The sequence below is a fragment of the Coffea arabica genome, chromosome 10e (genome assembly GCF_036785885.1).
Source record: "Coffea arabica cultivar ET-39 chromosome 10e, Coffea Arabica ET-39 HiFi, whole genome shotgun sequence".
In the NCBI taxonomy this organism is placed as follows: Eukaryota; Viridiplantae; Streptophyta; class Magnoliopsida; order Gentianales; family Rubiaceae; genus Coffea; species Coffea arabica.
In genome coordinates this window covers 14755875-14827963 of record NC_092328.1, presented here as the reverse complement: position 1 = coordinate 14827963, position 72089 = coordinate 14755875, and the positions used below count along the sequence as shown (strand labels likewise).

Here is a 72089-nt window from a genome sequence, read left to right as displayed (position 1 = left end):
TGCTGAAGAGGGAGAGCGCAGGGCCTTTTTTTCTTGTCTCTGTGATACTGTTTTAAACAGGTAAAGTCTAATGCAATGAATATACAGTTGTTATTTCTTCAGTAGAATTATAAGAGTCAAACAAAAATTGCTAAACATATAGCTTTGAACTAAGGTACTTCCAGGGCTTGAACGATGGGAAAGCGCTGTTATTTGTCCTTATCAACCCGGATATCCGCACTCCTGGTGGCTTAGTTTTAAGAACAGGCTCAGAAAGCGAGATAAAGAACAGAAAAGACAGATATCCTCAGTTTATATTGTGTGAAGATACCAATCAGAGCTTGTATGGTCAATTACTTTGTGGCCTTGTGCAGCGAGATGCGATAGTAAGCGTTGGTACATTTTTCGCCTCGGGTTTGCTAAGGATAATCAAATTTTTGGAGGAACATTGGCAAGAAATGTCTTCCAACATAAGAACTGGACAAATGAGTGATTGGATCACTGACCCTAACTGCAAAAGGGCTGTCTCCTTGATTTTGAGCAAACAATTGCCGGATTTGGCTGATTCAATTGATCTTGTATGCCAAGAGAAGTCTTGGGAAGGGATAATTAAGAAGATCTGGCCAAGGACCAAGTATGTCATGGCCATTATTACAGGGTCCATGGCACAATATATCCCTGCGCTTGAGTTCTATACGGGTGGGTTACCTGTAGTTTCACCAGTTTATGGGTTCTTCAGAGGCATTTTTTGGGATTAACATGAAACCTTTGTGCAGTCCTTATGATGTCTCTTATACTTTTATACCAACCATGGCCTACTATGAGTTCTTACCAATTGACAATCATCAAGATCCAAACTGCACCAACAGGAAAGATGCTCATTTGAAAGATCACGTTGTGGATCTTGCTAATGTTAAGGTTGGCCAGCATTATGAACTTCTTGTCACGACCTTTACAGGTGAGATCACTGTACTTTTGAATTGACCCTAACTGACTGTGGTGTACCACAGATATGAACTATAATTCTCTTAGTCTGTCCCATGAAAAAGTATTCGATAAAACACAGAAGTGCATCTTGAAGGTGTCTACTGGTCTCTATTTTAAACCCTTTATCATGTTCTAAAATGGATAGTAGTTCCATTAATTTCTACTTAACAATTGCCTTGGACATCTAATGTGCACGACTTGTTCAGATGTTCAAATTTGTCGAATATAGGTTTATTACATTCTGTTTTTTGGTACATTTATTATCCTGATACACACATCCAATGATGATTAGACAGTTTAAATGCTTAAACGCTCTAATGTCTAGAATATTGATGGAAGAATACATTTTCAGGTTTGTACAGGTACAGAATGGGGGATATTGTCCTGGTGACAGGTTTTCACAATTCCACTCCCCAATTCAAATTTGGACAAAGGACAAATGTGGTATTGAGTATTCACACAGATAAAACAACTGAACAAGACCTCCAGAAAGCAGTTGCAACAGCAATTCAGATCCTTGAACCACTTGGCTTCTTTCTTTTGGATTACAGTAGCTATGCTGATACATCTTCTATTCCTGGTCACTATGTACTCTTTTGGGAGCTTCAACTCAGATCAAACGATGATATACCTGAACTTGATCAGGTTAAAATGGAAAAATGCTGTAGTCTAGTGGAACAATCTCTGGACCAGAAATATAAGATGCTGAGGAATCAGAGCATCAGTACCATTGGTCCTTTGGAAATTAGAGTTGTGAAACAAGGAACATTCAACGTCCTCATGGACTTTTATCTTTCTCAAGGAACTTCTTTAAACCAGTACAAGACACCTAAGAACATAAAGTCTGAGAAAGCCATTGAAATTCTGGACTCCAGAGTAGTGGGAAAATTTTACAGCAGAGAAGTGCCTAATCAAGACTCGTAGCCTGTGGTCTTCAAGAATCTTTTTGCATACTTCATCCTAGGCGTTCATATACCTTGTCTTGCAATGTCGAAATTTAAAAGTACTTCACCATTGTATGGATGCATTTGTGTTCTACTTTTTTTCAGTTTGTTTGTGAAGCTTGGTGGATGAGGACAGTATCTGAAACTATTGTACTCATCAAATTGAGGGCAATGCTATTCTAGTTGCAAAAGATGTTATTCTCCTCTCATGGAGTTTCCTAGTGAGAGTTTATTCTCTCTTTAAGGATTTTTAGTGATGTTTTCTCCTCTCATAGAGATTTCTAATTACAGCTTTTGTAGTTTTTTCTATTTTTTGTATTAGATCTAAGTTTTCTCATATTTGGTTGTCGAATCGAAAATCTTTTATATCTACCTCATTAGATCTCACTTTAACATCTGAATTTGAATTAGTTAATTAGTAGATTTGGGAGAAAAGAAGCAACACAGTTGGAAGCATGCATAAATGATATTGGGACAATAAGTGTTTTATCTTTTGATATTATTGGAGTTTCACAGTGTAATATTCTATTAATTTTTTAGATTTTTAATATCAAGTATTTGTTTATCAGATCTATTTGTATTTGTGTATGATTGATGTAATTTGTGCTATTAGTATGGATTTAATTTTATAATGATGTTTTATAACAAAAAAAAAAAGTTGGTCAAATGTAATTCAATAATTATGAATATTAGGAACCCAAATTTGGAAGAATGGCTAGATTGGAGCTTAAAACAATATAACATTGTAAAGATAGAAGACGCAGATTGGCAAGTGTTTGATTCAAGAACTTTTTTTATTATACCTGGTATGCTGGAACCTATGTTACTGCAACTAAGATAAAATCAATGCTCAAACAGTGATAGCCCAAGTCAATTTCGGTCAGGAATCTCTCACCAAGTATTGTGGAGCAGTACAGAAGGAGCTGAAGTCTATCAATTGGAGTAAGCCCAAATTGGATGGGTGAAACTAAATGTTGATGGAGGATCAAGCAACGGTTTAGGACAAGCAAGAGCAGGAGTACTAATTAGAGATGATGGGGGTTACTGGATGAATGGGTTCGGTGTCAGCTGGGAACTACAAATAACATGGTAGTAGAACCATGGGCCATCATTTAAGGGTTGGGTATGGCAAGGGATATTTGTTGCAGAAATATGATCATTGAATTAGACTAAAACGGCCAAGAGGTTCACAAAGATTAGCCCAAAGAAAATTATATAACCCGGATTATGTGGTGTGCATCATTTTCAACAATATACATGAGGTTCACAAAATTTTATTCTGTCTTTATATTGCATTGAAAAATTGATATTCTCTATCCAAACTACTGAAAACAAGGATGAATACAATGTTCCCTATTACTCCCTCCCTTTTTTTATAACTGACGTTTAAGAAATTTGTTCTAGTGTACTTTTATCTGTCGTTTTATTATTCCCATACAGTATTAATTATTTTTTCACAATTTTACCCTTTTATCTCTCTTTTCCAATACAGGGTTCTTAATTACTACTCCTAGTAATTATTGCTTCTCTCTTTGTAACAATCCTAGTAATTATTGCTTTTGGCCTAGTAAAACAGCACCATTTAGTACTCTAGTGAGAGAAAACATGGGTGAATTGGATAATTAATGAGAGTACAAAAGGAAAGTAGTGTATAGATTTAAGCAATGAAAAAATTTTCTTAATTGATGTGCAAAACCTTAAACGTCAGTTATAAAAAAAGGGAGGAAGTATTTATTAATTGCAATAAAATTGACCTTGTCATGAAAAACTACGTATCCAGCCTATGATGCCCGTGGGGACAAGCACTGACATGGATTGAATAACAATGGGTGGTCCACTTTGCGGGAAACATTTATGGTGGGAAGGGCATCAACCGTTCCTACTATTTGGTATATTTTAAAACTCTATCATTTTCAAGACATTGATCAAACATGATCAGTTCAATTTCTTTCATTTTCTCCAAAAACTCTCCTTTTTTCTGCTTGTATCTTTTTCGTTTTCAATACATCAGTTTGGACCAAAAAACTAAAATAAAATTGAAAATATGTAAAAGATTCATAAATTAACTCAAAAACACTTTATAGACTACCCAAAACATATTATCTTTGTAACTTGCAAAAACTTCAAATAAACATTCAAATACTAACTATTGGTATTTAAAAAATACACTATATTTTATTGAATCAGAATAAATCCTTATACTTTTTTATTTTTATTTGTTTTTAATATACTCAATTTTGGTAATAAAAAGTAAGATAACAAAAGGGTAAATTTGGAATTACATTTTTTAATATATTCAAAATGAATTTTTTTAATATTATATTTTATAATGAGCTGTAAATAAACAAATAGTTTAAAGTAAGGGAGGCAAGTGAGTTTTACACCCAAAAAAAAAAAAAAGAGAGGCAAGTGAGATTTTTCAATATTTGTGAGTGCCAAGTAAAATTGTTAGAAACCTCTGGGGAGGTTTATGAAATTATCCCAAACAAAAATTTAGAATGAATAAGTTGCTTTTTATAACGGTTCTAAAGACTGCTTGAAACTTTATAAATTAGGTGTCTTGAGTTTGCAAAAACAATTTCTTGCATATCTATAGCTAGTGGAAACGGAGTTTAAACTTGCTTTAAGTTAGTTTCTTGTTTTCCATTGTATCCTAAAGGGTAATTTGCCATTCAACCTAATTTTATTCTGATTTTATCCAACTAATAAATTAGCTTATGAAAAAATGGGTAAATGGATAATTTATGGAGGAAACCCATAAAGAGCTGGTGTTTTATTAGAGGAGCAGAGCATGACACGTATATTTGGAAATAAAGGTGCTAACGGACCGGTTATGTTGTAGTGCTAATGCGCGTGGAGATAAACCAAACGAACATGTCTGGGTGCAGCCAACCAACGAATACCGACCACTATCGGACCATACAGGTGCACAGCACCCACATGGATTTTAAACAAAGCCACATTAAGTGGCCACTTTTGATGGGAGGCAAGGGTTGAATCCTTGACCTCCCACCCCACACCAAAGGTGGTGGCCAACTCCACTAAAGGGTTTCTCGCCATTCGCTATGCCTTTTCCCCCCTCCAATTACTGTGTATGTTTTCCTCCATTCACTGTGCATGTGTTTCCCTCGCAGCAATTATTTCATTGTTTCCCCCATTGCTTTATTACATTCAAAAAATTCTGAAATTACTATTTTTTGCACCTAATGTACCAAAAAATTTATTAAAATTAATAACAACATACCAACAACATATACCCATGACATAAATATACTAAGGAATCATAAAAATTATTAGGATAGTTACTTTAGAAGTTGTCGCGCCCCACTTTTCGAATGAAAAAATGATATGTGAAATGTGTGTGTGAGTGATGTGTGTGTGAAGTGTGGTGTGAACGTGTGCAAAATGAAAAGTAAAAAGGCCATGGGACTTTGGAAAGCGACGATTTGGCCAAATGAAATTTTAAAAAGGGTTTTTTAAATATGAAAACGGAGTCGCCACTTGGTATAGATTTGGGGTGTACCAAGTCACCCAAAAAGTATTTTTTAAAGACAAAGTAGTAAAACCCTTTTTAAAACGACTCCTAGTCCACGTAAGCCAAAGAAAAAGGTTCGGGGGTCACGTTTGACAAAGGGGAAGGCAAGGATAGAATCCAAGGCACCCCTTTGACCTAGCCAAGGCTAGTTGCGCGACTTAACCTTACCTTTCCTAATTTTCTACCCAATATATGTTCGCGCGTTGGATATGACTACATGAATGCAATACGGAAAGAAAAATGCAATCCTAAATTCTACGATGTCTCTCGTGAGGCTTTTGGTCCCAAACCACATGAATTGTGGCGGCCAACAAAGGAAAACCCCATAGAGGTCGATTAATGCAAATGAGACTCAAATGTGCAAGTGTGGAAGTGTATGAAAGAAATTAAAAATCCAAGTGTTTGTGTGCAAGTGTATGAAAAGGTGCACGTGTGCAATTGTATGAAAATTCCAAGTGTTCGTGTGCAAGTGTATGAAATATAGTGATAAGTGCATATAGGTGTAATTAAATGCAATTTTGTGAAGTAGAAATCAAAATGAACAATAAGGAAAGGAAAATGTGAATTGAAAAGAATGAGTGAGTGATAAATGAGAATGAATGAACCTAAGGGAATGCATCAGGTCGGGTATGGGAATGACTCCTAACTTGTCGACTTCGATTTTCCCTTTGATTAGAAGGCAAAACTAGCGTGCTAAGGCTATCGAGTAGCCACACTCGCTCGTTTCCCTTATCAGAAGGGGACTCTTCAGGCAAATGTACCCTATAACTAGCATGAGATGCAAAAATCCTAAAATGAGGGGAAAATGGGCTCGAGGAGCATGCCAAATGATAAAACTAAGAAAAATGCATGACATGTAGTGGACATGCAAATATGCACTAACAAAAGGGGATGGCCTATTGGGTCTAGCGTTAGACTAGCCCTTTTTATGAATTCCTAATAAAATAATGAGCCACAACTAGCATTGGACTAGTGTGGTGACGTACATTCATCCATCACATTCATTCATGGCTATGGAAAGCGATTAGACATGCCAAACACTTATAAACACATAGCACATAACATTTAGCATGCTCGACTAGATGCAAGGCCCTAACAAAGCAAATTAACACGTAGTAACTAAGCATGCAAGACACATAAGACAATTAAAGCCCTAACTATTACATTTGCTAGCTAGGCACATGACTTCGATAGGTCTTCATTGAATGCTCCTCCAAGCCCTATCTATTACATTAGGGAGACCCTACTACAATCTAAAAGGGGGAAAAGGAATAAAATAATTAAATCCCTAACTATTACAAGCCAAGAGGTGTACACATACCCCAAAATGAATAACTTAAATAAAAAGCAAAAGTAAATAAAATAAATGAAAGGAATTAAAGAAAGGCAAGGAAAGCAACGTAGACATGCATATTCACATAACACGTAGGAGCACGTAGGAAAAATAAAATCAAGGAGATAGAGATTACCTCCCTTGAGTTGTGAAATGAAAAGAATATTAGCTTCAAAACAATAAAAGGGTCAAGGCACCAATTTATTTGGCAAATAATCACAAATGATAGAAATAAGCATGAATTTGAATCAATTGAATCATGTCAACAACCCACATTTAAGAAGTCAAAAGAAGAAGGGACTTAATTGCAAAGATTGTCAAAATTTTGGGGTCAAAATTAAAGGAAAATAAAGTTCAGGGACCTATTTGCAATTAAAGTAAGGACCCCATTGAATGAAATTGGAAGTTGTTGGGGCCATAGTGAAAGCACTCGAAAGTCAGGGGACTGGAATGAAATTTTGTTATCAGGCTTCTTGGCGAAACAGGCCATTGGGCCATTTGTATTTATTTCGAGGGCCAAGACCTTCCAAGCCCAATCGGAAATCCCAAAACAAAAGGAAATGGGCCATTGTCACCTTTCTTGGGCCAAGATCATTTGGCCCAATCGAAAGTCCAAGGAAAAAACAAGTGGGCTAGTATATTATTTTGCCTCAAAAATTAGCCAACCAAAAAGATGGGCCTTGACCCTCTAGCCCAAACCAAAAGCCCAAAAACAAATTAACCCTCTTACACAAACCCAGCCAAATATCATTAGCCAAACATAGGCCTAAGCCCAACAAGATAACAAATCAACTAAAATTATTCAAGCCCAATTATGATCTAAATCCCAAAATTAATTTATCCCAAAAAGTCACATAAAATAGGCAAAAGGATTAAACTCAAGAAGGGCAAGATGGATTTGATTTTTCCTAACTTTGAGGCCACGGTGAACAAGGGGGATTTGAGGGATTGAAATGCAACAAAACAGGGATCTAATTGAAGGAATTACAACAATTTCGGGGGGCAAATTATGAAGTTCTAGCAACTCTGGGGTTATATCACAGCAGAAGCAGATATGGAAGGGCTGAGAATGCAATTTTAGACAATTGATTATCTTCTCCAACGAGCTTGATATCAGTTTAGCATTTTAGCTCCTGTGGCCGGCAATACCAGAAAATCTGGTTTCAATTTCTAAACATTTTTAGCCGAAAATGAAACTCACAACACCCCCCCCCTCATAGCATCTATTCGGACTCAAACATAGGGCCGCATAGCAAAATTACAAAAAAAAACAGCACATCAGAGCCTCTCACGGCTCTGTTTTCCTACCATTAAAACCGAATGTTTCTTTGCAAGCCAAGCCATCCTCAATTAGGACTTTCAGTTAAGCATTTTATCAAACAGATTGGGGGCACTAAAATTTGTCTCGGTTCTTTGTTCATTCAGCGTTATAATCAGCCCAAAATTATCAACAACAAAAAGAATTCTAGCTCAGTCGACATACGTCGCATGTATATTCAAAGAACTATGAACAATCAGCATAAAATGAAACAAAAATATTCACAGCCAAACCGCGGTAGACATGATCAAAGAGCTTGGGGAAGAACTGAAATTTAAAGAAGAAGGGTCAACTTACGGTACTCTTGTTTGAGTGGCGGCGACAGTGGATGGCTTCTTACGGTGTCAATTCCTGGGCGGCAAATGGAAAATTCTGGAGTTGCAATTCCTTTCCTCCTCTGTTTTCCAATTTTGCCTGCCGTGGCTCGAACGTGTGACTTGGTGTGGCTATGCGATACTCCAGGAGCTAATCCAAAAGTGCTCCACTGCCCAAATTCCGAAGCTGTTCGAAGCCCTCTCCCAATCTCCAGTTTTCTTCTTGTTCAATTTTCTATGTTTGCAGCTCCCCTTCTTTTTGCTCTTGTCCGCCGTCTCTTTCCCCCTTTTGTTTTTCTGTCCGCTGTTGCTGGACCCCGAAGCTTCCCCTCGTTGCTCTGTTTTCTTTTTCTGGTTCCTTGCCGTCATGCCCTCAGATTTTCCAATTTTCCTAAGATGTCTTTCCCCTCTCTTCGCCCTCTACTCTCCCCCTTGTTTTCCTTTTCCGTTTCTTTTTCCATTCTTCAGTCCGTCCGCCGCCCCCTATTGCCTTGCCTTTTTCTCTCCAGGCTAAGCCCTCTGTTTTTTCTTTGCTTTTAGCCGTGGCTCCTTTCTCTAACCTCCCCCCAGATGAAACGTGCTGTGCATTGTTTTCTTTTCCTCCTCTGTTTTTCTCTTGCCCTTAGCCGACTTTTTCCTTTTTTCCGCCGCCTCCTTTCTTTTTTCTTCCAAAACCTCAAACCTCCCTTCTAAGCTAAACAAGTGTCCTCCTAAATGTTGTGTTGTCAATTAAACAAAAGGGACACTTGTCCCATGATTGTTTTGTACACTTGTTCAACATGCACACTTCCACCTATTTTTGCCATTTTCATTCTTTTCCTTTCATTTTCCATTTTTCGTCATTTTTCACTTTTTTCTTCTTTTTCCTTTTTCATTTTCAAGAAATTCTATGCTAAAAACTTAAAAATAATAATAACACAAAAAACTAAAAAACTAAAAACTAAAAAGTGAAAAAAAACGAGCACAGACTAAAAAATAATTAGTAAATGAAATTACACCAAAATTTGGTGTCTACAGTTTGCCCCTCTTTGTCTGAGTTTTGAAAAAACTTGAGACAAAGAAGTAGACACCAAATACTTACCTGTGTTATTCGGCTACGAACGATCCGGACGACGGACGCTTCTGAAACGAGGACTGACCTCTTTACCAGATTTTTTTTTTTTTTTTTTTTTGAAATGAAGACTTTAAGATGGGATTGATCCAGACGGGAAATTTAAAACGGGACTGGCCCGAACAGGAATTTAAAACGGGACTGGCCCGAACAAGAATTTAAAACGGGACTGACCCGAACAGAAATTTAAAAAAACGGGACTGACCCACGGGATAGACCCGGACAGAAATTTAAAACGAGATAGACCCAAACAGGAAACTTAAAACGGGATAGACCCGAGCCTGTAGTGATGAACATGATTTGATTTTTTGACTTTGATTTTTTTTTTTTTTGATTTTTTTTGATTTTTCTGATCTTTTGAGGAAATCTTTTCAAAATTTGCCCCAGTATGACGAATTGGTCAGTGAGACAACACCTGAGCCTGACGGGGTGTGGACGGTCAGCGGGATAAAACCCGGTCCTGCCGAGGTTATTGAATAAAACACACACGCTAGTGAGATAAACTCAATGCTAACGGTGGTAGGGTGAAAACGCACACGTTAGTGAGATAGACTCGATGCTAACGGTGGAATAGAAACGCACACGTTAGTGAGATAGACTCGATGCTAACGGTGGAATAGAAACGCACACGTTAGTGAGATAGACTCGATGCTAACGGTGGAATAGAAACGCACACGTTAGTGAGATAGACTCGATGCTAACGGTGGAATAGAAACGCACACGTTAGTGAGATAGACTCGATGCTAACGGTGGAATAGAAACGCACGCGTTAGTGAGATAGACTCGATGCTAACGGTGGTTGAATTAAAACCAATCCCAACATGACTTTTGTGAAGTTGGTGGCACGAAAACCAAGCCCAACGTGACATTTGTGAGGTTGGCGGCACAAAGTCCAGGCCAAACGTGAACTTGTGATGTTGGCGGCACTAAATCCAGGCCCAACGTGAACTTGTGATGTTGGCGGCACTAAATCCAGGCCCAACGTGATAAAGTGATGTTGGCGGCACCAAGTCCAGGCCCAACGTGAACTTGTGATGTTGGCGGCACTAAATCCAGGCCCAACGTGAACTTGTGATGTTGGCGGCACTAAATCCAGGCCCAACGTGATAAAGTGATGTTGGCGGCACCAAGTCCAGGCCCAACGTGATAAAGTGATGTTGGCGGCACCAAGTCCAGGCCCAACGTGAACTTGTGATGTTGGCGGCACTAAATCCAGGCCCAACGTGAACTTGTGATGTTGGCGGCACTAAATCCAGGCCCAACGTGATAAAGTGATGTTGGCGGCACCAAGTCCAGGCCCAACGTGATAAAGTGATGTTGGCGGCACCAAGTCCAAGCCCAACGTGAACTTGTGATGTTGGCGGCACTAAATCCAGGCCCAACGTGAACTTGTGATGTTAGCGGCACTAAATCCAGGCCCAACGTGATAAAGTGATGTTGGCGGCACCAAGTTCAGGCCCAACGTGATCTTTGGAATGTTGGCGGCACGAAATCCAGGCCCAACATGATGATGTTGGCGGCACGAATCTCAGGCCCAACGGGATGTTTGAGGTGTTGGCGGCACCAAGTCCAAGCCCAACGTGATTTTTAGAATGTTGGCGGCACGAAATCCAGGCCCAACGTGATTTTTTGTAATGTTGGCGGCATGAAATCCAGGCCCAACTTGATGTTTGGAACGTTGGCGGCACAAAATCCAGGCCCAACAGGATGTTTGGAATGTTGGCGGCACGAAATCCAGGCCCAACTTGATGTTTGGAACGTTGGCGGCACAAAATCCAGGCCCAACTTGATGTTTGGAACGTTGGCGGCACAAAATCCAGGCCCAACTTGATGTTTGGAACGTTGGCGGCACAAAATCCAAGCCCAACATGATTTTTGGAATGTTGGTGGCACCAAGTCCAAGCCCAACGTGATTTTTTGGAATGTTGGCGGCACGAAATCCAGGCCCAACTTGATGTTTGACTTTTGAATTTTTCTGATTGATTTTTTTTTTGAGAGAGAGAGAATTTTCCAAAAATAATTTGCCCCAAGTGTAGGGCCCTTTTCCTTTCTTTCTTCTCTTTCTTCGGCATCGGCCTCCCACATCACCAGATGCTTTTCTGTCATTTTGAACCATGAATTCCTGTACAAGGGGTTCATCGAAGTATGACATGCATTCAAATTTCTTATTTGGAAAGAACAGCGTGATTGGTTTGATATCCTCAAACGTATTAAAAAACTTTTGCCCCAATATGGGTTTATTTCATGAAATCTTACAAATAAAATTTTGCCCCAGTGTGGGTTCCCTTATTTGCAAAAATTCGTTCAGATGATTTCCCATTTATTTGAACAAAGAAAAGCCGCACTTTTGCCCATTTAGAAAAGAATGCACATATACAACAATGTGAAGAAACTTTAAGCGTCAAGTTTGAACTCATGCAGAAATTTCATGATGAATTCCTCGAAATAACACCAAATTCAAGAAGATTTCTTCCTCACTTTTTAGCATTGGTGTTAGGGTAACGGGTCACCACTTTTGGTTGGCTCATCTTTTCAGAATCAATCAAGTGACTTTATTTTTGAAATGGCTAAGGAAATGGGAGATAAGAATCTGTCTCATTTTTGTGCCCCAGTTGTATGTAATCCATTCAATGTCACATCTTAGTGAAAGCAATGAGTTTGTTACCCTTATTTTCAAGAAAACTTAGTCAACATACAAGCTTTCTAGGCTTGTAACGTATGAACAGAAGTGATAGCTAAACATGTGGAAACGGGTTATGCCCTTATGACCACAAATGATTTGATGAATTTCTTATGAGCATGATCCTCACTTTGGATTGTCATGAAAGAATAAGTCAACGATGGACTTTATTAGCTTGTAATTTGGCTTGAAAACGATAGTTTAAGACTTTCAAGGATATTGCACCATAGATCGCATTTTTCCAAAATTGCCCCTATTTTGAAATCAAAAGATCTCAGACTTTGTTTGCATTTTTCTCATCACTCACCAGAGACTTCAGCGTCGATTTTTCTGCATTTTCTTGCATTTACTTTCCTTTCTTTGCTTTTGCCTCTTTTCCCTTTCCCTCGAGCTGATGGGTTTTCACATGGTGAGTAGCGTCAACCTCATACTCAAGCAATTCAGAAATACAGCTAAAATTTTCCGGCATCAGAAATTTTCTTGACAGGGCCATTGCAAAGAACAGGAGTCAGGACTTTCGGCTTTGTAATGGGGTCAGGTGGGGTGCTTAGAAAAGTTAAGGCCTGAAAACGGATTTCAAAACTGGTTTGAAGAATCTGAGATCGCATTGTTGCGCCAACCCTATTTTAGGGTAAAATCAGAATTTGCCTCAGTTTTTGCTCAATTGAGGCTTTTTCTCTTTCATTTTCTTTCTTCTTTGATTTTTCGGCCTTTTGCCATTTTTGAACTTTCACAAAATTTTCCCCAGTTTACTTTTGAACTGAGGTTCTCTTTTCTTCTTTTGCCTTTTGATTTTGTGGGTTTTCACTTTTTCGCTTCTTGAAATTTTCTTTTTCAACCTAACTTGCCCCCAGTGTGGGGTCTGCGATTCTCAGGGGTTGCCAAACGAAATAATTTATTCTGATGGCTCAAAAGGGATAACTAGGGATAAAATGTTTGATCGGAAAAGAAGATGGCCTGACTTGTATTCCGTTCCTTACAATAACTCTGAAAGGAAATTTTCATTAATGGGAAATTTTTGGCATGTATCTGAATTAACTGATTGGGGAAGACCCTTGTTCATCCATATTTGTGAAACATAGGTGATCCACGCGGACAAATCTCTTCCTTTTCTCTTTTTTTCCAAAATTCGGAACCCAAGTGGAGTCAAATTTCCCCAATTTACGGTTCCCTCCTTATTCGAGCATTTTTGCTTTTCCCCTTTTCTTTTCCTTTTTAAAAATTTCCCAATCTCCTTCCCCAATGCGAGGTACGATCATAAGTGCATTCGAAAAGAACCACCAATTTTAGCTCAAATGAGGACGCAAGGGATAAATGGTGTTTAGATTGAAGAAATGATGGCCAAAGTATCATTCTTACACTTCATGACAACCAGAGTAACGAAATGCTCATTGACAATCCATTCCCTTTTGAAAGTTTTCCAATGTAGGGTAGAGATCATTAAGGCGTTTATTTGGAAGGAAATTATTCTTCTATAGGCTCAAATGGGAGAGCAAATGATAAAAATCTGTATAGGTAGTGAAACGAATGCTTGAAGTATCATTCCAAATTTTCAAACAAATAAGAATAATGCACATTTTTGCTTTCACTTAGATGTGATTGAATCGGATTAGTTACCGCGGACATTTTCAAGCAAAAGTTGCCCCAATTTACAATTTATCAATCAATGTGACTGATTTTATTTTGGGGTCAAATGAAGGAGAAAAGGAATCTCATAGGGGCTTTTGAGTGACCTCTTTTAATTCTGAACACTCTTATTATAAATTTTCAGGCCGGAGGTTGAAAAAATCCCAATTTAGTCTTATTTCTTAAAATTCATCATGAAATCTCCAATGAATAAGAATAAAGAATGAAATGTACATAAATATACACAAAACAATGATTGTCCAAAAAGTTTATTGCTGAAAAAGTTTGAAACAAATTTTCTCATTCAATTACGATACAAGTGAGAAGAGAGAAACTTGTAAAGAGCTCCACATATACACTTTTTGTCTCCTTTTCAAATATACAAAATTTCCCTTTGGAAAACAATTACAACATCTCTCAGAGGGTTTTCATCGTAGGATCCGCCCAAGAATCAAATAACACTTGTAATCTTCAAACTTTATTGGATTAAAATTATCATCAGATATAGAAGAACATTTTCGTCTTATTGAAATATTTTTATGAATGCAGGGGAGGGGGGAAACAAAAGAAAAATACCCCGAGTTAGTAATCAAGACTATAAAATCGGTATGCATGCCCTATGGGGGAACCCTTTTTATGCCAAGGGTAGGCCTAGCATGAAAATGCAATCCTCCAGAGCAGGCACTATACAATACCTGATGGATCCAATCAGCTTATGGAGTGAAAAATAATTTGAAAAATTTGGCCCATTGGAATGAAAAGAGACATTTGTCCTAAAATGAGGGAAAAGTCCGAATGGATTGCTACTTTGATCGATGCATGAAATAATGTGTAAAAGAGATTGCAATGTCTCAATTAATTTATTCGGTGACCCTTAGACTTAAACCCTAAAAAGGGAAAAAACGGGTCAAATGGATTGGATAAAATTGATGATTTATTTAAAAATGACCAAATTGCCCTAAAAATAGGTAAACTGGTCAAATGAATTAAATGAAATTTGATTTATTCAAAAATTGATCGAATCACCCTAAAAAGGGTAGATTGGTCAAATGAATGAAACTTGATTTATTCAAAATCGATTCGATTGCCCTAAAAATGGGTGAATTGGCCAGATGAATGAAAAAGAGATTGATGATTTATGCAAAAATCGACCAAGTCACCCTAAAAGGGTAAATTGGTCAAATGAATTGAATGATTTTTCAAAAATCGACCGGATGACCCTAAAAAGGGTAAATTGGTCAAAGGAATGGTTTATTTAAAATCGATTATGAATTGACAAAATGGATTGATCGGATCGGCCGACCATTGGTGGTTTCAGAAAATCAGTCTATGAGCCTTCTAAAATCACAATTTGGCCTCAATTTATTTATCATCTCAATAGGAGGAATCGTTTGTGAATTTCTTCAAATTAATGTCCTTCACGCAAGGGATTTTTACCAATTTTTGATAAAATGGCCAAAAAGTGATTATTAGATGCTCATATTCCAAAGATCACTCTATGAAAATGATCGGATCTTACCTTACCTTGTGCACTACCCCTTCGGATGGTACGAGAAAGGTAAACGTGCAAGTCTCATTTGGATTACATATCCGAGACATGGGGTGGTTTATTCCTAACACGGGATCCCCCAAATGGCATTCCCTTTCTAGGATTTATGCGTGATGCCAGTTTATTAAAGCGATGTAAATATGTGACAAATATGACCTAAAGGACATAAATAATGTATCGGGGGGAAAAAGTCTAAAAATGAAATATATTTATTGAAAATCAAGTGCAAAGACTGAAATTTAAACATGTGAGCTATCTAGAGGGTGAGTCACTAAAAGAGTGCCAAAAGGGCCTCTTATCGCTAAGGCATATGAATGCAAGCCAAGAAACAAAAAAATGGTTAGTGCAATTGATAGTACACATAACACATTGGGAGCAATTAAGAAAAGAAATACAATAAAGCAAGTAAAAGGGGTGGAACCCCTTCCCTCGTGCCTAATGTGCTTAAAATAGGGTGAGGCCGACTCTACCTTAGGTCATTCAAATATGGATGCATGAGGCTGGGGTTCACTAATGCCTAGACTCGATAAAGCTTCGGCTCCCAAGCCTTCAGACCTAAAGGCGAAGGGTCATCACTCCCAGGGCCTTCGGTCGGTGGCTCGAGTGATCCCTTAGGTAGCGCTATGGGCGCAGAGCACACCATCCGCCTACCCAAGGCAATCGATCCTAATCCTACAAGGCGGTGTGGGATGGCGCCCACGAAAATACAAATAAAATGGGATAAAGCAAATAAATATGCACGTATGAAGTGTTCCCCTAATTTGAGGGAAGGGGTTGAGAACCACGCGAGGCTCTAAAGGTGACACACCCCCTCCCAAATGCAATGCAAGCGCGAGATAAACAAATAAACAACATCCAATCAACCAATCACACGTACGTGAGTGAGGGAAATGTTTGATACGCGCGCGATGCGAAAAAGTCCTTAAAACAAAAAATGCAACCCTAATATCCAAATGCAATGCATAAAAAGGGTAGAAAAAGGAAACGAATGGCTAAGTCAAATGCTCGGACCCACTTAGGAAGTCCCCAGTGGAGTCGCCAACTGTCGCGCCCCACTTTTCGAATGAAAAAATGATATGTGAAATGTGTGTGTGAGTGATGTGTGTGTGAAGTGTGGTGTGAACGTGTGCAAAATGAAAAGTAAAAAGGCCATGGGACTTTGGAAAGCGACGATTTGGCCAAATGAAATTTTAAAAAGGGTTTTTTAAATATGAAAACGGAGTCGCCACTTGGTATAGATTTGGGGTGTACCAAGTCACCCAAAAAGTATTTTTTAAAGACAAAGTAGTAAAACCCTTTTTAAAACGACTCCTAGTCCACGTAAGCCAAAGAAAAAGGTTCGGGGGTCACGTTTGACAAAGGGGAAGGCAAGGATAGAATCCAAGGCACCCCTTTGACCTAGCCAAGGCTAGTTGCGCGACTTAACCTTACCTTTCCTAATTTTCTACCCAATATATGTTCGCGCGTTGGATATGACTACATGAATGCAATACGGAAAGAAAAATGCAATCCTAAATTCTACGATGTCTCTCGTGAGGCTTTTGGTCCCAAACCACATGAATTGTGGCGGCCAACAAAGGAAAACCCCATAGAGGTCGATTAATGCAAATGAGACTCAAATGTGCAAGTGTGGAAGTGTATGAAAGAAATTAAAAATCCAAGTGTTTGTGTGCAAGTGTATGAAAAGGTGCACGTGTGCAATTGTATGAAAATTCCAAGTGTTCGTGTGCAAGTGTATGAAATATAGTGATAAGTGCATATAGGTGTAATTAAATGCAATTTTGTGAAGTAGAAATCAAAATGAACAATAAGGAAAGGAAAATGTGAATTGAAAAGAATGAGTGAGTGATAAATGAGAATGAATGAACCTAAGGGAATGCATCAGGTCGGGTATGGGAATGACTCCTAACTTGTCGACTTCGATTTTCCCTTTGATTAGAAGGCAAAACTAGCGTGCTAAGGCTATCGAGTAGCCACACTCGCTCGTTTCCCTTATCAGAAGGGGACTCTTCAGGCAAATGTACCCTATAACTAGCATGAGATGCAAAAATCCTAAAATGAGGGGAAAATGGGCTCGAGGAGCATGCCAAATGATAAAACTAAGAAAAATGCATGACATGTAGTGGACATGCAAATATGCACTAACAAAAGGGGATGGCCTATTGGGTCTAGCGTTAGACTAGCCCTTTTTATGAATTCCTAATAAAATAATGAGCCACAACTAGCATTGGACTAGTGTGGTGACGTACATTCATCCATCACATTCATTCATGGCTATGGAAAGCGATTAGACATGCCAAACACTTATAAACACATAGCACATAACATTTAGCATGCTCGACTAGATGCAAGGCCCTAACAAAGCAAATTAACACGTAGTAACTAAGCATGCAAGACACATAAGACAATTAAAGCCCTAACTATTACATTTGCTAGCTAGGCACATGACTTCGATAGGTCTTCATTGAATGCTCCTCCAAGCCCTATCTATTACATTAGGGAGACCCTACTACAATCTAAAAGGGGGAAAAGGAATAAAATAATTAAATCCCTAACTATTACAAGCCAAGAGGTGTACACATACCCCAAAATGAATAACTTAAATAAAAAGCAAAAGTAAATAAAATAAATGAAAGGAATTAAAGAAAGGCAAGGAAAGCAACGTAGACATGCATATTCACATAACACGTAGGAGCACGTAGGAAAAATAAAATCAAGGAGATAGAGGTTACCTCCCTTGAGTTGTGAAATGAAAAGAATATTAGCTTCAAAACAATAAAAGGGTCAAGGCACCAATTTATTTGGCAAATAATCACAAATGATAGAAATAAGCATGAATTTGAATCAATTGAATCATGTCAACAACCCACATTTAAGAAGTCAAAAGAAGAAGGGACTTAATTGCAAAGATTGTCAAAATTTTGGGGTCAAAATTAAAGGAAAATAAAGTTCAGGGACCTATTTGCAATTAAAGTAAGGACCCCATTGAATGAAATTGGAAGTTGTTGGGGCCATAGTGAAAGCACTCGAAAGTCAGGGGACTGGAATGAAATTTTGTTATCAGGCTTCTTGGCGAAACAGGCCATTGGGCCATTTGTATTTATTTCGAGGGCCAAGACCTTCCAAGCCCAATCGGAAATCCCAAAACAAAAGGAAATGGGCCATTGTCACCTTTCTTGGGCCAAGATCATTTGGCCCAATCGAAAGTCCAAGGAAAAAACAAGTGGGCTAGTATATTATTTTGCCTCAAAAATTAGCCAACCAAAAAGATGGGCCTTGACCCTCTAGCCCAAACCAAAAGCCCAAAAACAAATTAACCCTCTTACACAAACCCAGCCAAATATCATTAGCCAAACATAGGCCTAAGCCCAACAAGATAACAAATCAACTAAAATTATTCAAGCCCAATTATGATCTAAATCCCAAAATTAATTTATCCCAAAAAGTCACATAAAATAGGCAAAAGGATTAAGCTCAAGAAGGGCAAGATGGATTTGATTTTTCCTAACTTTGAGGCCACGGTGAACAAGGGGGATTTGAGGGATTGAAATGCAACAAAACAGGGATCTAATTGAAGGAATTACAACAATTTCGGGGGGCAAATTATGAAGTTCTAGCAACTCTGGGGTTATATCACAGCAGAAGCAGATATGGAAGGGCTGAGAATGCAATTTTAGACAATTGATTATCTTCTCCAACGAGCTTGATATCAGTTTAGCATTTTAGCTCCTGTGGCCGGCAATACCAGAAAATCTGGTTTCAATTTCTAAACATTTTTAGCCGAAAATGAAACTCACAACACCCCCCCCCCCCTCATAGCATCGATTCGGACTCAAACATAGGGCCGCATAGCAAAATTACAAAAAAAAACAGCACATCAGAGCCTCTCACGGCTCTGTTTTCCTACCATTAAAACCGAATGTTTCTTTGCAAGCCAAGCCATCCTCAATTAGGACTTTCAGTTAAGCATTTTATCAAACAGATTGGGGGCACTAAAATTTGTCTCGGTTCTTTGTTCATTCAGCGTTATAATCAGCCCAAAATTATCAACAACAAAAAGAATTCTAGCTCAGTCGACATACGTCGCATGTATATTCAAAGAACTATGAACAATCAGCATAAAATGAAACAAAAATATTCACAGCCAAACCGCGGTAGACATGATCAAAGAGCTTGGGGAAGAACTGAAATTTAAAGAAGAAGGGTCAACTTACGGTACTCTTGTTTGAGTGGCGGCGACAGTGGATGGCTTCTTACGGTGTCAATTCCTGGGCGGCAAATGGAAAATTCTGGAGTTGCAATTCCTTTCCTCCTCTGTTTTCCAATTTTGCCTGCCGTGGCTCGAACGTGTGACTTGGTGTGGCTATGCGATACTCCAGGAGCTAATCCAAAAGTGCTCCACTGCCCAAATTCCGAAGCTGTTCGAAGCCCTCTCCCAATCTCCAGTTTTCTTCTTGTTCAATTTTCTATGTTTGCAGCTCCCCTTCTTTTTGCTCTTGTCCGCCGTCTCTTTCCCCCTTTTGTTTTTCTGTCCGCTGTTGCTGGACCCCGAAGCTTCCCCTCGTTGCTCTGTTTTCTTTTTCTGGTTCCTTGCCGTCATGCCCTCAGATTTTCCAATTTTCCTAAGATGTCTTTCCCCTCTCTTCGCCCTCTACTCTCCCCCTTGTTTTCCTTTTCCGTTTCTTTTTCCATTCTTCAGTCCGTCCGCCGCCCCCTATTGCCTTGCCTTTTTCTCTCCAGGCTAAGCCCTCTGTTTTTTCTTTGCTTTTAGCCGTGGCTCCTTTCTCTAACCTCCCCCCAGATGAAACGTGCTGTGCATTGTTTTCTTTTCCTCCTCTGTTTTTCTCTTGCCCTTAGCCGACTTTTTCCTTTTTTCCGCCGCCTCCTTTCTTTTTTCTTCCAAAACCTCAAACCTCCCTTCTAAGCTAAACAAGTGTCCTCCTAAATGTTGTGTTGTCAATTAAACAAAAGGGACACTTGTCCCATGATTGTTTTGTACACTTGTTCAACATGCACACTTCCACCTATTTTTGCCATTTTCATTCTTTTCCTTTCATTTTCCATTTTTCGTCATTTTTCACTTTTTTCTTCTTTTTCTTTTTTCATTTTCAAGAAATTCTATGCTAAAAACTTAAAAATAATAATAACACAAAAAACTAAAAAACTAAAAACTAAAAAGTGAAAAAAAAACGAGCACAGACTAAAAAATAATTAGTAAATGAAATTACACCAAAATTTGGTGTCTACAGAAGTTACTCACAAACAACGTGCAACTAAACTTTCAATTCAAAGTAACGATAGTACGAAAAAAAACAAGACTAATTAATGAAAAGATGATCTAGACAATTTTTCAATTTACAGCCACAATATGTGAATTCGTGATAAATACAAAAAAGTCGGTAGCATAATTTTTTTCCCCGAAATCATATCATTTACAATTTCCTTAATTTCATGTTCACACTATTAATGTGTTCATTTTTTAAATTGAATACAATTACAATTAAAAAAAAGATCTTTCCATAACTTTGTTTTATAGGAAATAAATACTTCAAAAAATATTTGTTTGCCGTCTAATACGGAGTCTAAAGCAATTGGGGAAGTTTTCGTTATTAGTAGATTTTGCCATTTAATTGTTCGTTATTATTTTTGTAAACTTAACCAATATCAAACATGATGATATTTTAATTTTTGTCAGTTATTCAAATTGATATTATATTGCAAAATCATTGCCAATGCTTGCTACTTCTTCCTATGGTATGTTTGAAAGACTTTAACTTTACGAACTAAATTTAACTAATACAACCATATTTTTGGATTGAATCCATACACAGAACTAATAATGACATTTCATTAATTTCCAAAAATTTATAATACTTAAGAAACAATAATGGAGACACAAAAGCTGAATAGCTAGCTTTGGATGCAGAAGTTGTCTTCAAATACACACACAACACATGTATGTCTGTGTTTATATGTTTGTATTTATATCACTCTTCTAAGGATGAAACAGTGGAAAAATACTGGTTCCGTTTGGATTAGATGTTTTTGGGGATGTTTTTCAAAAACAGCACTGTAGCATTTTGAATATGAAATACAAGTACTGTACATATCTACTATTCCTTTCCCTTGTAGACCAATCCTTTTGACTTTTGTGCTCTCTGATAAAAAATTTTCATTAATTTTTTGTGCAAATGCAAAAAAAAAAAAAAAAAATTTATGTATAAATCAAAAAAATTACTAATTTAATTATTGGCATTTTGCTCATATGTTGGAGGACTGCCATAAAGAGCTGCCAAAATACAAAATCTGTGAATGTGTTTTAACTGTTATCCATTGGTATCCTACATTTATGAAAGGTAAACCAGTAAATTATACATTTAACATCAATTAAATATGTAAAAGTAAACGACCCATAAAGAGTGAGTGCTTTGTTCATATGTTGGAGGAGTACCATAAAGAGTTGGTATGTTATGAGAAAATGGGCACTTTATGCAGCAAAGCTGTAAATTTGTAGCATTTCTATAAAGAATAAATGGAAAACGGGTATAATTGACCATTTGCTCTGATTTTATTTGATAAATAAATTATTAATCCTACGGTACCCTGCATAATTAATAAAAAATTTATAGAAAAATGGGTATAACATGTTAAACCCATATATTCACCATTTACTCTGACTGTATCTGATAAATAAATTATTAATCCTTCGGTACCCTAGACTTATGAAATGGAGATTGGTGGGTTATGCATGCAACATGAATTAAATAAATAATTCATAGAGGAGTGATATAAAGAGCTGGTAATTTATGGAAAAGGGGGAAAATGAGCACTTTATGGAGTAAAGCCAAAAATAAATAGTAATTAATGGGAACACGGGTATTGCATATTAAACCCATTTATTCACTAGAAATTTTACTCTGATTTTATCCTGTGAATAAATTAGTATTTTTGGAATTTATACATAATTAATTTTTTTCTTTTGCATTTCTATAAAAAATTAATCAAAAAATTTTTTCCGAGAGCAAAAAAATTCACAAGTCAAAAGAGTTGGTCTAAAAAGGAAAGAAACAGCTGAATATCATTGTTTAAAGTACTAAATAAATAGATGTAAAATGCTCGTTAAAAACTGGTACTTTGATCATATAATGAAGGAAAGTCATAAAGAGCAGGCCATTTACAGGAAAAATTTTCATTAATAAAAATATGTAACGTGAGGGGGAGAGGGGGCCAATTTGGGTGGGAGTGGCAGTGGCAGTGGCAGTGTGTGGTGGGTGGTAGCAGGGGTGGAGGTGGGAGGGAGAAGAAAAGGGAGGAAGGAGAAGGAGGAAGGAGAGAGAGAAGAGATGAGAGTGAAAGAGGAAGAAAGAAGGGAAAGAAAGAGAGAGAGAGAGAGAGAGAGAGAGAAGAAGGGGGTGGCAGTGGATGGTTGAAATTTTTATAAAATATCTCAAATAATTCTTAAATTCTAAAAATATCCCAAAATACAACAATAAAAACACCCCTAAAAACAATCTCATTATTTAAAATACCAAATCTGTGAATGTGTTTTAACTGTTTTCCATTGGTATCCTAAAGTATCATTTTCCCATCAAATACCAGCTCTTTATGGTTTTCCTCCATTATAAGAACAAAGTACCCATGTTCCCATAAACAAATTTATTTATCAGATAAAATAAAAATAAACTTGTTTTCCAATAAAACACCAGCTCTTTATAGCTTTCCTCCATTATAAGAACAGGGTATCCATTTTCCCATAAACAAACTTATTTATCGGATAAAATAAAAATAAACTCGTTTTCCAATAAAACACCAACTCTTTATGGCTTTCCTCTATAAATTATCTATTTACCCATTTTTCCATAAGCTAATTTATTAGTTTGATAAAATCAGAATAAAATTAGGTTGAATGGCAAATTACCCTTTAGGATACAATAAAAAACAAGAAACTAACCTATAGCAAGTTTAGACTTCGTTTCCACTAGCTATAGATATGCAAGAAATTGTTTTTGCAAACTCAAGACATCTAATTTATAAAGTCTCAAGCAACCTTTAGAACCCTTATAAAAAGCAACTTATTCAATCTAAATTTTTGTTTGGGATAATTTCATAAACCTCCCCGGAGGTTTCTAACAATTTTACTTGGCACTCACAAATATTGAAAAATCTCACTTGCCTCTTTTTTTTTTGGGTGTGAAACTCACTTGCGTCCCTTACTTTAAACTATTTGTTTATTTACAGCTCATTATAAAATATAATATTAAAAAAATTCATTTTGAGTATATTAAAAAATGTAATTCCAAATTTACCCTTTGTTGTCTTCCTTTTTATTACCAAAACCTGGGTATATTAAAAACAAATAAAAATAAAAAAGTATAAGGATTTATTCTGATTCGATAAAATATAGCGCATTTTTTAAATACCAATAGTTAGTATTTGAATGTTTATTTGAAGTTTTTGCAAGTTACAAAGATAGTGTTTTTGGTAGTCTATAAAGTGTTTTTGAGTTAATTTATGAATCTTTTACATATTTTCAATTTTATTTTATTTTTTTGGTCCAAACTGATGTATTGAAAAAGAAAAAGATACAAGAAGAAAAAAGGAGAGTTTTTGGAGAAAATGAAAGAAATTGAATTGATCATGTTTGATCAATGTCTTGAAAATGGTAGAGTATTAAAATATACCAAATCACATACAATGCTTCTATATAGCTGACCTTCTCCACGCGCGTTAAGACTACAACATAACCAGTCCATTAGCACCTTTATTTCCAAATATACGTGTCATGCTCTACTCCTCTACCTATGGTAGGAACGGTCAATGCCCTTCCCACCATAAAGGTTTCCCCACTTTGCGTCATTTGTCTTGCCAGTCATTTTAAATAAAAAGTTGCATCTCACAATTGGAAAATTTAGCAATTCAACGTGATTAGTTATTTCATAGTGCGTGTGTTATGTTTTCAAACTTAGACCGTGCTTGCCAGTCTGACTGATTGAACCGAGATTTGGTCAGATTTTCGGTTCGAGTATGTGTAAAAATCTGCATGTCAAAGATTCAACCAAATATCGAGTTTGATCGAAAATCGGTAAAACTGGTGTAGAAAAAATTAATCCTTTAGAGTAAAATTTACATATACCGACAATGAGTTATATATCATATTATTACAGCAACTTGAATCAATAACCCATAAAGAGGCACTTGATGTGACAGAAAAAGTACTAGTAGAAGATTGAGGAGTGCAAGCAAAGCCTTAAAAAAACAATGGCCTGAGGGTAGCAAGAGATGAATGCCCAGCATTGGAGACAACAGTATACTTGGGAAGTGAGTTGGTGACATCAGTAGCAACAGCAGTGCGAGGAGTAGAATTCTAGAGACGCTGTCCTTGATCTTCCTTTTTTGCACTAGAGTTTGTGACACTCAACAATAGTATGACCTAAGCGATGATAATACTTGCATTCAATAGTTGACTTATTTGTTGAGGTTGAAGAGGAACGTGCAGGAGATCACAATGTCGAACTTGCCCGACGAGAGGAAGCGCGAACCATATCAATAAAGCGTGGAGTAGATGTATGCTAGCAAGTCTCTTTAGACATCAAGTACTTAGAGAACAGTATCAAGGGAAGGCAGTAGCTTCCTATTAAGGATGGAGGTCTGAGTATATTCAAACTCGTCAGCAATGCCATAAGAAACTGAATAAGGCAATGAGAATCGCGGTAGGCATAAAATTTGTCTACTTAACTGGTATATTCGCACCTTGGTTTAGATTCAAGAATGTCATCCTAAATGTAGACCATATCAAAGTAGAAATCTTGAATAAATTGGACAGGCTGTTGTTTCAAAGCATAAGGACGAAGGGAAAGTTGGTACAATATATCGAGAAAGATCAGTAGCAATGTAACGGTCGGCTATGAAGTTCCAAACTCCCTTCGCAATGTCAAATTGCTTAAAAAAGCGATTAATGGCCAAGCACAAAAGTACTAGTAATCCAAGTGATAATTATATGATTATCACTATCTCATTCTTCGAACCAAGCATTGAATTTGTTAGAGGATTCCTCAGTGGTGGCAATAGGATGAGTGGTGGCATTTTTCCAAAGTTTACGATCACAAAAAAAATTTAGAAATGCTTGAACCCAATAAGAATAATTAGTGCCATCAAGAATAATATGAATTGACTGAGATACATCTGCTTGAACCATGTTGATAGCCTCTATATTTTACAAGATATAAAAGTACCAAGCTCAATTTACAAGCTTAATTTACTGTAGCAATTGTGGTCCGGTTATTGCAGTAATTTATACCAATTTGAGGGGCCTTTGGTTAGGGTGGTGCCAATAACTATTCTTCAGTCAGTGCTCTTAGTGGGTTGTACTCTTAGTGCTCTTAGTGGGTCCTGCTGTTGGTGCCTGCGTGGCGATATATTGTATATGCTGCGTTCGGTCATTGTTGAGTTGGCTGCAGGTAGTGGACGTTGGCTTGTATCCATCTAAAATTTTAGTCTCTTTTGTTGTTTCCTTTTGCTTGCTTTTGTTGTTCCTTTTTGCTCTGGTTCATTCCTGCTCTGTTTCCTTCCTACTCAGAGTTGCTTTTGTTGTTCCCTTTTGCTCTAGTTCGTTCTTGCTCGGACTTTGGGTCATTTATATTCTGCTTCTTTTTCTCGGACGACTTTGGCTCATTTGTATTCTGCTCCTTTTTCTCAAATGCTGGGTTGATGCGAGTTGGCTGCGTCAGTGTGGTGTCAGTTTTAATTTTGTTGTCTTTCGCTTTCGCTTAGGTTGTAGGGAGCTTTCTTTTCTTCTTTCTTTTAAGTTCTCTTCTATATATTAGTTTTTTATTTTTTCTTTTGTATGTTGCATGCATGGGGATTATTTTTTACTTTTTACCATATCAGCCAGTATTTTTTTGGATAATGAAGAGAATTTTGCAAACTTACTATTGCATGAGCTTTGATGTATCTTGATCTGTTGCAAAATTGCTATCGCATGAGCTTTGATGCGCCCTCCTTTGTTATCGATTCATTTGTTATTAGTTTCTGTTATACACAACCTTTATATGTTGTTGCATATTAGTCTGTTATTTTTTCTTCTGTATTTGTTACATGCATGGGGATAGGTTTTTGTTTTCTATCATATTAGTCAGTATTTTTGTTTATCATTCACAGAATCTTCCCAAATTCTTCCATGAAATCGATTCTTTGTTTAATGACTGTTGCATGTGATTCTTTTGTGACAACTTTGTCCATGCAGGTTGGCTAGCTAAGTATAGTCATAAAATTTAACTTTTTTACTATTTTATAACTTGCTTTTAGTTTTTCCAGGCCTTGTTCTTTGTTTTCATTACCGTTCTGTTGTCTATATTGATTTGTAGCAATGTATATTGTTGTCATTAATCTTGTATTAACTCTTTTTTATTTCAGGAAGAAAAGCAGATACGGTAGCGTACTATTAGGTTTACAGCTTGCTGCATGAGATCATGGATACTATAAGGTGCACATATAAATCTTTATAATCAACAATTACAAATGGATTTAGGTATTATATAGCTTTCATCAAATTTGAGTCTATTTATTTTTCTTACGATTTCTGCCATTGTTATTTTCATTGCTTTGATCTTATTTTCATATGTTGAATGTTATTTTGCTTGTCAAGATAGTATCTTTTTTGGTCCAATTTGTTGTGCTTTGTCATATCTCTATTATCTTCCTCAATAATGGGGCGGCCCAGAAAATATGGAACTCTTGAAGACCTGAATATTGAAAAAAATAGAAGGCGTCGACAACAGCGACATGCTGCAAAAGGTAAAAATAAAAATGAATCTTGTACTGGTGTATGTGCGGTTGCAATCACAGGATTTGGTGTTGCTGAAAATATGGTTCCACAACAAAATGTTGGGGCTGTTGTTGGTCAGCATAGACGGTGTGTTTCATCTGCCAATTTTTGTTATGAAAAGTTTATTGGCTTTAGTGATCGTGAAATTTGTAGCAGTGTAATGAACAAATCCATTGGACTTGATCAAATCTCTGCAAATGGTCAACATAAATGCAATCAGCAAGTGGCTAAGATATCTTTAGCAGATGAGATTTCTCAATCAATGCTCTTTGATATACCAGTTTCTGCTGAAAGATCTGATGATAAGTTACGACATACATTACATAATGTTGTTGTTACTGCTGATAGTAGTTTGGCTGAGGTGACAACCTTACCCAATACAAGCAAAGAGCAATGTCAGTCATTATCAATGGTCGATGGTATGACCAAAAAGGGTAAAAGACAGAAACTTACAGAGAAAGCATTAGACATGTCTGGTTTCTACCAATCTATAGATGGTTCTTTCCATGATTTTTCTCGTGATGATAATGTCCCAACAAGTGAATCTTTACTAGCCACAAGTAATAGCTTTCTGGGTAATCGAAAGAGGAATCAACAAAAGAAAAAACAGAAGGATCTATTAGATGCCATTGCAACTGAGCCTACCTTGTTACCAGCAATTGCTAACTGTCAATATTGCAATGCAAAGCGCTTCTATCTCGAACCTCCAGGATTTTGTTGTGCTTCTGGAGAGATCCAATTAGTAGCAACTGAGATGCCAAGGGAACTTATACTGCTGTATCTTGATAATAGTGAAGATGCCATAGAGTTTCGTCGATGTGTTAGAAGCTATAATAACGTATTTGCCTTTACATCCATTGGAGTCCACACAGATCAATCTCTTGGCAAAACATACAATGGAATTTATACTTTTCAAATCCAAGGACAGCTGTATCACTATATAAATTAGCTTATTCCTACTAATGGTGAACAACCAAAAAATCTTCAATTATATTTATTTGACACTAATCATCAGACAACCAATATACTTTCATTATCTAACAGGTTTGTTGAATCACTGATTAGTAAGTTAGAAAGTATCTTGAAAGTCAATCCTTATTCTGCCTTCTTTCGAGAACTCCAAATATTGCCCAATCTTGATGATTATAAAATTGTTCTGGAGGCAAATCCATCTGTTGACCAGCAAACTTTTAATAAACCAACAGTTTCACAGGTGGGAGGTGTTTGGCTTGAGACAAGTGATTCTGAGCAAATAATGTTGAAGCATGTTGAAGTATATGGAAAAAATGGAAAAACACAAATTGTCAAGCATTACTACAGCTGTTACGATTCTTTACAATATCCCTTGATATTTACAAATGGTGAACCAGGTTGGCATCTAGGAATTGAAAGAGTTGTGCAAATTGATGATCCATCATGTCAACAAAGAACATGCCAGGGAGAGTAAGTGTTATTTTTTGGCTCAGCTTTGACAGTAGATGATGTTATCCATGCTGAAAATCAGGGTAATTATCTTACTCCCAAAAGTTTTTGTGTTATCTTTTTATAGAATGATCAAAAAACAAGGCTACATGTCCTTACACTTCTTATTTCCCCATATCCAGCAATCAGAAAAATGAAACGAAAGAGAAAAACTGTTTCATGTCGAGAGTATTACTACTACAAGCTACAAATCAGAGAAAATGATCGATCAATGTTGCTTCACATAGGTAGACTCCAACAACAGTACATGGTTGATATGTATGTCAAAATTGAGTCCACAAGGCTTGATTTTCATCGAAACACTGACAAACGAAACTAGATGCGCACAGAATTATACCAAGCCATAGTTGATAGTATCTCTCAAAGAGAAGCTTCATCTTCAAATATTGGGAAAAGAATTCTACTCCCGCAATCATTTATTGGAGGACCGCGTGATATGAAACGTAGATATATGGATTCAATGGCTTTGGTCCAGCGATATGGCAAGCCAGACATATTTTTGACAATGACATGCAATCAGAATTGGCTGGAAATTTAGAATGAGTTACTACAAGCTGATCAAGTTAAGAATTGTCCAGATCTAATCTCGCGAGTCTTTAGAGCCAAATTACAAATGTTGAAAAAGAAGCTACTCAAGAAGCATATTTTTGGAAAGATTGCAGCATATACGTATGTTATTGAGTTCCAAAATTGAGGTCTTCCACATGCTCATTTTCTTATTATTCTCAAGCAAGGAAGCAAGATGTACTTACCTCAAGCATATGATCGAATTGTCTGTGCTCAACTTCCTGATTCTCATGATTAGCCATACTTACATAGTCTTGTTGTGAAACATATGATGCATGGGCCATGTGGTGCAATGAATCCAAAATGTCCATGTATGAGAAAAAATATAGGTTGTAAGGACAAGTATCCGAAAGAATTCAATGACAGTAGCAACTCATATCCTATATACAAACGTTCTGATGACAAGAAAATAGTCAAAGTTCGTGGTCATCATCTAGATAACAGGTGGGTAGTCCCTTATAATCCTTATCTATTGTCAAAGTTTAACTGTCATCTTAATGTAGAAGTTTGCTTAACTGTTCGAGCTGTCAAATATATTTACAAGTATATATATAAAGGTCATGACAAAATTTTGTATCAGCTCAATAAAACTCAAGTTGATAAGTCATTTGATGAAATTAAAAGCTTTGTAGCGCCAGATGGGTATTTGCTCCTGAAGCTATGTGGCGCATATTTGCATTTGATCTGAATGAAATACACCTATCAGTAACTTTGCTCCAAGTACATCTTGAAAATAAACACCCTTTAGAATTTCCTGAAAATAGACCACTTGAAAGTCTATTACAAAATCCTATTTTTTCAACAACAATGTTAACTGAATTTTTTGCAATGAACAAGCAAGATGATCATGTAAAGTCTTTGAATTGTCTGTATGCAGAATTTCCAGAACATTTCGTTTGGAACAGAACAACAAAGCAATGGGATCACCGTCAAAACAAACAAGTTATTGGCTGGTTAGCCCCTGCTGATCCATGTCAAGGAGAACGCTACTATTACGCAGGCTATTAATGCATGTCCAGAAACCAACCTCTTTTGATGCATTGAAAACAATCAATGGGATTACATATGCTACGTTTCAGCAAGCAGCAGATAAGCTTGGCTTGCTACAATCAGATGATGGTGCAGAATTGTGCCTTCAAGAAGCTACTCTATATCAAATGCCATCTTTCTTAAGACATCTGTTTGCTGCTCTTTTAGCTTATTGCACACCTACAAATCCAGAACAAATCTGGCTCAAGTATCAAGATTTCTTGTTTGAGGATATTCATCAAGATAAATCTATTGACCAAGCTAAAGTTGAAGAGATAGTTCTACAGATTATCCAAAATTACTTACAATCTATGGGAAAATCTTTGAAAGATCATGGATTCAGTAGCTTCGTTCCAGAAAGAAATATCAAACAACTCATCGCAAAAGAGATAGAAACTGAAAAGCACATTGCTGTTTCAGATGCCGATCTTGCTGCATTGCATCAGCTAAACAGTGATCAGAAAACAACCTATGACAAAATTATGAATGCAATATTAAAAAAAAAATCAGAAGCTTTTTTTGTTGATGGGCCTAGAGGTACTGGTAAGACTTTCCTATATAAGACTCTGCTTGCTGTGGCGACCCCACTTCCCCCTAAGGCGAACCAAAGGGTTGGCGGGCCGTCTGCCCAGCTCTCGCCAGGACTCACGCAAGCATTCTAGCTTAAAATCCTCCAGGGATTAACCTAAACTACTACAAAAATAATTCTTCCGAAATAAATCAATTTCTATCACCTCATTAGCTTCAAAGATAACGGCATACAACTTAGCCAAACGACGGCTCTTAACCACTTCACACGTTACTCGCAAGGTTAAAGACATACTATACTAATAAAAACATACAAACCGAATATTAGAATTTGGGATTACATTTTTCCAGCTTCAAGTGGCAACCAAAATAAAAGGTACAGTACTTAACGTAGAATTCATTACAAACCGAAATCTAAATTCAAGCTATTCAAAAACATTCATAGGAAATATAAGCAGCTCAAATTCTTTCAACTTCCAGACCTGTAAGGAAAACAAATAAACGTGGGGTGAGCTAACGCTCAGTGGTGCCCCAAAACATGCATTCACGTAAATCAAACAGCGAGAAATAACTTAAACAAATTGAACAGTTAGGAAAGCGTATAACAACACAAGGTAGGATACAGGGGCTCTCAGGAGCCATTTTCCTCGCTTGATCGCCATTCATCGTAGTTGACCCTCCGTCAACTCTCACTACTTATAGTCCATGTAGATCCACTCATTTTAATCCTAACCCGTCACCATTCATACCCCGGTCCCGGGCCCGAACGTCGACTAAGGACGCAGTATACTCGAGATATACCCGTAGATAATTTGTCGAGGGATTCACCCAACGACGTTATTGTAGTTAGATTCACGTGCCGAGGGATTCACCCAACGACGTAACTACATTTGGATTCAAGGATTCATGAGAAAAATGATTCACGCAAGTCACCACTCGAACGGCTAGTGCGATAAAGTACACACTGCTCACTTCGATGGATCAAAAACTAGTTTTGCAAATTATCACATATCGAGTCAAGAAAGCACTTTAACCAAGTAATCATAGAACAGGCAGGGACACTTACCAAGAGTGGAGTTCAGATATCAAGTTGAGAATCGAATTCCGCGTCCTCGCAAAATCCTAAAAACCAAATTTTGAAACTATAAGTTTCTATTCAGTTTTTAAGCTTATACATGCAGAGGTATACTTAATATATTACGAGTTTACTACCCTTAGAAAAATTAGGAATCTACTTAGGTTGAAATTTGACAAACTTAGAAGAAATGTTTCTTATAGTTTTCCGTAAGATACTCTTCCTTATAAAGGGTAACTAGTATCATTTTCTTGAAATGAGTCGGCAAAACTCTTAACAACAATGTTAGAAAGTTACTTTGAACATTTCTCTAAAGTTACGGCTTTTGCAAAAATTATCCTTAAAAACTATTTTTCTTAAAATAGGGTTTCTTGCCGAGCAAGTCTCCCAAGCTTTTCACTAAAATTAGTAAAGCTCGTATTTTGGAACTTTTCCTATAGTTAACTATCCAAGTGCAAAGCTTAAGGAAAGAAAAAAAGAATTAAAATAAGACTTAGAGTTTCCAAAAGCTATAGAACTTACTTACTATAGCTATCAAGGCTAGTTTGAGCTAAATGAAATTATCGAGTTGGAAAGTTTTAGGCAAAACACTAGATATGGAGTTTTTATAATATAATACTAGCTGGAAAATATTTTTGATTAATTTTGATCGCAGCTACTCGAGTTCGCAAGATCGATACAACTTCCACAGCTCCGATTCCGTTTCGAAATCATAATATGGATCAAAATATGGCAAAAATTCACATAGCAAATTACTAGGGCTTCGTCAATCATTAGCCCTAGATTTCAACAAGTGCATTTCTGAATAAAATAAAATGATCAACCAAGGCTTCATCAATCATTAGCACTTGGTCTCAGCAAGCCCATCATAAGCCAATAAAAATAAAAGTAAAGCCTCCAAGACATTCCAGCAATTAACTTTCATCACCCTGTAGTACTTATAAAATTATTCAAATGGCCAAGGGCTTCGTCAATCATTAGCCCCTAGCACCCAACCCGTAATTCTTGTAGCAACAAGGCTAACAATTCAAATGTTTCATTGCTAAACAACATGTATATCTTAAAATACACCCTTTTTCTGTGTTTCGAAACCATTTTATGCCAAGGAAAATATTCAAACATCAACTAGTGAAATTCGGAAACAATTCAATATTTTCTGCTCAAACGTTTGGTTAGCTAAATTTTCCAGCAACCATTTATCTTGTATAAAATTCTTCCTTGGCTTATTCAGGGATTTAAATACTCAAATTCAACATACAACTACTTAACTAACTGACTAACATTTTTGGTTCAAGAATTAAATTCGAACAACAACAAGAGTCTTCAAATTAAATTCTAGCTAGCCTCGGTTGAAATCTGCACAGAAACTGATTGCATTTTTCTTTTTGTTTTCTGTTCTAACTCAACCAATTAACTACATGCGTAGCTTAATCATCTTGTAATTTACTAGTTAGTCATGGTTAGAGGCTTAAAACAGCAAGATTATTCCACATGAAACTATATTATTCAAAACAACTCTCGGCAGAAATTTTCTACATCAAAACAGAATTTTTCCTTGTACATTAAAACCACATTAAAACCTTGTATTTTGCCCTTAATTCTCACATGCACAATTACTGAGTTGATTAACTATCATTCCAGACCAGAAATCAGTTCGGCAGCAGCAAAAATACAATCATAACTCCAGAGTTTTGTGCAACTACTCTCGGATGAGTTTGCATGTGAAAATTCTGTTTCATATCTTATTTTCCAGAGTAATCCAGGCTAATTAATTTCATGCATGACTTTATCATCTTGTTTTCAGGTGATTAAACACAATTCCACCTCTGATCATCCCACAATTTATGAATTACAGCTACAACATTCAAGCTCAGCACACGGCAGTACCATTTTCTCTTCCAAACCAGTTTCTGGTAGCTTAATATCAAATCATCATATAGCTAATTACATCATCCGAACTTAAAGTCCTCACATGCAAGTCCAGAGCTTGCTTATACTACCACTGGTTATCCAATTTACAGTCCAGAAATTTACCTCACTGGATGCTCACTCACTCGACAAGATGCTGAAGTCTGACCCTCTCTCTCGGCTCTTGTCCTCACGCACAGGTAGGTTGGTTCTGGTTGGGTTGTAGGGGTTGCAGCTGGTGATGGTGGAAGCTGGTTAGCAACCGGCTGAGCTTGGAGAATGCAGAGGAAAGTTTGCTCACAGTTTCTCCTCCTCTCCTCCCTCTTCGATACTTGCGGACAGAACCAGAAATGGAAATGCAGCTCTCAGCTTCCTCCCTCACTCTCGGCTATATGGTGCAGCTCACCTTCCTTCACTCTCGGTCGATGATAACAATGTGGAGGTGGAGTGTGGCCTGGGGTGAAAGGTTGCAGAAGATATGGAATGGAGGTGGAGTGTTGGTGAGGATTGAGTGCGCAGATGGTGAAGAAGAGCATTGGCCGGATGGAGAGGTGCAAGATCATTGTGTCCGAGGGAGTGTTTGGCGTTGCGTGGAATGGTTATGGCCGTGGGGTGTTTTTGTGAAATTGTGAGGGGTAGTTTAGTCTTTTCACTTCTCCTCCTATTATCCACTTAAGTCCTTAGCTCTAACTTAACTCCAAAAATTATCCCCAAGTGTGATTTGAACGCCTAATTATACGCTAATCTTGCAAGGCTTTGATTATCGGAATTTTTTTTACGACTTAAGTATGATTAGAATACTTGTATTGTTTTTATCTAGAATTTATCGGTTGCAAAATAATATTAAGGTTTCTATCTGCACTTAACCTTATTCGAAAATAAAATTAGCTATTGAAAATTAAAGAATTATTTTTAAGGAGTAAACTTAATATAACTCAAGAATTATTAACTTAGTGAAGCAAAGCTAAGTGCTTTAATAGTTAGCACCGTTATATTATTTTGCACATAAAAGTTATTTTTAATTTACTTATTTAAAATAAATGAAATAATGTTATTGATTAGAATAAGAACTACGAATGGAATATGCACTAGTATATAAAAGCGAGTGAAAGTAATACTAGAAAAGATTAAGGAATACGAGTGCTAAATAAAAGTGAAATTGAAGTATGCATTGATATTTATCTGCAAAATTCAAGGTTCTCACATCCTCCCCTCCTTACAATGAATTTTGTCCTCAAAATTCACACATTCTGGATAAATAAATCGGGGTACTTTTTCTGCATTTCTTCTTCTAACTCCCACGTTGCTTCCTCGAGTCCATGATTCTTCCATAGAATCTTCACCAGAGGAATTTCCTTATTTCTCAGTTCCTTCATTTCTCTCTCCAAAATCCTGACCGGTCCTTCTTCATACGTTAACGTTTCATCCACCTCAATTCCTTCTAGTGGCAACACGTGACTTGGATCAGGATAATATTTCCTAAGCATGGAAACATGAAATACATCGTGAATCTTAGCCATGCTTGCAGGCAACTTCAATTGATACGCTACTAACCCAACTTTCTTCAAAATTTCGAAAGGTCCGATATACCTTGGCTTCAGCTTCTTACCTTTCTTAGACACTACTCCGCCCTTCAAGGGTTTAATTCTGAGGAAAACCTTGTCTCCTACTTCGAATTCCAAATCTTTCCTCCTTGTGTCGGCGTAGCTCTTTTGTCTACTCTGAGCAACTTGAAACCTTTCTCTAATTAGTTCTACTTTCTCCTGGGCTTCTTCTATCCAAGGTATAGCTGTAGGATCTACGATTTTCTTTTCTCCAACTTCATTCCAATGAATCGGAGATCGACACCTTCTTCCATACAAAGCCTCATAAGGTGCCATTTGAATCGAAACCTGATAGCTGTTATTATATGCAAATTCCACTAAGGTCATATATTGGCTCCACTTACCTCCAAAATCCAGTATACACGACCTCAGTAGATCATCCAGAGTTTGAATTGTCCTTTCCGACTGCCCGTCGGTTTGGGGATGGTACGCAGTACTAAACTTCAACTTGGTCCCCAAGGAGTCCTGAAATTTCTGCCAAAAACGCGAGACGAATCTTGGGTCTCGATCAGACACAATACTCACTGGAATACCATGTAACCTTAGGATCTCTTCTGTGTACAACTTGACCAATTTTTCCAATGAGAAACTCATGCTTACGGGTAAGAAGTGTGCAGACTTAGTGAGTCGATCGACTATTACCCAAATTGCATCAAAACCTTTTTGACTTTTAGGTAGTCCCGTTACAAAATCCATTGTTATGTGTTCCCATTTCCATTCAGGGATTTCTAACGGTTGCAATAAACCAGAGGGCTTTTGATGTTCAGCTTTTACTTGTTGGCAGATCAAGCATCTTTGTACAAACGCTGCCACGTCCTTTTTCAAACCTTCCCACCAGTATAATCCCTTCACATCATGATACATCTTGGCCACACCTGGGTGTATAGTATACTTTGACCGATGTGATTCTTCTAGAATTCCTTTCCTTAGCTCCTCATCTGCCGGAATCACAATTCGATCTCGAAACCTCAATACCCCTTCAGGCCCTAATTTGAAGTCTAGGGTTTCCCTTTTTTGCACTTTTTCCAGATTCTTCCGAATCATAGGGTCCATTTTCTGGGCCTCCTTAATACGCTCTAGTAACGGTGACTTCAATGATAAATTCCCAAATAAAACCTTCAATTTCTCCAGGCGAGGGTTCCAACTACTTATTTCCTCTAACATATCCCACTCTTTTACCATTAACCCTGCTACTTGGGCCTTCCTACTAAGAGCGTCAGCCACCACATTGGCTTTTTCTGGATGGTAATTAATCGAGCAGTCATAATCTTCCAGAAATTCTACCCATCGCCTTTGTCTCAAATTCAGCTCCTTTTGGGAGAACAAGTACTTGAGGCTCTTATGGTCCGTATAAACTTCAAAAGTCACGCCGTACAAGTAGTGTCTCCATTTTTTCAAGGCGAAAATTACTGCGGCTAGTTCTAGGTCATGAGTTGGGTAGTTTTGTTCGTGGGGTTTCAATCTCCTAGAAGCATAGGCAACTACCTTTCCCATTTGCATTAAGACACATCCCAGACCTTCTCTGGAAGCATCAGAATATACAGCATAACCTTCACCTCCATCAGGTAAAACCAAAACGGGAGCGGATGTTAACCGCTTCTTTAGTTCCTGAAAACTTGACTCGCACTTCGGAGTCCAGACAAACTTGGCTCCTTTCTTGGTTAGCTCAGTCATAGGTCCTGCAATCTTCGAGAAATCCTGAATAAATCGCCTATAATAACCTGCTAAACCCAAGAAACTTCTAACTTCAGTTGGAGTTTCTGGTTGTTTCCAATTCATAATGGCCTCAACTTTTGCCGGATCCACGGAAATTCCATCTTCAGAAACTCTGTGCCCTAGAAAAGATATTTCAGTCAACCAAAACTCACACTTACTGAATTTGGCATACAGCTTATGTTCTCTTAGTATCTGCAAAACCACCTCTAAATGCTTAGCATGCTCCTCTCGAGTCTTAGAGTAAATCAGGATATCATCTATGAAAACCACTACAAACTGATCCAGATACTTCTTAAAAATTCTCTGCATCAGGTCCATGAAAGCAGCTGGTGCGTTGGTTAATCCAAAAGGCATGACTGTAAACTCAAAATGTCCATATCTCGTACTAAAAGCAGTCTTAGGTATATCTTCCTTCTTGATCTTCAACTTATAGTACCCTTGCCTTAAATCCAGCTTAGAGAAGACCACTGACCCTTGCAGTTGGTCGAATAAGCTATCAATCAACGGTAGAGGGTATTTATTCTTAATTGTAACCTCATTTAACCCTCGGTAATCGATACATAACCTCAAGCTTCCATTTTTTTTCTTAACGAATAGGACGGGTGCTCCCCATGGTGAATCACTCTCCTTCACAAAGCCCTTCTCCAACAGATCCTGTAATTGAATTTTCAATTCTTTTAGCTCGGCAGGAGCCATTCGATATGGGGTCTTAGAAATTGGAGCCGTTCCAGGCATCAAGTCAATCTTAAATTCCACTTCCCTTTCCGGGGGTAGAGTCCTTAACTCTTCGGGAAAAACATCCGGAAATTCCCGTACCACTGGTACATCCTCCAGCTTCACTTGATCACTGGGGGCGTTTATCAAGAAGGCTAAGAAACCTTGCGCTCCTTTAGACAACATTTTCCTTGCTCGGATTCCTGAGATCATAGCAGATGATGCTAACCTACCCTTGACATCTAACCTCAGGGTTGCTTCACCAGGTATACAAAATTCCACCACTTTCGCTCGGCAGTCAAGTTTAGCATGATAATGGTCTAGAAAATCCATTCCTATTATAACATCGTAACCTTTTATGTCCAGACTGATCAAATCCACTAGCATTTTACGCTCTCCAATCCAGAATTCACAATTCTTATAAGCCAAACTAGTGATTACATTCTTATTACCCATGGGAGTCCTAACTTCAAGATCGAAGGGTAATCTAACAGGTTGCACATCTATTCCAGACATAAAAGATGGATTTACGAATGAATGGGTTGCACCAGGGTCAATTAACACTTTAGCTAATCGATGAAAAATCGGAAGTGTACCTTCCACCACTTCCGAGGAATCAGGTACAGGTTGGTCACCTATAGCATACACTCTGGCAGGAACTGTCGGCCGGCTCCCTCCAGAAGTGTTTGGTCTAGCGTTCGAAGTAGTCCCTTCCTGCATTTTTGGACATCCAGAAATTTGGTGCTCGCTACTTCCACATTTCAAGCCCTTTCCTTGCCTCTTCCAGCAGTCATCCATAGTATGACCAGGTTTCTTACAATATGCACAAGTCATTTGGGGAATTATGGCTCGGCCTCCTTGCGAGGTATTCCTAGGTTGTGCTCTTCCAATCGGTCCCCCTCTAGTTCCATTGTTTCTTCCCCCTGCATTCCTTGCCCCGGTTCCCCTTGCTAATGCACCTCGCGGTGCTCCGGGACTAGTCACTCCGCCTGTACCTCGGCCCACGTTAGCCGGTGGAGTATTTCCATACGTCGGCTCTCGACTACTGCTGGGGGCAAATCTTTTCTTAGCTTGAAAAGATTTCACTTGAGCTCTAGCTACTTCAACTCTCTGAGCTCTTTCGACAGCATCTGGGAAAGTATCTATCCTTACGGCGGCTAAACTTTCCTGTAGTTCCACATTCAAACCCTGCACAAACCTCCGAACACGCCTTTGCTCGGTGGCTATCAACTCAGGTGCAAAGCGGGATAGCTTTGTGAACTGGATTTCATATTCGGCGACACTCATCGCCCCTTGCTTGCATCTAATGAAATCATCCTCTCTCTTCTCTTGAATGAGAGGTGGAAGGAATTTGGCATTGAACTCCCTTGTGAAGTTCACCCAAGTCCTTGGTGTATGATTAGTCTCCCAATGAACCCTCATTAGGTTCCACCAGGAGCGAGGGGCTCCCTCAAACTGGAAGATGGCAAAAGTCACATTTCGCTCCTCCGTATAGTTTAAGGCGGTGAAGATCTCAGTGATCCTCTCCCACCAGCCTTCAGCCACTTCCGGCTCGGGTCCTCCGTAGAACTTGAGAGGTCCAAACTTCAGGAACCTTTCCAGTGCCCGATCATCGGAATCAACTGGGCCCCCTGATGACGCACTGGTCCAGTGGCTTGGTTTTCAGTCAAGCGCTCTAGAACGTCAGTGATACGGTTAATAGCGGTGGCCACTCCGTCTCCGGCCCTGCCCTCTTGCCCTTGGTCTGGATTGACCTCGGGTTCCCTATCTCTACCCGCTTCTGGGTGTTGTCTAGTGGGTCTCCCACGGCCCCTTCCTATCACTTGGCGATCCATAGTCTAAATTATGCCTATTATGGAAGGATAAGGCGATTAGGCGAAGTATTATTTATTTATAATTATTATTATTTCCTTAGTAAATAAAATCAATATGGAAATGGAGGAAAAAGTAAGTAAAACACTTAACATATATTTCTGAGTGAAAGTCATACAAATAATAAGTTGGGACATTTCCAAAAGTAAGGCACATGACTAGCAAAAATACATACAAATAGTCCCTTAAACAAAAATTAGGGATATGATGCCTCCGAAGCAAGTCATCCACCTAGACAAAACTTGATGACCTAGCTAATGTCCCCCTATTCTAACCCTACATATCCAATATGGTCGAATCGATCCAAGCCTAACCCTCAGCAGGGCTATCGGGAGCTATGTCCTCCTTCGGATCCTCCTCCGGGTCCTCCTCTGGATCCTCCTCCGGATCCTCTTCCGGGTCCTCCTGCTCAACACTCTGAAGGATACTCGTGGCCTCCTCTATCATCATCACGGCATCAGCCCTGATACCGACACTCCTATCACGTATCCTCTCGGCCAATCGAGTCACCCTCGCTCTCTGACGCGTTATCTCTACGCGAGCAGCCTCCAGCCTAGCATGCTCCGCTGCTACCCTCTGCTCTAAGTCCGCTATGCGGTCGAACTGAGTGTCCACCATGATACTCAGCTCCTCTACGTCCTGAGACAAAGTGAAGTTAACGTCCCTCAGCTAGCGACGCTCATCATCTAGGGATAGTACTAGCTCATTGGGGTAGGCATAAGTGGCCCTACACTGACACCGAGGATGCCTATCAGCTAGGGTGTAACGTATATGAGCTCCTCCCGCCACGTGGCCTATAAGAGATGGACCTAAGAGGCTCTATATGTCCATTAGACGCCCCATTACCATTAGCGTGTCCATTACCATTCTCCATACCTGCAAAAGAATTAAAACTTAGAGGTTAGAACTCAAATAGCTAATCGAATCGGTATTACTTAAGATGTATCTAATGGTCTCAATTCTTACTTCTAGAAGGATCAGGATTTCTAGCTCGTATAGTATATCTCTCAAATAACTTTTCTAATCTAGGCTCTGATACCACCTGTGGCGACCCCACTTCCCCCTAAGGCGAACCAAAGGGTTGGCGGGCCGTCTGCCCAGCTCTCGCCAGGACTCACGCAAGCATTCTAGCTTAAAATCCTCCAGGGATTAACCTAAACTACTACAAAAATAATTCTTCCGAAATAAATCAATTTCTATCACCTCATTAGCTTCAAAGATAACGGCATACAACTTAGCCAAACGACGGCTCTTAACCACTTCACACGTTACTCGCAAGGTTAAAGACATACTATACTAATAAAAACATACAAACCGAATATTAGAATTTGGGATTACATTTTTCCAGCTTCAAGTGGCAACCAAAATAAAAGGTACAGTACTTAACGTAGAATTCATTACAAACCGAAATCTAAATTCAAGCTATTCAAAAACATTCATAGGAAATATAAGCAGCTCAAATTCTTTCAACTTCCAGACCTGTAAGGAAAACAAATAAACGTGGGGTGAGCTAACGCTCAGTGGTGCCCCAAAACATGCATTCACGTAAATCAAACAGCGAGAAATAACTTAAACAAATTGAACAGTTAGGAAAGCGTATAACAACACAAGGTAGGATACAGGGGCTCTCAGGAGCCATTTTCCTCGCTTGATCGCCATTCATCGTAGTTGACCCTCCGTCAACTCTCACTACTTATAGTCCATGTAGATCCACTCATTTTAATCCTAACCCGTCACCATTCATACCCCGGTCCCGGGCCCGAACGTCGACTAAGGACGCAGTATACTCGAGATATACCCGTAGATAATTTGTCGAGGGATTCACCCAACGACGTTATTGTAGTTAGATTCACGTGCCGAGGGATTCACCCAACGACGTAACTACATTTGGATTCAAGGATTCATGAGAAAAATGATTCACGCAAGTCACCACTCGAACGGCTAGTGCGATAAAGTACACACTGCTCACTTCGATGGATCAAAAACTAGTTTTGCAAATTATCACATATCGAGTCAAGAAAGCACTTTAACCAAGTAATCATAGAACAGGCAGGGACACTTACCAAGAGTGGAGTTCAGATATCAAGTTGAGAATCGAATTCCGCGTCCTCGCAAAATCCTAAAAACCAAATTTTGAAACTATAAGTTTCTATTCAGTTTTTAAGCTTATACATGCAGAGGTATACTTAATATATTACGAGTTTACTACCCTTAGAAAAATTAGGAATCTACTTAGGTTGAAATTTGACAAACTTAGAAGAAATGTTTCTTATAGTTTTCCGTAAGATACTCTTCCTTATAAAGGGTAACTAGTATCATTTTCTTGAAATGAGTCGGCAAAACTCTTAACAACAATGTTAGAAAGTTACTTTGAACATTTCTCTAAAGTTACGGCTTTTGCAAAAATTATCCTTAAAAACTATTTTTCTTAAAATAGGGTTTCTTGCCGAGCAAGTCTCCCAAGCTTTTCACTAAAATTAGTAAAGCTCGTATTTTGGAACTTTTCCTATAGTTAACTATCCAAGTGCAAAGCTTAAGGAAAGAAAAAAAGAATTAAAATAAGACTTAGAGTTTCCAAAAGCTATAGAACTTACTTACTATAGCTATCAAGGCTAGTTTGAGCTAAATGAAATTATCGAGTTGGAAAGTTTTAGGCAAAACACTAGATATGGAGTTTTTATAATATAATACTAGCTGGAAAATATTTTTGATTAATTTTGATCGCAGCTACTCGAGTTCGCAAGATCGATACAACTTCCACAGCTCCGATTCCGTTTCGAAATCATAATATGGATCAAAATATGGCAAAAATTCACATAGCAAATTACTAGGGCTTCGTCAATCATTAGCCCTAGATTTCAACAAGTGCATTTCTGAATAAAATAAAATGATCAACCAAGGCTTCATCAATCATTAGCACTTGGTCTCAGCAAGCCCATCATAAGCCAATAAAAATAAAAGTAAAGCCTCCAAGACATTCCAGCAATTAACTTTCATCACCCTGTAGTACTTATAAAATTATTCAAATGGCCAAGGGCTTCGTCAATCATTAGCCCCTAGCACCCAACCCGTAATTCTTGTAGCAACAAGGCTAACAATTCAAATGTTTCATTGCTAAACAACATGTATATCTTAAAATACACCCTTTTTCTGTGTTTCGAAACCATTTTATGCCAAGGAAAATATTCAAACATCAACTAGTGAAATTCGGAAACAATTCAATATTTTCTGCTCAAACGTTTGGTTAGCTAAATTTTCCAGCAACCATTTATCTTGTATAAAATTCTTCCTTGGCTTATTCAGGGATTTAAATACTCAAATTCAACATACAACTACTTAACTAACTGACTAACATTTTTGGTTCAAGAATTAAATTCGAACAACAACAAGAGTCTTCAAATTAAATTCTAGCTAGCCTCGGTTGAAATCTGCACAGAAACTGATTGCATTTTTCTTTTTGTTTTCTGTTCTAACTCAACCAATTAACTACATGCGTAGCTTAATCATCTTGTAATTTACTAGTTAGTCATGGTTAGAGGCTTAAAACAGCAAGATTATTCCACATGAAACTATATTATTCAAAACAACTCTCGGCAGAAATTTTCTACATCAAAACAGAATTTTTCCTTGTACATTAAAACCACATTAAAACCTTGTATTTTGCCCTTAATTCTCACATGCACAATTACTGAGTTGATTAACTATCATTCCAGACCAGAAATCAGTTCGGCAGCAGCAAAAATACAATCATAACTCCAGAGTTTTGTGCAACTACTCTCGGATGAGTTTGCATGTGAAAATTCTGTTTCATATCTTATTTTCCAGAGTAATCCAGGCTAATTAATTTCATGCATGACTTTATCATCTTGTTTTCAGGTGATTAAACACAATTCCACCTCTGATCATCCCACAATTTATGAATTACAGCTACAACATTCAAGCTCAGCACACGGCAGTACCATTTTCTCTTCCAAACCAGTTTCTGGTAGCTTAATATCAAATCATCATATAGCTAATTACATCATCCGAACTTAAAGTCCTCACATGCAAGTCCAGAGCTTGCTTATACTACCACTGGTTATCCAATTTACAGTCCAGAAATTTACCTCACTGGATGCTCACTCACTCGACAAGATGCTGAAGTCTGACCCTCTCTCTCGGCTCTTGTCCTCACGCACAGGTAGGTTGGTTCTGGTTGGGTTGTAGGGGTTGCAGCTGGTGATGGTGGAAGCTGGTTAGCAACCGGCTGAGCTTGGAGAATGCAGAGGAAAGTTTGCTCACAGTTTCTCCTCCTCTCCTCCCTCTTCGATACTTGCGGACAGAACCAGAAATGGAAATGCAGCTCTCAGCTTCCTCCCTCACTCTCGGCTATATGGTGCAGCTCACCTTCCTTCACTCTCGGTCGATGATAACAATGTGGAGGTGGAGTGTGGCCTGGGGTGAAAGGTTGCAGAAGATATGGAATGGAGGTGGAGTGTTGGTGAGGATTGAGTGCGCAGATGGTGAAGAAGAGCATTGGCCGGATGGAGAGGTGCAAGATCATTGTGTCCGAGGGAGTGTTTGGCGTTGCGTGGAATGGTTATGGCCGTGGGGTGTTTTTGTGAAATTGTGAGGGGTAGTTTAGTCTTTTCACTTCTCCTCCTATTATCCACTTAAGTCCTTAGCTCTAACTTAACTCCAAAAATTATCCCCAAGTGTGATTTGAACGCCTAATTATACGCTAATCTTGCAAGGCTTTGATTATCGGAATTTTTTTTACGACTTAAGTATGATTAGAATACTTGTATTGTTTTTATCTAGAATTTATCGGTTGCAAAATAATATTAAGGTTTCTATCTGCACTTAACCTTATTCGAAAATAAAATTAGCTATTGAAAATTAAAGAATTATTTTTAAGGAGTAAACTTAATATAACTCAAGAATTATTAACTTAGTGAAGCAAAGCTAAGTGCTTTAATAGTTAGCACCGTTATATTATTTTGCACATAAAAGTTATTTTTAATTTACTTATTTAAAATAAATGAAATAATGTTATTGATTAGAATAAGAACTACGAATGGAATATGCACTAGTATATAAAAGCGAGTGAAAGTAATACTAGAAAAGATTAAGGAATACGAGTGCTAAATAAAAGTGAAATTGAAGTATGCATTGATATTTATCTGCAAAATTCAAGGTTCTCACATCCTCCCCTCCTTACAATGAATTTTGTCCTCAAAATTCACACATTTTGGATAAATAAATCGGGGTACTTTTTCTGCATTTCTTCTTCTAACTCCCACGTTGCTTCCTCGAGTCCATGATTCTTCCATAGAATCTTCACCAGAGGAATTTCCTTATTTCTCAGTTCCTTCATTTCTCTCTCCAAAATCCTGACCGGTCCTTCTTCATACGTTAACGTTTCATCCACCTCAATTCCTTCTAGTGGCAACACGTGACTTGGATCAGGATAATATTTCCTAAGCATGGAAACATGAAATACATCGTGAATCTTAGCCATGCTTGCAGGCAACTTCAATTGATACGCTACTAACCCAACTTTCTTCAAAATTTCGAAAGGTCCGATATACCTTGGCTTCAGCTTCTTACCTTTCTTAGACACTACTCCGCCCTTCAAGGGTTTAATTCTGAGGAAAACCTTGTCTCCTACTTCGAATTCCAAATCTTTCCTCCTTGTGTCGGCGTAGCTCTTTTGTCTACTCTGAGCAACTTGAAACCTTTCTCTAATTAGTTCTACTTTCTCCTGGGCTTCTTCTATCCAAGGTATAGCTGTAGGATCTACGATTTTCTTTTCTCCAACTTCATTCCAATGAATCGGAGATCGACACCTTCTTCCATACAAAGCCTCATAAGGTGCCATTTGAATCGAAACCTGATAGCTGTTATTATATGCAAATTCCACTAAGGTCATATATTGGCTCCACTTACCTCCAAAATCCAGTATACACGACCTCAGTAGATCATCCAGAGTTTGAATTGTCCTTTCCGACTGCCCGTCGGTTTGGGGATGGTACGCAGTACTAAACTTCAACTTGGTCCCCAAGGAGTCCTGAAATTTCTGCCAAAAACGCGAGACGAATCTTGGGTCTCGATCAGACACAATACTCACTGGAATACCATGTAACCTTAGGATCTCTTCTGTGTACAACTTGACCAATTTTTCCAATGAGAAACTCATGCTTACGGGTAAGAAGTGTGCAGACTTAGTGAGTCGATCGACTATTACCCAAATTGCATCAAAACCTTTTTGACTTTTAGGTAGTCCCGTTACAAAATCCATTGTTATGTGTTCCCATTTCCATTCAGGGATTTCTAACGGTTGCAATAAACCAGAGGGCTTTTGATGTTCAGCTTTTACTTGTTGGCAGATCAAGCATCTTTGTACAAACGCTGCCACGTCCTTTTTCAAACCTTCCCACCAGTATAATCCCTTCACATCATGATACATCTTGGCCACACCTGGGTGTATAGTATACTTTGACCGATGTGATTCTTCTAGAATTCCTTTCCTTAGCTCCTCATCTGCCGGAATCACAATTCGATCTCGAAACCTCAATACCCCTTCAGGCCCTAATTTGAAGTCTAGGGTTTCCCTTTTTTGCACTTTTTCCAGATTCTTCCGAATCATAGGGTCCATTTTCTGGGCCTCCTTAATACGCTCTAGTAACGGTGACTTCAATGATAAATTCCCAAATAAAACCTTCAATTTCTCCAGGCGAGGGTTCCAACTACTTATTTCCTCTAACATATCCCACTCTTTTACCATTAACCCTGCTACTTGGGCCTTCCTACTAAGAGCGTCAGCCACCACATTGGCTTTTTCTGGATGGTAATTAATCGAGCAGTCATAATCTTCCAGAAATTCTACCCATCGCCTTTGTCTCAAATTCAGCTCCTTTTGGGAGAACAAGTACTTGAGGCTCTTATGGTCCGTATAAACTTCAAAAGTCACGCCGTACAAGTAGTGTCTCCATTTTTTCAAGGCGAAAATTACTGCGGCTAGTTCTAGGTCATGAGTTGGGTAGTTTTGTTCGTGGGGTTTCAATCTCCTAGAAGCATAGGCAACTACCTTTCCCATTTGCATTAAGACACATCCCAGACCTTCTCTGGAAGCATCAGAATATACAGCATAACCTTCACCTCCATCAGGTAAAACCAAAACGGGAGCGGATGTTAACCGCTTCTTTAGTTCCTGAAAACTTGACTCGCACTTCGGAGTCCAGACAAACTTGGCTCCTTTCTTGGTTAGCTCAGTCATAGGTCCTGCAATCTTCGAGAAATCCTGAATAAATCGCCTATAATAACCTGCTAAACCCAAGAAACTTCTAACTTCAGTTGGAGTTTCTGGTTGTTTCCAATTCATAATGGCCTCAACTTTTGCCGGATCCACGGAAATTCCATCTTCAGAAACTCTGTGCCCTAGAAAAGATATTTCAGTCAACCAAAACTCACACTTACTGAATTTGGCATACAGCTTATGTTCTCTTAGTATCTGCAAAACCACCTCTAAATGCTTAGCATGCTCCTCTCGAGTCTTAGAGTAAATCAGGATATCATCTATGAAAACCACTACAAACTGATCCAGATACTTCTTAAAAATTCTCTGCATCAGGTCCATGAAAGCAGCTGGTGCGTTGGTTAATCCAAAAGGCATGACTGTAAACTCAAAATGTCCATATCTCGTACTAAAAGCAGTCTTAGGTATATCTTCCTTCTTGATCTTCAACTTATAGTACCCTTGCCTTAAATCCAGCTTAGAGAAGACCACTGACCCTTGCAGTTGGTCGAATAAGCTATCAATCAACGGTAGAGGGTATTTATTCTTAATTGTAACCTCATTTAACCCTCGGTAATCGATACATAACCTCAAGCTTCCATTTTTTTTCTTAACGAATAGGACGGGTGCTCCCCATGGTGAATCACTCTCCTTCACAAAGCCCTTCTCCAACAGATCCTGTAATTGAATTTTCAATTCTTTTAGCTCGGCAGGAGCCATTCGATATGGGGTCTTAGAAATTGGAGCCGTTCCAGGCATCAAGTCAATCTTAAATTCCACTTCCCTTTCCGGGGGTAGAGTCCTTAACTCTTCGGGAAAAACATCCGGAAATTCCCGTACCACTGGTACATCCTCCAGCTTCACTTGATCACTGGGGGCGTTTATCAAGAAGGCTAAGAAACCTTGCGCTCCTTTAGACAACATTTTCCTTGCTCGGATTCCTGAGATCATAGCAGATGATGCTAACCTACCCTTGACATCTAACCTCAGGGTTGCTTCACCAGGTATACAAAATTCCACCACTTTCGCTCGGCAGTCAAGTTTAGCATGATAATGGTCTAGAAAATCCATTCCTATTATAACATCGTAACCTTTTATGTCCAGACTGATCAAATCCACTAGCATTTTACGCTCTCCAATCCAGAATTCACAATTCTTATAAGCCAAACTAGTGATTACATTCTTATTACCCATGGGAGTCCTAACTTCAAGATCGAAGGGTAATCTAACAGGTTGCACATCTATTCCAGACATAAAAGATGGATTTACGAATGAATGGGTTGCACCAGGGTCAATTAACACTTTAGCTAATCGATGAAAAATCGGAAGTGTACCTTCCACCACTTCCGAGGAATCAGGTACAGGTTGGTCACCTATAGCATACACTCTGGCAGGAACTGTCGGCCGGCTCCCTCCAGAAGTGTTTGGTCTAGCGTTCGAAGTAGTCCCTTCCTGCATTTTTGGACATCCAGAAATTTGGTGCTCGCTACTTCCACATTTCAAGCCCTTTCCTTGCCTCTTCCAGCAGTCATCCATAGTATGACCAGGTTTCTTACAATATGCACAAGTCATTTGGGGAATTATGGCTCGGCCTCCTTGCGAGGTATTCCTAGGTTGTGCTCTTCCAATCGGTCCCCCTCTAGTTCCATTGTTTCTTCCCCCTGCATTCCTTGCCCCGGTTCCCCTTGCTAATGCACCTCGCGGTGCTCCGGGACTAGTCACTCCGCCTGTACCTCGGCCCACGTTAGCCGGTGGAGTATTTCCATACGTCGGCTCTCGACTACTGCTGGGGGCAAATCTTTTCTTAGCTTGAAAAGATTTCACTTGAGCTCTAGCTACTTCAACTCTCTGAGCTCTTTCGACAGCATCTGGGAAAGTATCTATCCTTACGGCGGCTAAACTTTCCTGTAGTTCCACATTCAAACCCTGCACAAACCTCCGAACACGCCTTTGCTCGGTGGCTATCAACTCAGGTGCAAAGCGGGATAGCTTTGTGAACTGGATTTCATATTCGGCGACACTCATCGCCCCTTGCTTGCATCTAATGAAATCATCCTCTCTCTTCTCTTGAATGAGAGGTGGAAGGAATTTGGCATTGAACTCCCTTGTGAAGTTCACCCAAGTCCTTGGTGTATGATTAGTCTCCCAATGAACCCTCATTAGGTTCCACCAGGAGCGAGGGGCTCCCTCAAACTGGAAGATGGCAAAAGTCACATTTCGCTCCTCCGTATAGTTTAAGGCGGTGAAGATCTCAGTGATCCTCTCCCACCAGCCTTCAGCCACTTCCGGCTCGGGTCCTCCGTAGAACTTGAGAGGTCCAAACTTCAGGAACCTTTCCAGTGCCCGATCATCGGAATCAACTGGGCCCCCTGATGACGCACTGGTCCAGTGGCTTGGTTTTCAGTCAAGCGCTCTAGAACGTCAGTGATACGGTTAATAGCGGTGGCCACTCCGTCTCCGGCCCTGCCCTCTTGCCCTTGGTCTGGATTGACCTCGGGTTCCCTATCTCTACCCGCTTCTGGGTGTTGTCTAGTGGGTCTCCCACGGCCCCTTCCTATCACTTGGCGATCCATAGTCTAAATTATGCCTATTATGGAAGGATAAGGCGATTAGGCGAAGTATTATTTATTTATAATTATTATTATTTCCTTAGTAAATAAAATCAATATGGAAATGGAGGAAAAAGTAAGTAAAACACTTAACATATATTTCTGAGTGAAAGTCATACAAATAATAAGTTGGGACATTTCCAAAAGTAAGGCACATGACTAGCAAAAATACATACAAATAGTCCCTTAAACAAAAATTAGGGATATGATGCCTCCGAAGCAAGTCATCCACCTAGACAAAACTTGATGACCTAGCTAATGTCCCCCTATTCTAACCCTACATATCCAATATGGTCGAATCGATCCAAGCCTAACCCTCAGCAGGGCTATCGGGAGCTATGTCCTCCTTCGGATCCTCCTCCGGGTCCTCCTCTGGATCCTCCTCCGGATCCTCTTCCGGGTCCTCCTGCTCAACACTCTGAAGGATACTCGTGGCCTCCTCTATCATCATCACGGCATCAGCCCTGATACCGACACTCCTATCACGTATCCTCTCGGCCAATCGAGTCACCCTCGCTCTCTGACGCGTTATCTCTACGCGAGCAGCCTCCAGCCTAGCATGCTCCGCTGCTACCCTCTGCTCTAAGTCCGCTATGCGGTCGAACTGAGTGTCCACCATGATACTCAGCTCCTCTACGTCCTGAGACAAAGTGAAGTTAACGTCCCTCAGCTAGCGACGCTCATCATCTAGGGATAGTACTAGCTCATTGGGGTAGGCATAAGTGGCCCTACACTGACACCGAGGATGCCTATCAGCTAGGGTGTAACGTATATGAGCTCCTCCCGCCACGTGGCCTATAAGAGATGGACCTAAGAGGCTCTATATGTCCATTAGACGCCCCATTACCATTAGCGTGTCCATTACCATTCTCCATACCTGCAAAAGAATTAAAACTTAGAGGTTAGAACTCAAATAGCTAATCGAATCGGTATTACTTAAGATGTATCTAATGGTCTCAATTCTTACTTCTAGAAGGATCAGGATTTCTAGCTCGTATAGTATATCTCTCAAATAACTTTTCTAATCTAGGCTCTGATACCACCTGTGGCGACCCCACTTCCCCCTAAGGCGAACCAAAGGGTTGGCGGGCCGTCTGCCCAGCTCTCGCCAGGACTCACGCAAGCATTCTAGCTTAAAATCCTCCAGGGATTAACCTAAACTACTACAAAAATAATTCTTCCGAAATAAATCAATTTCTATCACCTCATTAGCTTCAAAGATAACGGCATACAACTTAGCCAAACGACGGCTCTTAACCACTTCACACGTTACTCGCAAGGTTAAAGACATACTATACTAATAAAAACATACAAACCGAATATTAGAATTTGGGATTACATTTTTCCAGCTTCAAGTGGCAACCAAAATAAAAGGTACAGTACTTAACGTAGAATTCATTACAAACCGAAATCTAAATTCAAGCTATTCAAAAACATTCATAGGAAATATAAGCAGCTCAAATTCTTTCAACTTCCAGACCTGTAAGGAAAACAAATAAACGTGGGGTGAGCTAACGCTCAGTGGTGCCCCAAAACATGCATTCACGTAAATCAAACAGCGAGAAATAACTTAAACAAATTGAACAGTTAGGAAAGCGTATAACAACACAAGGTAGGATACAGGGGCTCTCAGGAGCCATTTTCCTCGCTTGATCGCCATTCATCGTAGTTGACCCTCCGTCAACTCTCACTACTTATAGTCCATGTAGATCCACTCATTTTAATCCTAACCCGTCACCATTCATACCCCGGTCCCGGGCCCGAACGTCGACTAAGGACGCAGTATACTCGAGATATACCCGTAGATAATTTGTCGAGGGATTCACCCAACGACGTTATTGTAGTTAGATTCACGTGCCGAGGGATTCACCCAACGACGTAACTACATTTGGATTCAAGGATTCATGAGAAAAATGATTCACGCAAGTCACCACTCGAACGGCTAGTGCGATAAAGTACACACTGCTCACTTCGATGGATCAAAAACTAGTTTTGCAAATTATCACATATCGAGTCAAGAAAGCACTTTAACCAAGTAATCATAGAACAGGCAGGGACACTTACCAAGAGTGGAGTTCAGATATCAAGTTGAGAATCGAATTCCGCGTCCTCGCAAAATCCTAAAAACCAAATTTTGAAACTATAAGTTTCTATTCAGTTTTTAAGCTTATACATGCAGAGGTATACTTAATATATTACGAGTTTACTACCCTTAGAAAAATTAGGAATCTACTTAGGTTGAAATTTGACAAACTTAGAAGAAATGTTTCTTATAGTTTTCCGTAAGATACTCTTCCTTATAAAGGGTAACTAGTATCATTTTCTTGAAATGAGTCGGCAAAACTCTTAACAACAATGTTAGAAAGTTACTTTGAACATTTCTCTAAAGTTACGGCTTTTGCAAAAATTATCCTTAAAAACTATTTTTCTTAAAATAGGGTTTCTTGCCGAGCAAGTCTCCCAAGCTTTTCACTAAAATTAGTAAAGCTCGTATTTTGGAACTTTTCCTATAGTTAACTATCCAAGTGCAAAGCTTAAGGAAAGAAAAAAAGAATTAAAATAAGACTTAGAGTTTCCAAAAGCTATAGAACTTACTTACTATAGCTATCAAGGCTAGTTTGAGCTAAATGAAATTATCGAGTTGGAAAGTTTTAGGCAAAACACTAGATATGGAGTTTTTATAATATAATACTAGCTGGAAAATATTTTTGATTAATTTTGATCGCAGCTACTCGAGTTCGCAAGATCGATACAACTTCCACAGCTCCGATTCCGTTTCGAAATCATAATATGGATCAAAATATGGCAAAAATTCACATAGCAAATTACTAGGGCTTCGTCAATCATTAGCCCTAGATTTCAACAAGTGCATTTCTGAATAAAATAAAATGATCAACCAAGGCTTCATCAATCATTAGCACTTGGTCTCAGCAAGCCCATCATAAGCCAATAAAAATAAAAGTAAAGCCTCCAAGACATTCCAGCAATTAACTTTCATCACCCTGTAGTACTTATAAAATTATTCAAATGGCCAAGGGCTTCGTCAATCATTAGCCCCTAGCACCCAACCCGTAATTCTTGTAGCAACAAGGCTAACAATTCAAATGTTTCATTGCTAAACAACATGTATATCTTAAAATACACCCTTTTTCTGTGTTTCGAAACCATTTTATGCCAAGGAAAATATTCAAACATCAACTAGTGAAATTCGGAAACAATTCAATATTTTCTGCTCAAACGTTTGGTTAGCTAAATTTTCCAGCAACCATTTATCTTGTATAAAATTCTTCCTTGGCTTATTCAGGGATTTAAATACTCAAATTCAACATACAACTACTTAACTAACTGACTAACATTTTTGGTTCAAGAATTAAATTCGAACAACAACAAGAGTCTTCAAATTAAATTCTAGCTAGCCTCGGTTGAAATCTGCACAGAAACTGATTGCATTTTTCTTTTTGTTTTCTGTTCTAACTCAACCAATTAACTACATGCGTAGCTTAATCATCTTGTAATTTACTAGTTAGTCATGGTTAGAGGCTTAAAACAGCAAGATTATTCCACATGAAACTATATTATTCAAAACAACTCTCGGCAGAAATTTTCTACATCAAAACAGAATTTTTCCTTGTACATTAAAACCACATTAAAACCTTGTATTTTGCCCTTAATTCTCACATGCACAATTACTGAGTTGATTAACTATCATTCCAGACCAGAAATCAGTTCGGCAGCAGCAAAAATACAATCATAACTCCAGAGTTTTGTGCAACTACTCTCGGATGAGTTTGCATGTGAAAATTCTGTTTCATATCTTATTTTCCAGAGTAATCCAGGCTAATTAATTTCATGCATGACTTTATCATCTTGTTTTCAGGTGATTAAACACAATTCCACCTCTGATCATCCCACAATTTATGAATTACAGCTACAACATTCAAGCTCAGCACACGGCAGTACCATTTTCTCTTCCAAACCAGTTTCTGGTAGCTTAATATCAAATCATCATATAGCTAATTACATCATCCGAACTTAAAGTCCTCACATGCAAGTCCAGAGCTTGCTTATACTACCACTGGTTATCCAATTTACAGTCCAGAAATTTACCTCACTGGATGCTCACTCACTCGACAAGATGCTGAAGTCTGACCCTCTCTCTCGGCTCTTGTCCTCACGCACAGGTAGGTTGGTTCTGGTTGGGTTGTAGGGGTTGCAGCTGGTGATGGTGGAAGCTGGTTAGCAACCGGCTGAGCTTGGAGAATGCAGAGGAAAGTTTGCTCACAGTTTCTCCTCCTCTCCTCCCTCTTCGATACTTGCGGACAGAACCAGAAATGGAAATGCAGCTCTCAGCTTCCTCCCTCACTCTCGGCTATATGGTGCAGCTCACCTTCCTTCACTCTCGGTCGATGATAACAATGTGGAGGTGGAGTGTGGCCTGGGGTGAAAGGTTGCAGAAGATATGGAATGGAGGTGGAGTGTTGGTGAGGATTGAGTGCGCAGATGGTGAAGAAGAGCATTGGCCGGATGGAGAGGTGCAAGATCATTGTGTCCGAGGGAGTGTTTGGCGTTGCGTGGAATGGTTATGGCCGTGGGGTGTTTTTGTGAAATTGTGAGGGGTAGTTTAGTCTTTTCACTTCTCCTCCTATTATCCACTTAAGTCCTTAGCTCTAACTTAACTCCAAAAATTATCCCCAAGTGTGATTTGAACGCCTAATTATACGCTAATCTTGCAAGGCTTTGATTATCGGAATTTTTTTTACGACTTAAGTATGATTAGAATACTTGTATTGTTTTTATCTAGAATTTATCGGTTGCAAAATAATATTAAGGTTTCTATCTGCACTTAACCTTATTCGAAAATAAAATTAGCTATTGAAAATTAAAGAATTATTTTTAAGGAGTAAACTTAATATAACTCAAGAATTATTAACTTAGTGAAGCAAAGCTAAGTGCTTTAATAGTTAGCACCGTTATATTATTTTGCACATAAAAGTTATTTTTAATTTACTTATTTAAAATAAATGAAATAATGTTATTGATTAGAATAAGAACTACGAATGGAATATGCACTAGTATATAAAAGCGAGTGAAAGTAATACTAGAAAAGATTAAGGAATACGAGTGCTAAATAAAAGTGAAATTGAAGTATGCATTGATATTTATCTGCAAAATTCAAGGTTCTCACATCCTCCCCTCCTTACAATGAATTTTGTCCTCAAAATTCACACATTTTGGATAAATAAATCGGGGTACTTTTTCTGCATTTCTTCTTCTAACTCCCACGTTGCTTCCTCGAGTCCATGATTCTTCCATAGAATCTTCACCAGAGGAATTTCCTTATTTCTCAGTTCCTTCATTTCTCTCTCCAAAATCCTGACCGGTCCTTCTTCATACGTTAACGTTTCATCCACCTCAATTCCTTCTAGTGGCAACACGTGACTTGGATCAGGATAATATTTCCTAAGCATGGAAACATGAAATACATCGTGAATCTTAGCCATGCTTGCAGGCAACTTCAATTGATACGCTACTAACCCAACTTTCTTCAAAATTTCGAAAGGTCCGATATACCTTGGCTTCAGCTTCTTACCTTTCTTAGACACTACTCCGCCCTTCAAGGGTTTAATTCTGAGGAAAACCTTGTCTCCTACTTCGAATTCCAAATCTTTCCTCCTTGTGTCGGCGTAGCTCTTTTGTCTACTCTGAGCAACTTGAAACCTTTCTCTAATTAGTTCTACTTTCTCCTGGGCTTCTTCTATCCAAGGTATAGCTGTAGGATCTACGATTTTCTTTTCTCCAACTTCATTCCAATGAATCGGAGATCGACACCTTCTTCCATACAAAGCCTCATAAGGTGCCATTTGAATCGAAACCTGATAGCTGTTATTATATGCAAATTCCACTAAGGTCATATATTGGCTCCACTTACCTCCAAAATCCAGTATACACGACCTCAGTAGATCATCCAGAGTTTGAATTGTCCTTTCCGACTGCCCGTCGGTTTGGGGATGGTACGCAGTACTAAACTTCAACTTGGTCCCCAAGGAGTCCTGAAATTTCTGCCAAAAACGCGAGACGAATCTTGGGTCTCGATCAGACACAATACTCACTGGAATACCATGTAACCTTAGGATCTCTTCTGTGTACAACTTGACCAATTTTTCCAATGAGAAACTCATGCTTACGGGTAAGAAGTGTGCAGACTTAGTGAGTCGATCGACTATTACCCAAATTGCATCAAAACCTTTTTGACTTTTAGGTAGTCCCGTTACAAAATCCATTGTTATGTGTTCCCATTTCCATTCAGGGATTTCTAACGGTTGCAATAAACCAGAGGGCTTTTGATGTTCAGCTTTTACTTGTTGGCAGATCAAGCATCTTTGTACAAACGCTGCCACGTCCTTTTTCAAACCTTCCCACCAGTATAATCCCTTCACATCATGATACATCTTGGCCACACCTGGGTGTATAGTATACTTTGACCGATGTGATTCTTCTAGAATTCCTTTCCTTAGCTCCTCATCTGCCGGAATCACAATTCGATCTCGAAACCTCAATACCCCTTCAGGCCCTAATTTGAAGTCTAGGGTTTCCCTTTTTTGCACTTTTTCCAGATTCTTCCGAATCATAGGGTCCATTTTCTGGGCCTCCTTAATACGCTCTAGTAACGGTGACTTCAATGATAAATTCCCAAATAAAACCTTCAATTTCTCCAGGCGAGGGTTCCAACTACTTATTTCCTCTAACATATCCCACTCTTTTACCATTAACCCTGCTACTTGGGCCTTCCTACTAAGAGCGTCAGCCACCACATTGGCTTTTTCTGGATGGTAATTAATCGAGCAGTCATAATCTTCCAGAAATTCTACCCATCGCCTTTGTCTCAAATTCAGCTCCTTTTGGGAGAACAAGTACTTGAGGCTCTTATGGTCCGTATAAACTTCAAAAGTCACGCCGTACAAGTAGTGTCTCCATTTTTTCAAGGCGAAAATTACTGCGGCTAGTTCTAGGTCATGAGTTGGGTAGTTTTGTTCGTGGGGTTTCAATCTCCTAGAAGCATAGGCAACTACCTTTCCCATTTGCATTAAGACACATCCCAGACCTTCTCTGGAAGCATCAGAATATACAGCATAACCTTCACCTCCATCAGGTAAAACCAAAACGGGAGCGGATGTTAACCGCTTCTTTAGTTCCTGAAAACTTGACTCGCACTTCGGAGTCCAGACAAACTTGGCTCCTTTCTTGGTTAGCTCAGTCATAGGTCCTGCAATCTTCGAGAAATCCTGAATAAATCGCCTATAATAACCTGCTAAACCCAAGAAACTTCTAACTTCAGTTGGAGTTTCTGGTTGTTTCCAATTCATAATGGCCTCAACTTTTGCCGGATCCACGGAAATTCCATCTTCAGAAACTCTGTGCCCTAGAAAAGATATTTCAGTCAACCAAAACTCACACTTACTGAATTTGGCATACAGCTTATGTTCTCTTAGTATCTGCAAAACCACCTCTAAATGCTTAGCATGCTCCTCTCGAGTCTTAGAGTAAATCAGGATATCATCTATGAAAACCACTACAAACTGATCCAGATACTTCTTAAAAATTCTCTGCATCAGGTCCATGAAAGCAGCTGGTGCGTTGGTTAATCCAAAAGGCATGACTGTAAACTCAAAATGTCCATATCTCGTACTAAAAGCAGTCTTAGGTATATCTTCCTTCTTGATCTTCAACTTATAGTACCCTTGCCTTAAATCCAGCTTAGAGAAGACCACTGACCCTTGCAGTTGGTCGAATAAGCTATCAATCAACGGTAGAGGGTATTTATTCTTAATTGTAACCTCATTTAACCCTCGGTAATCGATACATAACCTCAAGCTTCCATTTTTTTTCTTAACGAATAGGACGGGTGCTCCCCATGGTGAATCACTCTCCTTCACAAAGCCCTTCTCCAACAGATCCTGTAATTGAATTTTCAATTCTTTTAGCTCGGCAGGAGCCATTCGATATGGGGTCTTAGAAATTGGAGCCGTTCCAGGCATCAAGTCAATCTTAAATTCCACTTCCCTTTCCGGGGGTAGAGTCCTTAACTCTTCGGGAAAAACATCCGGAAATTCCCGTACCACTGGTACATCCTCCAGCTTCACTTGATCACTGGGGGCGTTTATCAAGAAGGCTAAGAAACCTTGCGCTCCTTTAGACAACATTTTCCTTGCTCGGATTCCTGAGATCATAGCAGATGATGCTAACCTACCCTTGACATCTAACCTCAGGGTTGCTTCACCAGGTATACAAAATTCCACCACTTTCGCTCGGCAGTCAAGTTTAGCATGATAATGGTCTAGAAAATCCATTCCTATTATAACATCGTAACCTTTTATGTCCAGACTGATCAAATCCACTAGCATTTTACGCTCTCCAATCCAGAATTCACAATTCTTATAAGCCAAACTAGTGATTACATTCTTATTACCCATGGGAGTCCTAACTTCAAGATCGAAGGGTAATCTAACAGGTTGCACATCTATTCCAGACATAAAAGATGGATTTACGAATGAATGGGTTGCACCAGGGTCAATTAACACTTTAGCTAATCGATGAAAAATCGGAAGTGTACCTTCCACCACTTCCGAGGAATCAGGTACAGGTTGGTCACCTATAGCATACACTCTGGCAGGAACTGTCGGCCGGCTCCCTCCAGAAGTGTTTGGTCTAGCGTTCGAAGTAGTCCCTTCCTGCATTTTTGGACATCCAGAAATTTGGTGCTCGCTACTTCCACATTTCAAGCCCTTTCCTTGCCTCTTCCAGCAGTCATCCATAGTATGACCAGGTTTCTTACAATATGCACAAGTCATTTGGGGAATTATGGCTCGGCCTCCTTGCGAGGTATTCCTAGGTTGTGCTCTTCCAATCGGTCCCCCTCTAGTTCCATTGTTTCTTCCCCCTGCATTCCTTGCCCCGGTTCCCCTTGCTAATGCACCTCGCGGTGCTCCGGGACTAGTCACTCCGCCTGTACCTCGGCCCACGTTAGCCGGTGGAGTATTTCCATACGTCGGCTCTCGACTACTGCTGGGGGCAAATCTTTTCTTAGCTTGAAAAGATTTCACTTGAGCTCTAGCTACTTCAACTCTCTGAGCTCTTTCGACAGCATCTGGGAAAGTATCTATCCTTACGGCGGCTAAACTTTCCTGTAGTTCCACATTCAAACCCTGCACAAACCTCCGAACACGCCTTTGCTCGGTGGCTATCAACTCAGGTGCAAAGCGGGATAGCTTTGTGAACTGGATTTCATATTCGGCGACACTCATCGCCCCTTGCTTGCATCTAATGAAATCATCCTCTCTCTTCTCTTGAATGAGAGGTGGAAGGAATTTGGCATTGAACTCCCTTGTGAAGTTCACCCAAGTCCTTGGTGTATGATTAGTCTCCCAATGAACCCTCATTAGGTTCCACCAGGAGCGAGGGGCTCCCTCAAACTGGAAGATGGCAAAAGTCACATTTCGCTCCTCCGTATAGTTTAAGGCGGTGAAGATCTCAGTGATCCTCTCCCACCAGCCTTCAGCCACTTCCGGCTCGGGTCCTCCGTAGAACTTGAGAGGTCCAAACTTCAGGAACCTTTCCAGTGCCCGATCATCGGAATCAACTGGGCCCCCTGATGACGCACTGGTCCAGTGGCTTGGTTTTCAGTCAAGCGCTCTAGAACGTCAGTGATACGGTTAATAGCGGTGGCCACTCCGTCTCCGGCCCTGCCCTCTTGCCCTTGGTCTGGATTGACCTCGGGTTCCCTATCTCTACCCGCTTCTGGGTGTTGTCTAGTGGGTCTCCCACGGCCCCTTCCTATCACTTGGCGATCCATAGTCTAAATTATGCCTATTATGGAAGGATAAGGCGATTAGGCGAAGTATTATTTATTTATAATTATTATTATTTCCTTAGTAAATAAAATCAATATGGAAATGGAGGAAAAAGTAAGTAAAACACTTAACATATATTTCTGAGTGAAAGTCATACAAATAATAAGTTGGGACATTTCCAAAAGTAAGGCACATGACTAGCAAAAATACATACAAATAGTCCCTTAAACAAAAATTAGGGATATGATGCCTCCGAAGCAAGTCATCCACCTAGACAAAACTTGATGACCTAGCTAATGTCCCCCTATTCTAACCCTACATATCCAATATGGTCGAATCGATCCAAGCCTAACCCTCAGCAGGGCTATCGGGAGCTATGTCCTCCTTCGGATCCTCCTCCGGGTCCTCCTCTGGATCCTCCTCCGGATCCTCTTCCGGGTCCTCCTGCTCAACACTCTGAAGGATACTCGTGGCCTCCTCTATCATCATCACGGCATCAGCCCTGATACCGACACTCCTATCACGTATCCTCTCGGCCAATCGAGTCACCCTCGCTCTCTGACGCGTTATCTCTACGCGAGCAGCCTCCAGCCTAGCATGCTCCGCTGCTACCCTCTGCTCTAAGTCCGCTATGCGGTCGAACTGAGTGTCCACCATGATACTCAGCTCCTCTACGTCCTGAGACAAAGTGAAGTTAACGTCCCTCAGCTAGCGACGCTCATCATCTAGGGATAGTACTAGCTCATTGGGGTAGGCATAAGTGGCCCTACACTGACACCGAGGATGCCTATCAGCTAGGGTGTAACGTATATGAGCTCCTCCCGCCACGTGGCCTATAAGAGATGGACCTAAGAGGCTCTATATGTCCATTAGACGCCCCATTACCATTAGCGTGTCCATTACCATTCTCCATACCTGCAAAAGAATTAAAACTTAGAGGTTAGAACTCAAATAGCTAATCGAATCGGTATTACTTAAGATGTATCTAATGGTCTCAATTCTTACTTCTAGAAGGATCAGGATTTCTAGCTCGTATAGTATATCTCTCAAATAACTTTTCTAATCTAGGCTCTGATACCACCTGTGGCGACCCCACTTCCCCCTAAGGCGAACCAAAGGGTTGGCGGGCCGTCTGCCCAGCTCTCGCCAGGACTCACGCAAGCATTCTAGCTTAAAATCCTCCAGGGATTAACCTAAACTACTACAAAAATAATTCTTCCGAAATAAATCAATTTCTATCACCTCATTAGCTTCAAAGATAACGGCATACAACTTAGCCAAACGACGGCTCTTAACCACTTCACACGTTACTCGCAAGGTTAAAGACATACTATACTAATAAAAACATACAAACCGAATATTAGAATTTGGGATTACATTTTTCCAGCTTCAAGTGGCAACCAAAATAAAAGGTACAGTACTTAACGTAGAATTCATTACAAACCGAAATCTAAATTCAAGCTATTCAAAAACATTCATAGGAAATATAAGCAGCTCAAATTCTTTCAACTTCCAGACCTGTAAGGAAAACAAATAAACGTGGGGTGAGCTAACGCTCAGTGGTGCCCCAAAACATGCATTCACGTAAATCAAACAGCGAGAAATAACTTAAACAAATTGAACAGTTAGGAAAGCGTATAACAACACAAGGTAGGATACAGGGGCTCTCAGGAGCCATTTTCCTCGCTTGATCGCCATTCATCGTAGTTGACCCTCCGTCAACTCTCACTACTTATAGTCCATGTAGATCCACTCATTTTAATCCTAACCCGTCACCATTCATACCCCGGTCCCGGGCCCGAACGTCGACTAAGGACGCAGTATACTCGAGATATACCCGTAGATAATTTGTCGAGGGATTCACCCAACGACGTTATTGTAGTTAGATTCACGTGCCGAGGGATTCACCCAACGACGTAACTACATTTGGATTCAAGGATTCATGAGAAAAATGATTCACGCAAGTCACCACTCGAACGGCTAGTGCGATAAAGTACACACTGCTCACTTCGATGGATCAAAAACTAGTTTTGCAAATTATCACATATCGAGTCAAGAAAGCACTTTAACCAAGTAATCATAGAACAGGCAGGGACACTCACCAAGAGTGGAGTTCAGATATCAAGTTGAGAATCGAATTCCGCGTCCTCGCAAAATCCTAAAAACCAAATTTTGAAACTATAAGTTTCTATTCAGTTTTTAAGCTTATACATGCAGAGGTATACTTAATATATTACGAGTTTACTACCCTTAGAAAAATTAGGAATCTACTTAGGTTGAAATTTGACAAACTTAGAAGAAATGTTTCTTATAGTTTTCCGTAAGATACTCTTCCTTATAAAGGGTAACTAGTATCATTTTCTTGAAATGAGTCGGCAAAACTCTTAACAACAATGTTAGAAAGTTACTTTGAACATTTCTCTAAAGTTACGGCTTTTGCAAAAATTATCCTTAAAAACTATTTTTCTTAAAATAGGGTTTCTTGCCGAGCAAGTCTCCCAAGCTTTTCACTAAAATTAGTAAAGCTCGTATTTTGGAACTTTTCCTATAGTTAACTATCCAAGTGCAAAGCTTAAGGAAAGAAAAAAAGAATTAAAATAAGACTTAGAGTTTCCAAAAGCTATAGAACTTACTTACTATAGCTATCAAGGCTAGTTTGAGCTAAATGAAATTATCGAGTTGGAAAGTTTTAGGCAAAACACTAGATATGGAGTTTTTATAATATAATACTAGCTGGAAAATATTTTTGATTAATTTTGATCGCAGCTACTCGAGTTCGCAAGATCGATACAACTTCCACAGCTCCGATTCCGTTTCGAAATCATAATATGGATCAAAATATGGCAAAAATTCACATAGCAAATTACTAGGGCTTCGTCAATCATTAGCCCTAGATTTCAACAAGTGCATTTCTGAATAAAATAAAATGATCAACCAAGGCTTCATCAATCATTAGCACTTGGTCTCAGCAAGCCCATCATAAGCCAATAAAAATAAAAGTAAAGCCTCCAAGACATTCCAGCAATTAACTTTCATCACCCTGTAGTACTTATAAAATTATTCAAATGGCCAAGGGCTTCGTCAATCATTAGCCCCTAGCACCCAACCCGTAATTCTTGTAGCAACAAGGCTAACAATTCAAATGTTTTATAGCTAATTACATCATCCGAACTTAAAGTCCTCACATGCAAGTCCAGAGCTTGCTTATACTACCACTGGTTATCCATTTTACAGTCCAGAAATTTACCTCACTGGATGCTCACTCACTCGACAAGATGCTGAAGTCTGACCCTCTCTCTCGGCTCTTGTCCTCACGCACAGGTAGGTTGGTTCTGGTTGGGTTGTAGGGGTTGCAGCTGGTGATGGTGGAAGCTGGTTAGCAACCGGCTGAGCTTGGAGAATTCAGAGGAAAGTTTGCTCACAGTTTCTCCTCCTCTCCTCCCTCTTCGATACTTGCGGACAGAACCAGAAATGGAAATGCAGCTCTCAGCTTCCTCCCTCACTCTCGGCTATATGGTGCAGCTCACCTTCCTTCACTCTCGGTCGATGATAACAATGTGGAGGTGGAGTGTGGCCTGGGGTGAAAGGTTGCAGAAGATATGGAATGGAGGTGGAGTGTTGGTGAGGATTGAGTGCGCAGATGGTGAAGAAGAGCATTGGCCGGATGGAGAGGTGCAAGATCATTGTGTCCGAGGGAGTGTTTGGCGTTGCGTGGAATGGTTATGGCCGTGGGGTGTTTTTGTGAAATTGTGAGGGGTAGTTTAGTCTTTTCACTTCTCCTCCTATTATCCACTTAAGTCCTTAGCTCTAACTTAACTCCAAAAATTATCCCCAAGTGTGATTTGAACGCCTAATTATACGCTAATCTTGCAAGGCTTTGATTATCGGAATTTTTTTTACGACTTAAGTATGATTAGAATACTTGTATTGTTTTTATCTAGAATTTATCGGTTGCAAAATAATATTAAGGTTTCTATCTGCACTTAACCTTATTCGAAAATAAAATTAGCTATTGAAAATTAAAGAATTATTTTTAAGGAGTAAACTTAATATAACTCAAGAATTATTAACTTAGTGAAGCAAAGCTAAGTGCTTTAATAGTTAGCACCGTTATATTATTTTGCACATAAAAGTTATTTTTAATTTACTTATTTAAAATAAATGAAATAATGTTATAGATTAGAAGAAGAACTACGAATAAAATATGCACTAGTATATAAAAGCGGGTGAAAGTAATACTAGAAAAGATTAAGGAATACGAATGCTAAATAAAAGTGAAATTGAAGTATGCATTGATATTTATCTGCAAAATTCAAGGTTCTCACAGGCCTCTTTGGCAACAACTGACAAAATTAAGGTTTCAACAAAACATCAGAGCACGCAAAGATCATGATTTCTGCAGATTCCTTCTCGACATTGGTAATGGAACTCAACAAATCAACAGTTCTGGTGAAGTTGATATTCCAACATCAATGAACATACCATTCATTGATGATGATTCGTCGCTTGAAACACTTATAAATGTAGTTTTCCCTAGCATGGAAAACTTCAGTATAAATCTAGCTGCAGTTGTTAATTGAGCAATCTTGATGACATGTAATGATTTTGTTCATGAGATCAATGACAGATTGATTGAAAAATTTCTAGGGAAGAAAAAAATATATTTGAGTTTTGATCAACCTATTGATTGTCGAGACCACAGAGATATTCAATATTTTCTAAATTCATTAACACCAAAAGATATTCCTCCGCATGAGCTGAAACTGAAAAGGAACTGTCCTGTAATGCTAATTAGAAACATAAATCCAACAGAAGGCTTATCAAATGGTACTCGATTAATATGCAAACAGTTCAACAACAATGTTATCCATGCTGAGATTGCATTTGGATCGTTTGAAGGAAAATCTGTCTTTATTCCACGGATTCCATTGGAGTGCTCAGACGATGAATTCATATCTGTCCCATTTAAAGAACACAGTTTCCTTTAAAACTATGTTTTGCAATGACGATCAATAAGGCTCAAGGACAAACACTTGACTTTGTAGGATTGTATTTGAAAGATCCAATATTTTTCCATGGTCAGCTCTACATGGCGCTATCACGAGCAACAAGCATGTCAAATACCAAAATCCTTAGCAGACCTCTCTCTTTATTCCAGCAAGCCATAAATTGCACCAAGAATATAGTATATAAAGAAATTTTTGGCTTAACTGAAAACAATTAGACTTATTACTGCCTCAAATTTTCTCTCTATCTTACATATTTGATCAATATATTTTATATCCATAATTTTTGCTCGTTCCATATCCTAAATATTATCTTCTAACCTGCCCATCATTATTTTCTTCATGACTGCATATTTGATCTACCAAAGATGTGTTTTGGTTCCTGAGCTGACTGATACAAAGACTGATTGGTTTGCAAAATTACTGATCATAGAGAAGACACCAACGCGGTTCAGCAAAAGTGGCAGATCTCCTTATATAAGATTGGTATTTGCATATCAGATGGTAATTCCTTTTCAGCAACATCTACCTGGATTGATATATGATTAAAATTTATATTTTAATATACCTTTTACTTAACAGATTCTGCTAAATTTCCTTCCCATTTTCTTAATTGTAGAACAATACTATCCAAGCTACTATCTATGAAAGAGACATCCATGATGTCGATCCGCTACTCCAGCTTCATTCCACTTATTATGTTGGCAATGCTTGGATCACGAAAATAACAATGTCATTCTACCTTGGATCATCTAACTACCACCTGACAATTTCAAAGAGAACCTTCATAGAACCTGTCCTAACGGAGAGAGCATTACCATACGATAACTGCCAAACTAATGTTATAATATCTTATACAGGAAAAAACTAATGATATTCACCATGTGGGATGCATTTCTCACTGTTGAAGGTACTATTCTAAGATCAATGATATCACAGCAACCAATCATTATCATTGCAAGGCCAAGAATCAATTCTCACCACAGTAAGTAAAAAAAAATCACATTCTGACAATTACTACAACAAATAACTACATTCAACATACTAATTTTCTAAAATTTATATGTACTTAGCTATATCAATTGGAATGCAAGCAACAACCGTGTTGCTGTACAATCCACAGATTACAGCATCAACAGCACTAAACAGCTGGTAAAATGCATTTCAATCCTATTATATTTTCTGTATATTTCTAAGTCTAACTTTGTTATATTATAGGCTGAAAGAAAATACAGCTTACAGTCAAACAGTTATTCAAGAAAAATTATATGATAAAACTCACCAAATTGTACATGCACCAACCACTGCCTAGTTGTATGACATTGCCAGCATTACCTTCAGCACTTATCAGGTAAAAAAAATCTACAGTAATTAACTTTCTCATAATATTACAGCCATTACATTTCTCTATAACATGCTTTATCTTTACCAAAAACCTAGCAATGATGGCCTATGCTTTAGAAGTCTTTATAAAATATTGCTTATGTTCAAACCCCTCCTATTAGCTACAAATTCTCACAATGTAAAAATCTTGCCTCACCATTCCATTCTTTCATATATGTAGAACAAATCTTTTTGGATACAAGCAGAAATTCGAATTCCAGCTACTGCACAGCGTTTTTATTTCCTCAGTTGTCCTAATACTATATGTATGAGACCTACTGGTGCAGCCATCAAGAGACATTTCACTTGTAATTTCTGCCATATTGCATACCCTGAACCACTACCAAGGTATAGCAATAAATACTCCTTTTACTTATGTGCTTATATAGCTATAGATAGATAAAAATGTTATCATTTTATCAATCCATCTGTAAATATAGAGAACTTACAACTATTTTCTTCATAACTTCAAATTATACAGACTACGCTTTGAAACACAGCTATTTGATGGAACATCAATCCTGACTGCAACAATTGAGGATGAATACACCCAATCACTGCTTGGAAGCTCTGCACAGACTATAATTGACATGCAAAAAGAGGTACAACTCTTTCATAAACTATCCTCACTTTAATTTCATAAACATCAACTAACCTGTTCGATTCGAACCTCATATGCTTCACAGCAACGATCTATTGATCTACATGCCATCAACAAAAGACTCCAAAACCAACAATATTACATTCATGTTCGAAACACTGCTAGGCAGTCAGACATTCCACAAGCACCACGATCATCATCCTTGCCTATCTGCCTATCCCAGCATAGATAACAACATATCGGCATCTGCTGCTAGACTCTTCTACATCTACAACCTCATCATCACACAATTACCCTTCAACAGACGAATGCACATCATCCTCAGTCAAAGCGGACAATATTATAAAGCATTCTGAATCTTCATCAGATGCAGAAGGAACTAACTTGCACCAGCTTGAAAAACGCCAGATGATCCAGTCTGCTGGCACTACAACCAAGCAACAAAAAACATAAGTAACATATCACCAATGCACTAAACAAACACAAAGATAACTCTGGTTTTGCTCTAGAAAAACTCATATAAATAAAATTTCTTTTTTATGCTACTTCGGCCAGTTATCTGAATACTACTTTTTAATCCCACCAAATACTGTTAAGAAGTCTAACTTAGTAACTCTATGTCCTTCCTCAATGATTTGTCTCCTACTTTCAACCATGACTTCCTCTCATAGTTTTGTGTTAACTATTTTGACATCAGGAGACAAATACTTTCATTAGTTCTATGAAATCTACATCAAATCTATTATCCCTTGCTCCTCTTATATCACTTTTATTCGTGCCTTGCTATATCTTTGCTAAGATTCATACTTTAGTAACTAAATATGCTTGCTAACTGACTCGCATCCTGCTATCAGCTATTAACGCTCTTGGTGACTATACACATTATTGTTTAACCTTCCTTTCATAGCCATTAAATACTCAATCAGAAAAACTAAACTGATTTCAAATGATTCCGTAATATATATACCAATAAACCATTAATTTTTTAAGCAACAAATCATTTTACAAGGCAAAACAAAATTGACCAAAAAACATACATCCCAACAAATTACATCATTAATACAAAAGAAAATAGTACAACTCTACTTCATCATCACACCTAAACTTTGTTTGCACCAAGTACAAACCAATACATAACTAAAACAATAAACAAACAAAAATCACTTTATATACAATCTTCCCCTCCAAAGACAACTACAAACCTACCTAAACAATTTAAAAGCTATTTTACAATACACCATAAAACTCATTGCCATGCACGGGCAACATACTAAGTCAACAACATCTTAACCTACTAAAAATAAACATAACCACTAAAATTATCACAATGCATCAATTTGGTACATCCCCTGCGAGTCCCTCATACCAACTCCTCAATTCATCAGCCTCAGGAATGGCAGCATCATACATGATAATAGTCCTCCTTTCTGTAGCCAAGGAAAAACCTAAAAAAAAATACATCAAACAAAAAATAAGAACGATAATTCTGTTATTTAGCAAATCATTTTAAAAATCTATTACCATGAAAATGGGTAATTTTAGGCTTGCAAATTAGTACAATAGGATGCTCATGTGCTATTTGCACAAGATATGCTCCATCTGTATGAACAAATTCTTCCCAGATCGCAAATACCACTGGCATCATTCTATTAAAATTTTTTGTCAAAAACAAACATATAACATATTAAAATATTGCAAAAAAAAAAAAACATACTCTTCATTCATCAACAGAAACTCCTGAACTCGCATATATCTGCCCAAAAAAAAAAACATGCAATAGGAACACCTCAATCACTATACCAAGAATAGCTACAAAAAATAATAACTGTTAATAGATAAAATAAATTTACCTCACAACTGATTACATATAAATCAATCAAAAGAAAAATTATAAATCATACTAATTATAGCATTTTGAGAATGCCTCAGTGACTGCAAATGTCCAAACGGAGTTAAATTATAAAGATTATTAATTCGCAATCGAGCTAAACCATGAACCCGGTCGATAAAAGTATGTTGTGTCAATGTTAATTCAAACGGAACAGAGCCAAGCATTATTGAATTATCCATTAACCGACGAACAATCCCATTTCCAATATAATATGTTGAAAACAATTGTAAAATCTCATCCAGCACATTTAGATCACCAAAATACGCAGTAGCTTGAATTCGATCACCCTACAAAAAAAACAACTCATAAACAAAATTATAACATGTCAAAAGAATGACAAAAAATTAAAAAAAAATCATTACCGATTGATCAGCAAAAACATATCGCTGATAACGTCGACCCATATTAACATTGCGACGAACAAAACTTTTCTCAACAAGAACAACTCGAACAACCCAACTGCAAAAGCCATCATTCAACTGACTAATAGATATTATATTTTGTTCCATAACAATAAACCACAAAGCAAAAGAAAAAAAAAACCAAAGCAAAAACAGACTTCAAAGTCTACAAGTACACCTCTATAGACAAACTACCATCCCTTTACACTCCCAGAAGCTCCAAATTAAACACACACATTTATAACGGTCAAAATATTGCTACAAAACACAAATACTCACATGCTATCCCCATGCAAACATGCTAGAACTGACACCTATAAACAAACAAGTGTCGTGCAAACTAAAAATACTTGGCAACCATGCAAAAATCACAACCACCTTCTATTGACACATCATACATTCCAAATCACTGCATATCTACAAAAACAACTGGCATTTCATTCAATTCTTTCAATAAACATTAGAATAAATATTAATAAATAACATTTTTTCAATAATAACTAAGCCCTGCCACGCCATTGCATCAATAAATATTACCACACATTGCTCTCCTTACAAATAACACCAAAATTATACATATTAAAGACAAGCCTGGGTAGTGGCGTGGCACACCAAAACTAGTATATCTTACATATATAAAATGGGAATCACTTGTGAACAGTGCTCATGGTCCGATTATGCTGTGGTTTTTGTGTGCCTCAGGGGTTTTATGGTCTTTTGGTGTTGGTGGGAGTGGTTTTGCTGGAAATTCACCATTCCCCACGTGCTATTCTCGGACGGCAACAAGTTTAGCAGTGAGTTGAGTTGGATGCAACAAGCACCGCTTCAAAGTTTTACAATCTCCATTACTTTTTCTTATTGTTTTCTTAGCCTTGTCTCCATTATTTACTCTTATTCCTTTCTCGGCTTTCTCTGCCCAGTGTTTTTTCTGTTCCTCGCTCTCCTGTCCTTTTTCTCTATTATTTTCTTAACCTTCTCTGTCCAGTGTTTTGTCCATTTCTCGTTTTCCTATTGAGTTCTCTACTAGACTACAAATAATTGAGTTTGGGAAGAAGCAGGTGAATTGCGCATCAGTACATAGGTGTTTTGCATATGTTTAATGTGAGTTATGCTTTGTTTTATTGGTTTGCATAGCCATTCATGCAAAGCAACAAATCAAAGTAAGGCTCTTGATGTGTGACTCAGAAGTTTGGCAGTGAATATATGAGAAGGAGCTGTTGATCGTGTTGGGTAGGGTGAGCTATAGTCTTTTTTTTTGCTTTGTTTTTTATTGTGTTGGACCAGGTGAGTTGAGATTTGTTTCTTGTTTGCATGTATGGATGAAGGACGACAATTATTCCTGATAGTTAGTCGTGCTGTAATTGCACCTTCTGTTGCTGCCATTTCTTTGCTTTAATGCATTTGCTGCTTGGGTTTGGTATAGCAATCGTGGTTATTGCTTAGTGTAACCTTGCAATATGGCTATTTGTTCTTGTTTGGCTAAGATTTAGCGACAATTGCTCTTTTTCTTGTTAATGGAGTGCATCAATATAACCATAATAGTTATTATTCAATTCAATGTTAGCTTTTGTTTTTCCTTTCCTTTCATTTCTCTGTGGTGTAGATTAATGCTCCGAGAAAATTGCTACCTAACAAACCAGAAATACATCACATATGCCTACTCCTAAAGACAATAATCCTCATATATAATGGCAACAAATTGGCCACGTATAAAGCAATCAGAACTACTTAGGCAATTCTTTCTTGCCACAATCAACACGTGAAATACAAGTAGTAATCCTACTCAAATAAATTAGAAGCCACGTACTGTAGAGACGCGCAAACAACACCTAGCTGACACTAATGCAAACCATCGCCACATTCTAATCTTTCCCTACTGGTTTTTCCTGTCAATTGAACTTTTTTTTCCACACTCTAATTTTTCAAATTCATACCCATTGTAGTAAAATAACAAATCTTAGCTACCTGACGCATAGCGTCAGGGCTGAAAACCTAGTATATATATATATATATATATATATATATATGAGAATGAGGAACAAATAAGTAGCACTAAATGGTAGAGGCAAAATCAAACAAAATGAATGCCAAACTTGGATTCAGAAGATCCGAAAACCTTGGGAACTGGTTTGAGTGGTAAGAAAATTGAATGTAAAAGTGTTAGACCAGTCAAAGAAAGAAGGAACTTGAGTGAACCGGAAGAGAATCGGGTCTGGTCTGATTAGAAGGATGCTGCTGCAGTAAATAGCAAAAGAGAAGTTCCGGTTCGGTATGGCCTGTGAAGCAGCATATGGGTCATCGCTGGAGCTCGAAGACGCGCTGATCTAGACCTTGGTAATGTAGAAACCAAATTTTAGTGTAATTTCATTTACTATTTATTTTTATTTGTCGTGTTAGTTTTTATTTACTTTTAGTTTTTTATTTTTTTATTTTAAGTCGTTTTAGCATAGAATTCCTCGGAAAAAAGAAAAAGCATTCAAAAATTATGTTTTAGTTGTTTTGGTTTAAATTCAATGTTTTCTTGGAAAAATATGAAAAATTTAAAAAAACAAGAAGGGAAACCCGAGAGCGGGTTTTAGGCAGTTTAAGAGATTCTGATTGAAAAAAAAAGAAGAAAAATTTGCATTTCATTTTTTATCTTTTTATGCCTAGTTCCGCTCATTTTATTCAATCTTTCTTAATTAGTTATTTTTCTAAATTAGTTATTTATATTTTGTTAAATTATTATTACTAAAAAAAAAAAAAAAAAGAGGGAAAAAGCCGCACATGCAGCGGCATAACATGGTCCTTTGTCATGGAGGTTTTTGCGGGGATCGGATGGCTGGAATTTTTATATGGGAATCAACCCTTCATCCCCACCTTTGAGGTGAGGGTTTAGGGGTATGATTCCCCATATATAAGAAAGGAAAGATAGCAAAAAAAGGAGGAGTTTGGTGACGGCTAGAAAGGAAGACGGCGGAGAGAACCAGAAAACTGAGAAAAAGCTGTGAGAAGAAACCAGGAGAGCATACGGGGGAGGAATGACGGCTGGGGGTTACGGGCTGAGAGTTTGGAAAGGAGAAATCTGGTGAGCAAAAAGAGACTGGAGCAAGAGGGAGAGCTACGAGGAAGGAAAGGGAGAAAATCTGAGAGTGAAGGGGGCAGCTGTGAGGAAAAGGCAAGGAGTTGGCGGCTGAGCTTGGGAGACAGAGCGAGTGAGAAGAGAAGAAGGGTTTCACAACTGGAAAAGGGGGAGCTTTGGAGGGTTCAATACGTTTTGAATCGCATCAGAAATGCAGCGTGAACTCTTTTGACTCTGGATACGAAAAACCCACGTCGTGAACAGGTAGTCTTCGACCCTTCTCCTGTCCATTTCCATTCCATTTAACATCTGGTCTGT

At 38.5% G+C, this 72089-nt stretch overlaps 3 protein-coding genes and 1 pseudogene across 3 annotated transcripts; 1 reads left to right on the top strand and 3 right to left on the bottom strand.

Moving 5' to 3' along the window:
• LOC140015379 (indole-3-acetic acid-amido synthetase GH3.17-like) overlaps positions 1-2101 on the top strand; it is a 4858-nt pseudogene extending 2757 nt beyond the window's left edge.
• A 32929-nt stretch (positions 2102-35030) lies between these two features.
• LOC113711331 (uncharacterized) lies at positions 35031-39110 on the bottom strand. The gene is made up of 3 exons (XM_072067016.1): positions 37733-39110; positions 36127-37465; positions 35031-35268 (listed from the first exon to the last, which is right to left on the bottom strand). The coding sequence occupies exons 1-3, from the start codon at positions 39108-39110 to the stop codon at positions 35031-35033; spliced, it is 2955 nt and encodes a 984-aa protein (XP_071923117.1).
• An 894-nt stretch (positions 39111-40004) lies between these two features.
• LOC140015123 (uncharacterized) lies at positions 40005-48996 on the bottom strand. Its single transcript, XM_072067015.1, has 5 exons — positions 47619-48996; positions 46013-47351; positions 45019-45154; positions 40542-40571; positions 40005-40334 (listed from the first exon to the last, which is right to left on the bottom strand). The coding sequence occupies exons 1-5, from the start codon at positions 48994-48996 to the stop codon at positions 40005-40007; spliced, it is 3213 nt and encodes a 1070-aa protein (XP_071923116.1).
• Positions 48997-49890: 894 nt separating this feature from the next.
• Positions 49891-58882, bottom strand: LOC140015122 (uncharacterized). The gene is made up of 5 exons (XM_072067014.1): positions 57505-58882; positions 55899-57237; positions 54905-55040; positions 50428-50457; positions 49891-50220 (listed from the first exon to the last, which is right to left on the bottom strand). The coding sequence occupies exons 1-5, from the start codon at positions 58880-58882 to the stop codon at positions 49891-49893; spliced, it is 3213 nt and encodes a 1070-aa protein (XP_071923115.1).
• Between the last annotated feature and the right edge of the window lie 13207 nt (positions 58883-72089).

Coding starts and splice junctions, on each gene's coding strand:
- LOC140015122 (XM_072067014.1), bottom strand. CDS start 58,882: ATGAGTGTCGCCGAATATGAAATCCAGTTCACAAAGCTATCCCGCTTT. Junction 55,041..55,898: donor CCCTCTGGTTTATTGCAACC/GTTAGAAATCCC, acceptor TTCCATGCTTAG/GAAATATTATCCTGATCCAA. Junction 50,458..54,904: donor GAAATAAGGAAATTCCTCTG/GTGAAGATTCTA, acceptor ATTCTTTTGCAG/GTATGGAGAATGGTAATGGA.
- LOC140015123 (XM_072067015.1), bottom strand. CDS start 48,996: ATGAGTGTCGCCGAATATGAAATCCAGTTCACAAAGCTATCCCGCTTT. Junction 47,352..47,618: donor GAAGGGCTTTGTGAAGGAGA/GTGATTCACCAT, acceptor TTGAGTTTACAG/TCATGCCTTTTGGATTAACC. Junction 45,155..46,012: donor CCCTCTGGTTTATTGCAACC/GTTAGAAATCCC, acceptor TTCCATGCTTAG/GAAATATTATCCTGATCCAA.
- LOC113711331 (XM_072067016.1), bottom strand. CDS start 39,110: ATGAGTGTCGCCGAATATGAAATCCAGTTCACAAAGCTATCCCGCTTT. Junction 37,466..37,732: donor GAAGGGCTTTGTGAAGGAGA/GTGATTCACCAT, acceptor TTGAGTTTACAG/TCATGCCTTTTGGATTAACC. Junction 35,269..36,126: donor CCCTCTGGTTTATTGCAACC/GTTAGAAATCCC, acceptor TTCCATGCTTAG/GAAATATTATCCTGATCCAA.